This window comes from Polypterus senegalus, chromosome 14, assembly GCF_016835505.1.
Source record: "Polypterus senegalus isolate Bchr_013 chromosome 14, ASM1683550v1, whole genome shotgun sequence".
Lineage (NCBI taxonomy): Eukaryota > Metazoa > Chordata > Cladistia > Polypteriformes > Polypteridae > Polypterus > Polypterus senegalus.
This window is the reverse complement of record NC_053167.1, coordinates 131080055-131152143: the sequence shown is the minus strand read 5'-3', so window position 1 is coordinate 131152143 and position 72089 is coordinate 131080055. Positions and strand designations below refer to the sequence as shown.

Below are 72089 nucleotides of genomic sequence, written 5' to 3'. Positions count from 1 at the left end.
TGTATTAGGATCATTTGTGTTAGCATTGTTTGGATTTTCTGGTTTTCTTTGATATTTTGCTCTTTTTAATTGGATTCTGTTCTTGGATTATGGACTGGATTTGTTACTTTGGTTTGTCTTTCAAGCTCCTTTTTGTCTGCCTCGCCTGTTTTGTTCTCTTTTTTTGATTGTTTAATACATTTTTGAAGCATAAATGAACTTTGTTTTGTTTTTGGCCTTAAAGACCAAAGGTTTACAGTCTGCCTCTCTTCAACCTGGCATTTATTGAGTATTTTGAAATTTCTCAGCTTTCATTCATTCATTCACTAAATTTCTTAATCCACTTGACCAAAACTGGGTGTGGGGAAGCTGGAGCCTATCCCAGCAATCATTGGGTGCAAGACAGGAACAATCCCAGTCCATCACAGGATGAACACACTGACACGGGCCAGTTTAATAACACCAGTTCACTTAACCTGCATGTTCTTAGGCTGAAAGAGGAAGCCGAAGCACCCGGAGGAGACCTACACCGACACGGGGGGGACGCACATTCGAACTTCCCAGGGGATGAACTCCTGTGTCCTTGCCGCAAGGCTGCAGCACTACCACTGTGCCACCCTTCTACAGTCGATAGATGTTAGGAAGTTCATCGTTATTGCCCTCATCAATAGTTATATCATCCCTCACCCTCTGACCATCAAAGGGGGCTGTAGGGGCATTTGGCCGAGTGAAAGTTATGCAAATCTAGATTTAGCTGATTCTCAATTCGTCTGCAGACTTAAGCGTCTTCTTTTTGACTTTCATGTATACAAAGTGTAGGGGAAGTATTGTAATTGTCCAAAAATTAAATTTAGAGATTTTGATGTTTGAGATCTCCCTGAGTCTGAAAATACCATTTTTGGAAGTATGTCTGTGTGGTTCTCCCCGTTTCTGCGTGGGTTTCCTCCCACAGTCCAAAGACATGCAGGTTAGGTACATTGGCGATCCTAAACTGGCCCTAGTGTGTGCTTGGCGTGTGTGTGTCCTGCAGTGGGCTGGCACCCTGCCTGGGGTTTGTTTCCTGCCTTGCGCCCTGTGCTGGCTGGGATTGGCTCCAGCAGACCCCTGTGACCCTGTAGTTAGGATACAGCGGGTTGGATATTGGATGGATGTCTGTGTGTCTGTCTGTGTGTGTCAACACGATAACTTGAGTATGCTTTCTCTTCGGTCTACCAAAGTTTACATACAAGTATTAAGTACAAAACGTAGGTTTCTGTCAAATTTTGGGCCATTTCCGCTAACAGGAAGTGGTACTTTACCGTTTATCCGATTTACTCAGCTTTACTTTTATAATAATTGTTCAATATATTATTCATTTGATTTGTTGTTGATGGCTCTTTAATGTACATAATATAAAAATATAACCCTTGTCTTGTCTTGTCTCAAATATCCATCCCCATATCTGAGTATACGAGAAAGTCGATGGGGGAGAGCACTCTCGATCTTTAAATTCCTATCCAGATCCAGAAGAATATTTTTTCTTTTTCTTTTATATTTATTTTATTTCAATTAGAAACAGATAACATTCCATACATTCAAGACAAGTTTAACAAATCAAAGCAAGATTCGACTCACTCACCCAAGAGAATGAGAGAGGAGCCAGCAAGAACATTTTTGTTTTCCTATCCGCTCCCCATGGCTGTCAGTTTGCTTTCAGGATTCACCGGTGAGGCTGTTTAGGTTTCCTTTTGCCACGGCCCTTTTTGGTCATGTTGATCTGTTCTCACTTACATTTTATGAACTTGCAGGCTTTCATCCATGTTGAGGTGCATTTGCATATAATGAGAAAAAGCACCTACTATGATAGCCATAGATACGTCTGTCCATCTGTCCACATGAAACAGCTTGGCTTCAAGTGATCCGATTGTGTTGAAATTTGGCCTGCTTATTCTTCCAGGAAATGTGTCAGGACAGCTCAGGTTTTGGTTGAGATCTCTCCAACACAGCATATTGCACACATTTTTGAAATTTCATTGAAAAAAATTGGTGAATTTGCAAACTCGTCTGTCTCAAAAGAGAGGAGCATTAAACTACAAATCAGTTTACTGTGTTTATTGGTTGATTGATTGATTGATTGTCATTTGACAGCCACACCCAACGAAAAAACTTTGAAACCCCTGCAGCTGCGTGCAGAACTAAGTACACCTTGGGATGGGGCGGGGTTTATGTGGGCGGGGCTGGATTGCAGAATGTTACCAAATAAGGAAGGCGTGATGTTAGATGTGTATTCATTTATTCAGTTCACTAATAATGATATTCATTTTTTCAACATAGCAGTAATGATTTTGCCTTTTTATTTATCACCGCCCCTTAGTGTAGCAGAATGCAGCAGTGAGTCTCGTTATAAGCTAACAGTCTGTCTCTGTCTCATCCTGTGCTATATGTACGCTCGTACCTAAAAACATGTTATATGTACACTCATACTTCATACACTGCCACTAAATACCTGTTATATATACACTCGTGCCCATACACTGCCACTAAATACATGTTATATGTACACGTACCCGTACACTGCCACTAAAAACCTGTTATATGTATAAGATCAGCTGCTCCTAACCGTTCCCAAGGCACGTTTTAAAGCTCGTGGTGAAAGGGCTTTTTCCGTCTGTGCACCCAGGCTCTGGAACTCCCTACCCTTAGTGGTTAGGCAAGCCGCCTCAGTCGCCACATTTAAATCTCGCCTAAAAACGCACTTCTTCACATTGGCTTTTAATTCTTAACTGTTTCATTTTCCACTTGCTTCTTCCTATTTCTCAATTTTATTGGGTCCTCTGACCTGTTTTTAGTATCTCTGTTTTAATTCTCTCTTAATGTTTGTTTTTAATATTTTGTTTTTAGTCCTGCTTCTTTTTAACTGTACAGCGCTTCGGTCAGTTGTAATGCTGTGCTTTTAAGCGCTCAACAAATAAAATGGTATGGTATGGTATGGTATGGTATACTTGTACCCGTACACTGGCACTGAAAACATGTTATATGTACACTCGTACCCATACACTGGCACTAAAAACATATTATATGTATACTTGCACCCGTACACTGGCACTCAAAACCTATTATATGTACACTCATACCCGTACACTGGCACTCAAAACCTATTATATGTACACTCGTACCCGTACACTGGCACTAAAAACATATTATATGTATACTCGTACCCATACACTGGCACTCAAAACCTATTATATGTACACTCATACCCATACACTGCCACTCAAAACCTGTTATATGTACACTCGTACCCCTACACTGGCACTAAAAACATATTATATGTATACTGATACCCGTACACTGCCACTCAAACCTATTATATGTACACTCGTACCCATACACTGCCACTCAAAACCTGTTATACGTATGCTCGTACCCATACACTGGCACTAAAAACATATTATATGTATACTCGTACCCGTACACTGGCACTAAAAACATGTCATATGTACACTCATGTTCTTGTAATTACATTCTATGACCACTTTTGAATATGACTATAATAAAACTATTAGATAAAAAAAATTATGATAATCTGATGAAGTAACTAGAAGCAGCTAACCCAGCCTCGGAAGGCCCCTGAATGTTACGCCATGCGGACGTTTTCTTCTGTGTTCATTTCTTATGGTAGTTACGCTCGGGTCCGGATGTATTGAGTGTTTCTTTGTCTTGTGTGTTTGTGTGTTTCTGTTGAAGTCCATTTGAAGTCCTAGGTTGGGACAGCGCCCTTCGGTGTCCATAGTGGGTAGTCGGTATTGGACTTTGACTGCCTGGGGTGGGGTCCCCTCGGTGTCTGGAGCAGACGCCCCTTCAGTTACATAAGCGGCACCCCTCTGGGTACATACTGCTAAATTTCCCTTTCATAAACAGCGGCCCTTGGGTGACGATGTGCAAACGGTATGACTAGACTATGGTGACCGGGGTGGGAATCCTGGGGGCTTTGCTTTGTTGCTCTTAGTTTCACTCTATATACAGTTAGCACGCTGCCAACAAAAAGCATTCACCCCTTTTATATTGTTACACAACATTGTATCACAGTGGATTTAATTTAGTCAGTCAGTCAGTTATTTTCCAACCTGCTATATCCGAACTACAGGGTCACGGGTGTCTGGATCCAATCCCAGCCAGCACAGGGCCCAAGGCAGGAACAAATCCCGAGCAGGTCACCAGCCCACCGCAGGACACACACACACCAAACACATGCTAGGGACAATTTAGGATTGCCAGTCAATTTAATTTCATTTTATTTTGACATTAAAGCGTTTTTTTCTGCTGCTCGGTGTCAAAGACGCCAAATTAAATCCACTGGGACACAATGCTGTACAACAATACATGCATATGGAGGGAAAAATGAAGGGCTTGTCCGTCCCTGATTATATTTCACTTATAAATATCATGAACTGATCCCTTTAATCAAACTCATTGTACTGTACTGGGCAAATCAACATCTGGAAGGTGAGAACGGTTTGATTTAAATTACATTAGAATAGATTAGATTAGATGAATTAAATAAACGTTATTAATCCTATGAGGAAATTAAAATGCATACAGCGGCAGAAACATAAAAAACACAAGAATACAGACTCATAGGACAGATAGTACAGCCAATCAAATCAATTAATCAATGAATAAAAATAAATAAATGTACAATATATTTTTCAGATATTTTCAAATGAACTCAATGGGTACATACATCCAATGGGGGAATTCAGGTGCATACAGTAGCAGAAACATAAAAAACGGGGATACAGACTCATAGGCCAGATAATACAGCCAATAAATCAATCAATTAATCAATAAATAAAAATAAATACATTTATATTTTGAAGATACTTCCAAATGAACTCAATGGGTCCATGAATCCCATTGGGAAATTCCGATACATACAGCAGGATATAGAGTCACAAGACAAAGAATACAACCAACCAATCAATCAACCAATCAATCAATCAACCAACCAATCAATCAATCAATAAAAAGTAAAACTTAATAGGTGCATCAGGTGGAAGCATTGAATTGCCTGATAGCAGTGGGCAGAAAAGACCCCCAGAGATGCTTCTTAGCACATTGTGGTGGAGTGAGTCTGTGGCTTGAGAGCACCCCATGGAGGAGAAGAGGAGGATTTCTCGTGATGGCATCCAATTTTGCCAACATCCTCTTTTCCACAGCAGTGTCCAATGTTGGCCCTGTGATGAAGGAGGCTTTCCTGATAAGTTTGTTCAGCCATTGTGCTTCTTATGAACTCAAGTTGCTACCTCGGGAGACCACAGCGTAGACCACCACACTGACTACTGTGGACTGGTAGAACATTTCCAGCAGTTTGCTGCACACATCAGCCGACCTGAGAGTGTCCTCAGGAGGTCCAGTCTGCTGTGGTCCCTCTTCTGTGGTCAGACCAGTCGAGTTTGCTGGTACTTGTAGCTCTGGTGACGGGTCACACCGGATGTCCACCACCAGCTGATGTTAAGTTGCAGGTGGCACTACAACACAAAGTCCTGCACCACCTTCCTGTGCTGCATTATCGGCTGAGGCTTATCATTTATTTGTCACCCACCTACCAAGGAGGTGCTCATCAAGTGGGGCACATGCACGTTGGAGACTGTTGACGCGTGACTTAATATTATTTTGGACCTTTATGAAGAACATACTGTCGTGATCAAGAAGGAACCTCCCTGTTGAAATGCTTCTTTATGTCTTTGTAGCATCTACTATCTGATAACAGGAGCCGATGAATTCTTAATGAATCAGTGAAGGTAGGAACTGAGTTTGTTGGGGACGATGACACCTTCTCGTCCAGTGGGCCTGCTGTGGCGGTCACCATTGTGACGGTCACTTTCCCACAATGCCCTGCACAGGCCCAGTGTCCTTGCTGAAGTCTTAATGTGTGTTCATTCATCTTAAGGGGCGGTCATGTGAAGCAGACGCCTGCCCCAAAACGCTGCCATGACCGGGACGCAGGCTTTTCCCTTCCCTTCCCTTCCTTTGCATTCGTTTCTGTTCTTTTTTTCTCTTCGTCCCAGCTCTACACATAAAATATTGCATTTTATTTAAAAAAAAGAATCCGTGTAAAGTCTTGATTCTCTCCACTGACCAGTGACTAGAAGTTATTTGCACGCTTCTATTTTCTGAGGACAGTATATTTTAATAAATTGTGTAAACTCAGGCAGCCTCAATGGAAACCTATTAATCAAAGTAGTCTTTGGAAGACAATGTTAATGCATCAGAGTTCGCCTTTTGCTACTGTATCAAAATCCATTTAGGGCACGGTAATTTATCATAATTATTTTTGTAAAAGGAGTTTTTTTTTTTTATTATTTATTTTTTCCCATTAGCTCCCTTGCTAAGAGACGCTCTGAAATGTACAATCATAGCCTTCTGTTTCCAAAGCCCAACAGTCCCGCTCAGCGTCACGCAAACCCAGACAGCAGCGTCCTAAAGGGGGCGCTATTCCAGCTCACTTACATCCATTCCTTCATTTTCCAAAGTTTCTTTCTTTTATTGCTGCGACGTACCCCTGGGAAAACAAGCCAAAAACGCGGAATATTTTTCAAGACGAAATAATGTCATTATGTGTAACGGAAACTTGTAAATACAGTGATCCCCCGCTATATCGCGGTTCAGCTATTGCGCCCCCCCCGCTATATTGTGGATTTTTCTGTGGGACATATCTAATTCTCTATCGCGGAAATCTGCAGTTTTATAGTGATCACTTTTTATGGGTTTTTGACAATTTTTTACGTTGAAATAAGCATTTTCTATGCTAAACTATTAATAACAACAATCTATTACTGGAATTATAACACATACAGTCATATGAAACAGTTTGGGAACCCCTCTCAGCCTGCATAATAATTGACTCTCCTTTCAACAAAAAACATAACAGTGGTGTGTCTTTCATTTCCTAGGAACTTCTGAGTATTGCGGTGTTTTCCGTGAAGCCGTATTTAGTCGTATGAAATTAAATCAAATGTGAAAAACTGGCTGTGCAAACATTTGGGTCCCCTTGTCATTTTGCTGATTTGAATGCCTGTCACTGCTCAGTGTTGATTACTTGCAACACCAAATTGGTTGGATGAGCTCGTCAAGCCTTGAACTACATGGACATGTGTGTCCAATCATGAGTGGTAGAAGGTATCCATCCATCCATTTTCTAACCCGCTGAATCCGAATAGGGTCACGGGGTGGTAGAAGGTATTTAATTTAATTGCAAGTTGAGTTTCCCTTTTGATAGACAGCATGGGATCCTCAAAGCAACTCTCAAAAGATCTGAAAACAAAGATTGTTGAGTCTCCTGGTTTAAGGGAAGGCTACAAAAAGCCATCTCAGAGGTTTAAACTGTCAGTCTCAACTGTAAGGAATGGAATCAGGAAATGGAAGGCCACAGGCACAGTTGCTGTTAAATCAATCAATCAATCAATCAACATTTATTTATATAGCACATATTCATACAAAACAAATGTAGCTCAAAGTGCTTTACAAAATGAATAGAAAAATAGAAGACACAATAAAAAATAAAAATAAGTCAACATTAATTAACATAGAATAAGAGTAAGGTCCGATGGCCAGGGTGGACAGAAAAACAAAAAAAAACTCCAAAGGCTGGAGAAAAAAAAAAAATCTGTAGGGATTCAGACCACGAGACCACCCAGTCCCCTCTGAGCAATCTACCTAACATAAGTCAAACAGTCCTCTTTGTATTTAGGGTTTTCATGGAAGGACCTGATGATGGTGGTCACGTAGACTTCTGGCTTTCAGTCCATCAATGTTGGTGCATCATGATGCTTTGAGTACTTTGACCACAAAGAAACCAGAAAAAGAAACAGAAGAGAGAGTTGGGGTCAGTATGGATTTTAGAGCCACCATGAATAGTTATTATGAAGAATTGAACATACAGAGTATCAGGATTAAGTTACAGTGAAGTTATAAAAAGGCCATGTTAAAGTAATGTGTTTTCAGCAGTGTTTTAAAGTGCTCTACTGTATCAGCCTGGCGAATTCCTATTGGCAGGCTATTCCAGATTTTAGGTGCATAACAGCAGAAGGCCGCCTCACCACTTCTTTTAAGTTTTGTTCTTGGAATTCTAAGGAGACACTCATTTGAGGATCTAAGGTTACGATTTGGAATATAAGGTGTCAGACATTCCGATATTTACAATACAATACAATACAGTTTATTTTTGTATAGCCCAAAATCACACAGGAAGTGCCGCAATGGGCTCTAACAGGCCCTGCCTTTTGACAGCCCCCCAGCCTTGACTCTCTGAGAAGACAAGGAAAAACTCCCAATAAAAACCTTGTAGGGAAAAATGGAAGAAACCTCGGGAAAGGCAGTTCAAAGAGAGACCCCTTTCCAGGTAGGTTGGGCGTGCAGTAGGTGTCAAAAGTAGGGGGTCAATACAATACAATACACAGAACAGAACAATTCCTTAAGACAGCATAATAAAAATTTTAGAATTACGGTTTAACAGTAGATGATATGACATAATTAGGTTTGGATATTTTTAGAGTCCTGGAGACCTCATCCATCTAGCTGCATCTCCATTTGGCCATGCCACGGCTGAAACATTGCTCCGATGAAAGGACCCCTCTTTCCCATGATTCCTGTGATCCTCCATCAGGGATGACTTTACCTTTGGCAGGCAAACAACTTGGCAGGTGGGCCGTGGCACCAATGGCCACATTTGGGTACCGAGAAAAGAAACAGAATAGGTGAGGGTTAGTATTCAAATATAATTATCATGTTACTTATGTTATAGTGCTAATGATATATATAAGATGGAGCAGATTATTTAAGGCTTTATAAACCATAAGCAGTAATTTAAAGTCAATCCTGAATGACACAGGCAACCAGCGTAGTGACATCAAAACTGGAGAGATGTGTTCGGATTTTTTTTTCCCAGTTAGGATTCTAGCAGCTGCATTCTGCACTCGTTGCAAGTGATTTATGTCTTTTTTGGGTAGTCCTGAGAGGAGTGCGTTACAGTAATCTAGTCGACTGAAAACAAAAGCGTGAATTAATTTCTCAGCATTTTTCAATGATATAAGAGGTCTAACTTTTGCTATGTTTCTTAAGTGAAAAAATGCTGTCCTAGTGGTCTGATTAATATGAGGTTTAAAACTCAGGTTACAGTCAACAGTTACCCCTAAGTATTTTACTTCCTTCTTAACTTTTAATCCTAATGCATCAAGTTTATTTCTGTTAACCTCATTGAATCCATTATTGCCAGTTACTAAAATTTCAGTTTTCTCTTTATTTAGTTTGAGAAAATTACTATTCATCCATTTAGAAATACCAGTCAGACACTGTGTTGGTGAATCGAGAGAGTCGGAGTCATCAGGTGCTATTGATAAGTACAACTGTGTGTCATCAGCATAGCTGTGGTAGCTCACGTTGTAACCTGAGATAATCTGACCTAACGGAAGCATGTAGATTGAGAAGAACAGCGGACCCAGGATAGAGCCTTGTGGAACAGCATATTGGATATCATGTGTCTTTGAGATTTGATTACCACAACTAACAAAGAATTTAAACCAGCAGGTCTGGCAGGCCAAGAAAAATACAGGAGCGGCATATGTGCAGGATTGTGAGAATAGTTACAGACAACCCACAGATCACCTCCAAAGACCTGCAAGAACATCTCGCTGCACATCGTTCTACAATTCAGCACAATTTGCACAAAGAACATCAGTATGGCAGGGTGATGAGAAAGAAGCCCTTTCTGCACTCACGCCACAAACAGAGTCGCTTGTTGTATCAAATGCTCATTCAGACAAGCCAGATTCATTTGATTGTCATCTAAATCAGCAGTTTCCAACCTTTTTTGCATAACGGATCAGTTTCATATAAGACAATTTTCCACTGACCGGCTATCAAATGCACATAATAAAGTGTATAATAAATACAACAACAACAACATACTGCAGTGGGCTGGCGCCCTGCTCCGGGATTTGTTCCTGCCTTGCACCCTGTGTTGGCTGGGATTGGCTCCAGCAGACCCCTGTGTTAGGATATAGCAGGTTGGATAATGACTGACTGACTGACTGACAACAACATAATTTATTTATATAACAAATTTTCATACAAATGGTGTAGCTCAAAGTGCTTTACAAGATAAAGAAAGAAATGTTATTATGAAACAAAAGTAACATTAGGCAATACTTAGTAACAAAGAATAAAGTAAGGTCAGAGGGCCGGGAGGACAGAAAAAAACAAACAAAACCCCAGATGGGCCTGAGAAAAAAAAAAAAAATATCTGCAGGGGTTCCAAGGCCAAGAGACCCCCCTGGACATTTTACCTAACATGAATGATCTCAATTGGTCCTTATGGCTTTCAGGCTTCACAAGAAAGATTTCGATGATGATGGTCATGTGGACCTCTGGCCTTCAATCCATCAAAGTAGGCACATCCTGGTGCTTTGATCAGGTGGCGGTGGCACAGATCAGCACCACAGAAAACCAGAAAAAGAACAGCAGGGAAAAGTAGGGGTTAGTACGGATTGTGGAGCCTTGATGAAAATGATAATTTAATGGACATATAGCTTAACAGGGATACACTAAAATGTAGCCGTGAGAAAGCCATGTTAAAATAATGAGTTTTTAGCAGTTTTTTTAAAGTGCTCCACCATATCAGCCTGGTGAATTTCTGTCGGTCAGTTATTCCAGATTTTAGGTGCATAACAGCAGAAGGCTGCCTCACCACTTCTTTTCAGTTTAGCTCTTGGAATAATAAGCAGACCCTCATTTGAAGATCTGAGGTTACGCCTTGGAGTGTAAGGTGACAGGCATTCCAAAGTAAAGGATGAAGCAGATCATTTAAGGCTTTGTACAACATACGCGGTATTTTAAAGTCAATTCTGAATGGCACGGGTAACCAATGTAACGACGCTAGGACTGGTGTGATGTGAGATTTACTTATTCTAACACAGAATCAGCGGGAGTCCTGTTCTTTGTTGCCTGTAACAAGGCGGTCCCATCTCAGGTGGTGATGGGAGACATGACTCCCAAAGTGTCTTCCTTATATCAATTCTACTCCATAATTTCATTTTGGTTGCTGACACTGCAGAAAACCCCACTTCACAAAGATATGATGTTGGAAACTAAAGCAGGATCTTCAGTGCTTTAATGGCGATCTTCAAAGTAGTTTGTTTTTTACTCATTTTAGGGTGGGTTAGCTTGTGGGCTTAATTTATTGGGCATCAAAACTGTGACAGAGACAAGTGTGGGAAGAAGAAGCACAGGCAGAATTGATGGGGAGATTGTTGAATGACGAGTGCTCGCAGTCATTGAAGGTTATAAACAGCTTATTGTACACCACAAACAAATTGATCTGCATGCACATCCAGACTTTATTTAATACCGCAGCCCATCTGACTTCCTTAACTACAGCGGCTGGCAAGGTACACAAACAGCAGATCATTGTCACTGCTCTGCATCCTCCCTCTTTAGCTTCAGCTGAACAAGTTTGCTTTCATATTTTCTTTAAACGCATTCAATAATTAAACATTATATCAACAGTTCAACACAGCCTGTCAGATTGAGAAGAACAAATGCTTGTGTGTGTGCGTCTTTGTCCAAACGTGCAGCCACTATGAAAATATCATGTTCTTGCTCAAACACACACCGGTTCTCAGCGAAATTGCCATCAAACACCAGTGGTTTGGGTCCATGAAATCCTTCTGCCATGCCGTCAATGTATATTCAGTTACCTCGTGCAATCCAGTCGTTCATTGTACATCATTGAGACTTAATGACGCCTACTGACACCATGTTGAATGACGAGTCAGCTCAGATCAGGTTGGCGGGCATGCACTGGTACAGCACACTACCACACCCACCACATGACAAAACAGCTCGTGATCCTGGTTGATATATATTATATTATATTATCTCTCTATTAAAAAAAAGTCTTGGGGAGGCAGACTAGGGAGATGAGACGTGATCTTCTCGGGAGACAATTTGAAGTCCTGCGAGAGACACTTTAACTTGCTCCCAGCTCTTAAAACAACGACAAGCGACAAGCAAAACACGCAGCTTGCCAGCAGTAGAAAGACAGCAGGTGATCCGACGGCATCTCCTTAGGGTGCGTTCAGCCGCCCCCTTCACAGCTCGAGCAGCATTAGAAAGAGGTTTAACCCACCCGGGGCCGGAAATAAAAGACAAGTATTGTTTTTACAACGTCACGTGAGACAAGGCAGTGAGCCATCATTTAAAACAAGTCCACGGACATCTAACCTAGCAGTTGTTGGATTGGTTTTGGCGGACACGCATCATGTGCTCCCAGATCTTAAAACAACGACAAGTGACAAGCAAAACACGCAGCTCACCAGCAGCAGAAAGCCAGCAGATGATCAGACAGCATCTCCTTAACACGCGTTCAGCCGCACCCCCATCACGACGCGAGCAGCGTTATCGTCCCTGCGAAAGAGATGTAACCACGCTTGGGGCTGGAAATAAAGGACAAGTATTGTTTTTACAAAAGTTTTAAGGTAAAAGTGAAAATAATGCATATGTAACAATTCCCATGAAAATAACAATCTCTTTAAATTGTATATCCGGTAAACCAAACGTGGGGTGGGCGAAGCGAGCAGGGGCAGAGCCCCTAGTATTATATTATATTATATTATATTATATTATATTATATTATATTATATTATATTATATTAAATTATACTAGCCAACCTGCGGCATACCATATGCCGCATATTCAGGCAGGTATTTTTAATGATTTTTAAGCAGAGGGAGAAAATTAACATTTGAAAAATCGGTAATGTAATAAATCAGCAAGAAAAGCAACATTGTAACAATGCACGGAACGAACCAACACACAATCGTCCGTGACTGAAAACTGGCGAACCGTCCTCGCGCTTTCTCTGCCAGACGGAGGGATGGGGGTGGACGGCGCAGAGTGTGGAACGGGAGGAAAGGAGAATGACGTCGATTCAGCTCCCTCCATCATGCTAGTCTGCTGTGAGAGCGTATGAGTCGCACTTAGTGGGAATTCCACGGTGTGCAGCCCGAATGGAGTTCAACGGCTTTCCCACGCCGGGTAGACACACGCTCAATGTCATGCATAACTATTTATTGATGATTGAACACTTCTGGAAAGACACAGTTGTCTAAAAAGTGAGGGTTTGAGGATAGAACAGAAAGTGAATGAAAAGATGGAACTCTGGAGAGAGCAAAATACAACACAATAGTGAACCTGCGGCATAACAAACACCGCGTGGCTCAGACGTGCATGCGGACTCTTACCACAGACGAAAGGGACTAACTGGGTGGTCGGTGAGTTTTTGCGTCCAGGCAAATGGGCAGGCAGTGTGAATGCCTAGAGAGCGAGGGTAGATGCCAGCCGGTGAAAAAGGAGCGTTGGTGGGCAGGAAAACGTTTTCCGTGTTCCTGCAGGAGCATCTAAGAAGACGCATGTTTGTCGCGGAAGCAAATAGCTGTATGTAGCGTGTAAAACAGTTTGCTATGGTGCATGCGGTCGTGCGTCGTAACCGAAAAGTTGGTTTTTAAAGACTTCATAGTTCATTGTGCTTCATCCTCAGTTGTAAAGGATTGTTTTAAGGATCCCATGGGATACCCCTCGCAAACCGTTTCACACGCTGCATATGGCGACTCACCTCCGCGAGAAACATGCCTCTATGAACAGTCAACGTAGCTCGGAGGTGCATGACACGCACATGACATTAACCTGACCTGCACTGCATGTGGCCTCTACGACAGACGAATATAAATGACGCCATTTTTTCTGTGTCGTCGCGTCCGAGTTGGTGGGCGTGGCCCTGCGAGTTGTCGTCGTATCCAATGGTCTTGGAGTTGGTGGGCGTGGCTCTTTCCTGCGTGCTCCATAGGTGTCTCACTTGTCGGCGGCTTAGTGAATCCACGCCCCTTCCGGTGTGCTTTCCATGGATGTCTTGCCTTAGTAATTATATATATAGATTATATTATAGGGTGCTGCGGTAGGCTGGCGCCCTGCCTGGGGTTTGTTTCCTGCCTTGCGCCCTGTGTTGGCTGGGATTGGCTCCAGCAGACCCCGTGACCCTGTAGTTAGGATGTAGCGGGTTGGATAATGAATGGATGGATTATAGGGTGGCACGGTGGTGCAGTGGTAGCACTTCTGCCTCACAGTAAGGAGACCTGGGTTCGCTTCCCGGGTCCTTCCTGCGTGGAATTTGCATGTTCTCCCCGTGTCTGTGGCCGTGTACTCCAGTTTCCTCCCACAGTCCAAAGACATGCAGGTTAGGTGCACTGCCGATTCTAAATTGTCCCTAGTGTGTGTGTGTGCTTGGTGTGTTGGTGAAGAAATAAAACACAGAGAAAATAGATCAAGGGCTGGGGGAATTCCCCGTATGATGTTTGGCGCTGATGAGTAAGTAGTCTTTTGAGACTGAAACGTGGTCACAGATTGCCAACAAATACATTTGACAACTGAATCGGTTCTTCCAGGTACTTTTATGGAAAAGAAACAAAAAGAAACAGAACTGAGTTGGCAGGAAGTGAGAGATGGAAATGACATCATAGGAAGCTGGAAGTAAAGTCATGGATGTGGGACCGGAAGTGAGGACATCAGTACTGGACCAGACGTGATGTCTTTTGACAGAGGGGCCCGGAAGTGGAGTTATTATGGGGAGCCTGATGTATTGTTCTTGCATGGATCTGAGGTATTTTATGGTTGTTGATCTTCTGTTTTTCCGCTGGAAGAAGAGAAAAGGCATTAGTACTCTGTTCCAATCCCCCATCTTTCATACCTTCACTCGCGTTTGGGCCCTTTTGCTGCCCCCTAAGCACACGTGTGTGACAGTGTGAATGTCCCTCAATGCACTGGTGTCTCCATCTTGGATTTATTCCTACCTTGTACCCTTATACTGCTATGACAAGTTTGGCTCCCCATCATAATGAACTGCATAAGTGAGTCAACAAATGGATGGATATATTTTCCTAGATCTCCATATTCTAACTGGGTCCGGACAGCAGGACGTCACAGGTTATTTTGGCCATCTTGACGATGAAGCTTGTTGTTCAATGTGTTAGCCACTAGGGGGCCCCACTGTTTGTATGCACCTCATTGTAGAGTCTGACGGACAGTTAGGTGGAGTGAACTGTGTGAATTATGGAGTCAGAGGACGTAGGATTCTAGAAATAAAAATATTACGGTAGAAGTTAACAAAGAGCATGAAAGTTTGCTGTAATGGTCGCTTCAGCTTAGTATTGCCTTCATTGTTGAAGAACTACATGCTTTACTACTGTTGCTGTTCTTCTTCATTTGCCCCCAGCAGATGTACAGTCAAGTTGCTGCAGATTGTGATTGTGTTTTATTCCGTATTGCAGTTTAAACAGAGAAGAGATCACAAAGTACATCGACATTTGAACACACAGGCAGGACAGGTGGGCCATGTCCTTCAGCTTCACCCTCCTGTTGCCTCAAAATGACGTTGCAAAGTAGTAATGAGGTCGAGAGGAGCCCCAACATCCTCCAGACCTGGATCTGCGTCAATGGAGGGAGACGTGGCTTCCTCATTAATTACTGGCTTTTGATGACGCTCACTGTGAACAACGTCAAGACAGATTGATTAATAGCAGTGTGACACGAGAGGCTCCCGGCCCACCCCAGGTGGATCCCCACCTTACGCTTGCTGCTTCTAGGATAGGCCCCAGCTTCCAGGGACCCTGCAGGTTAAGAAAATAAATGGATGGATGGATGGATGAATAATAAAGGGCCATGGATTGGGGTTTAATTGTGCAGAAATTTGATTAGTAGATGTGCCTGTGAGAACGCCACACTGCCAGCAAAGTCTATGAGCAGAAAATGAAATCCTGCAGAAAGCATCACAGTGTCAACGTCGGTCTGCCCTGCCTCATACCCACATGCTTATATTTACAAATCCTCATCTGCTTCACGACTGTGTGGAGGGAGTTTAAGTAAAGTAACAACTTTTACTTTATATAGCGCCTTTGTAAGAAGAATGCAATATGTCACGTTAGCTTTTTAAAATGTCAGTACAGACTGGAGTTGTATCTCATACAGTTCTCCAGGGTCAGTTTAGAACTGGCAGTCACCCGATGAGAGCTGGCACCATATACCTTACTGTCACATGGGCAGCGTCCAGTCAAATTCTTCCTTCCATGTGGTAATCAACACGCAACCCGTCACCATGATGAGTGAGTGGAACTACATGACCTTAAAACTTATGTTTTAGCTGAAGAATCTCAGAACACTATTGTCATCACCCAGACATATAATATAACTTAACATAATATACTGTAGCGTTCTCAAACCCACCTAATCCTGTCAGGGCCAGAGGGGCTGGGGTTTATCCTGGCGGGACACCATTTCAATGCAGAGCCCACTCACTCACACACAAACACACTCACATGGCCGTCTAACAGCTGGCAAATATAGTGTATGACGTGGCGATATCCACAGTATTTAACTTTGTTAATTAAATATATGCATAAACTGTATGTATGTGTCAATCAGGGCCCTGCTGCTCAAATCTCTAAAGTCCCCGTCTCTGTATGTTTTACTTGTTCTCTCCACATCCAGTGTTTATGTAACACGCCAAATGAAAGTGAGCTGCTTGAACTTCGCCAGTATGGGACTCTTTAGCAGGGACAGGACCACAACATATCCAGCTAGTGAAAACGTACCAGACAGATAACAACCATTAAATATAACTGACTACGGAGGCAACCTGTCTAACCAGACAATGTCATCTACTTACTTTGAGGTTGACCTTTGTGAGAGGTCTGAAGGAATAGGAGAAATCTATCTATCATATGTAGTGCCTTTCAATATCTATCTGTCTATTATATAGTGCCTTTCATATCTATCTATCTATTATATAATGCCTTTAATATCTATCTGTCTATTATATAATGCCTTTAATATCTATCTATCGATCTATCTATCTATCTGTTATATAGTGCCTTTCAATATCTATCTGTCTATCTATCTATCTATCTATCTATCTATCTATCTATTATATAGTGCCTTTCATATCTATCTATCTATCTATCTATTATATAGTGCCTTTCATATCTATCTATCTATCTATTATATAGTGCCTTTCATATCTATCTATCTATCTATCTATCTATCTATCTATCTATCTATCTATCTATCTATCTATCTGTTATATAATGCCTTTCAATATCTATCTATCTATCTATCTATCTATATATAGTGACTTTCATATCTATCTGTCTATTATATAGTGCCTTTCATATCTATCTATCTATCTATATATCTATCTATCTATCTATCTATCTATCTATCTATCTATCTATCTGTCTGTCTATCTGTTATATAGTGCCTTTCATATCTATCTATCAATCTATCTATCTATCTGTTATATAGTGCCTGTCTATCTATTTTAGAGTTTTGTTTTGGAGACTGGGAATTGTATGTTCAAAAATGTTTTTTGTTTTTGGGATGGACATCTCTAGGAACAATAAAACAAAACGTCTATTTGGTAACCTTTTGTTGTATCAAGCTAAGATGGTAACAAAGCATGATGGGCATCACGCAGACCACTAATAATTTATTAATGTTCACAGTTCTTATTCATATCAGACTGAAAGTGGAAGGAATTGGATTTTGACAAAATGATGATTCAACTTGAACCTTTTCAAAAAGTGTGGGAAATGAATGATGCTTTATGTTCTATTGAAGATGAAAATTCACATTATCAATGGTAAATGTTTTGTAAAAAAAAATGGAATTGTTTCCTTGTGAGAAAACATAGCCTTTCTCTTATATAAACATACATATACAGTAGGTTTCTTAAAAATCATACTAGTCTATTGTATGTAGTGTCATCCCTTTCTCTTGTCACCCTCGTGCACATAGGGGACAACGTAGGGCTCTGGTGATTATAATTACCTGCCACTCCAGGTATTGCTGCCATGTTCTAATGCCTGTTCTCTCCCTCCCTCTGCAGTCTGGATGACTGACAGCAGTAACATCTGTAATGTCACATCTGGTGTTTGTCCATTTGGACCTGCCTTTTCCTGCAGGAAGGACATACAACTGTAAGTTCTGCCATTTTGAGATCAGTTCATTGTGGAACGCCCATCAGAAAAGATATATATATATATATACTAGCTGTCCCTGCAGCTCCCCCCACATAGTAGTGAAACAGGACAAACATTAAAAATCAATCAACAAACTGGTATTGTTAACTGAGTGGAGGCAAGGTACACTTCAACACGTGGGCAGAGGATGAACGACTTGAATGGAGGCTGACGTGTGACTGAGGAGGGCCCTGCCCGGCTCCCCACGCCTGATGCCACACTTCCCCCTCCCCTCGGCCCGCAGCCTTTGTCTCAAATATATCGCTCCTGCAAGTGAACTAGGATAGAAGTCATGCAATCAGCTGGAATGTTCAAGCAAATTATAGAAAAAAAACCCTGATCTTAATCCGTGAAGTAGTTCTCTTGTGAAAAGTGGACAGGCAGACAGATAGACAGGCAGGCAGGCAGGCAGACAGACAGAGAGACAGACAGACGTTGGATTTTATATAGAGAGAGATTCTGTATATACACATTTTTTAACAGACGGCATGGTTGGACTGGCATCTCAGCTGATTAGCTATATTCCAGTATCTTACCTGAATGTACAGTCTGGATGGACGGGTGTCCTGGCCAGGGTGGTTGTTGCTCCCTTTCCCAATCAGGAGACTAGTATAGCAGGAGAACAGGAGGAGACTGCCTCCCAGGGCCATGTATTCCCCCAGTCCTCTGCAGAGTGGCATCCCTCTGGTGTTACTCCGATATCGATACTCCGATATTGACACGGGGGAGTTGTAGTTCTTGAGGGTAGCCCTGGTGGGGTCCTTGGGTGCCATTAGAGGGTGCAGTGGGGTGGAGGTGAATCTGACCCAGAAGTGCTCCCTGGGTACAGCAGCCACTCCACCTCACTCAGGTGAGTCAGAGTTGAGAGCGGTGCAGGAGTAGAGATGGAGGAAAAGAGAGGAGTTTATTATTGGTAATGATTATTGTGCCAGAGCCTGTGTGAAGGTGTTTTTGTTAAATAAAATAGTTAACTTGAAGGAAGAACTTACATGTGTGCAGTTGTGGACAGTAGCGGGGCATCCCAGGCCCCAACTCCAGACCACACTTCTGATGCCAACATATTATACCTATAAAGCACTTCTGGGTCGAGTCTCATCCTAACTGCACCCTCGAATGGCCCCCAAGGTCCCAATGGACTGGAGGAACACTTGACCCTAGGAGTCAACCTCCTATGGTCCTCCTGCCAACCAAGAAAGGGAACAGCAGCTGTCCCAGTCAGGATGCCAATCCATCCAGCCTGTCCGTTCTTTATGGCCTCCTGGCCAAGTAAGAAAACACCACCAGTCCAGCCAGAATCCAGCACAGCCGTGCCCTCCATTACAATATATACACTGTATATGAAAGGCACTCTGAAAAAACTGTGAAAAACTATTTGCCCCCTTCCTGATTTCTTATTCTTTTGCATGTTTGTCACACAAAATGTTTCTGATCATCAAACACATTTAACCATTAGTCAAATATAACACAAGTAAACACAAAATGCAGTTTTTAAATGATGGTTTTTATTATTTAGGGAGAAAAAAAAAATCCAAACCTACATGGCCCTGTGTGAAAAAGTAATTGCCCCCTTGTTCAAAAATCACCTAACTGTGGTGTATCACACCTGAGTTCAATTTCCGTAGCCACCCCCAGGCCTGATTACTGCCACACCTGTTTCAATCAAGAAATCACTTAAATAGGAGCTGCCTGACACAGAGAAGTAGACCAAAAGCACCTTAAAAGCTAGACATCATGCCAAGATCAAAAGAAATTCAGGAACAAATGAGAACAGAAGTCATTGAGATCTATCAGTCTGGTAAAGGTTATAAAGCCATTTCTAAAGCTTTGGGACTCCAGCGAACCACAGTGAGAGCCATTATCCACAAATGGCAAAAACATGGCACAGTGGTGAACCTTCCCAAGAGTGGCCGGCCAACCAAAATTACCCCAAGAGCGCAGAGACGACTCATCCGAGAGGTCACAAAAGACCCCAGGACAACGTCTAAAGAACTGCAGGCCTCACTTGCCTCAATTAAGGTCAGTGTTCACGACTCCTCCATAAGAAAGAGACTGGGCAAAAACGGCCTGCATGGCAGATTTCCAAGACGCAAAACCACTGTTAAGCAAAAGAACATTAGGGCTCGTCTCAATTTTGCTAAGAAACATCTCAATGATTGCCAAGACTTTTGGGAAAATACCTTGTGGACTGATGAGACAAAAGTTGAACTATTTGGAAGGCAAATGTCCCGTTACATCTGGCGTAAAAGGAACACAGCATTTCAGAAAAAGGACATCATACCAACAGTAAAATATGGTGGTGGTAGTGTGATGGTCTGGGGTTGTTTTGCTGCTTCTGTACCTGGAAGGCTTGCTGTGATAGATGGAACCATGAATTCTACTGTCTACCAAAAATCCTGAAGGAGAATGTCCGGCCATCTGTTTGTCAACTCAAGCTGAAGCGATCTGGGTGCTGCAACAGGACAATGACCCAAAACACACCAGCAAATCCACCTCTGAATGGCTGAAGAAAAACAAAATGAAGACTTTGGAGTGGCCTAGTCAAAGTCCTGACCTGAATCCAATTGAGATGCTATGACCTGCATGACCTTAAAAAGGCGGTTCATGCTAGAAAACCCTCAAATAAAGCCGAATTACAACAATTCTGCAAGGATGAGTGGGCCAAAATTCCTCCAGAGCGCTGTAAAAGACTCATTGCAAGTTATGGCAAACGCTTGATTGCAGTTATTGCTGCTAAGGGTGGCCCAACCAGTTATTAGGTTCAGGGGGCAATTACTTTTTCACACAGGGCCATGTATGTAGGTTTGGATTTTTTTTCTCCCTAAATAATAAAAACCATCATTTAAAAACTGCATTTTGTGTTGACTTGTGTTATATTTGACTAATGGTTAAATGTGTTTGATGATCAGAAACATTTTGTGTGACAAACATGCAAAAGAATAAGAAATCAGGAAGGGGGCAAATAGTTTTTCACACCACTGTATATTGATAGGTAGACTGAAAAGGCACTCTGTAATAAAAATAGATAGGAAAGGCACTATATAAGATGGACGCCTCACTGACATCTGCCCTTTCTATCGCCACACTCTGTAGCGCCTTTCTGGGTCCCCCGAATAAAACCAACCCGCTAGGCCTCGTCAGTTTTGGGGTCTCAAAGAAGCAGCAGCAGTGGGTGCAGAACGATTCTTCAGCAGCTACACGGTGTGATGTGCAGGGAAAGGGAAAAGAAAAAAAAAAAAGAAAAAAGAAAGAAAGAAAGAAAGTAAGTCATAATTACATGCGAGGGGGTACTTGTGATCTTTTTAATTATTCCACACCTCATTTTAAAGCTCACCATTCAAAATGCAAGCAGAAAATTGATAGCCTTAAAACTCCATCCCGGAATCCAGAAAGACCATAAATTATGCAACTTCGCCAAGAAAAAGAATGTTAAAGCCTGCAGAGATCCCTTTAATTTTCAGGGGGCAAAAAGCACTTCACATAATTGAATGGAGTGCTCTTTGGTGAGAAAGAAAGTACACTTGTTATCTTGTGAAACTCAACATGTTAGATAGGAATCTCTTGAATGTCAGCAACAGAAATGGAATTAACAAGAGATCTTTTTATTGTTCTAGAAGGTCATTAGGCGGCAAATTCAGTAATTATGGAAATTATCTGTCCACTGCTGGGGAATGTTTTCTTCACTCCATAAGGAATTGAAATGTTCAATTTCTCTCTCGTGGGAAAGTTAGGTCATAACTGCAAGTGTACCAGCAAAATCAAATTAAGCAAAGAGATTTCATTAGAATTTATAGCCTGCAGGCCTTTGTAAAAAGTACAGGGCACAGAAGTTATGTGGGATTCAAAAGGGAGGAATGATTTGCGGACGACAAAGGCCACAGTCGAGAGACACACAAAGTCTACAGCGAATAAAGGCCCATTGAGCGGCACTTTGAAGGGAGATCAGCATAGATGTAAAATATTGACGTTCTTGGGCTCGGCTTTTTAGATTTTCTGCACAACTGTTTGGATTTGTTGTCTTTGCTGCACGACAATATTTGCCATTGTTTCCGACTTCCAAAGCTGCGTTTGAAGTAAACTTTCAAGTCCTGGCCTTGGCCAACAGAAATCCTTCTTGTAAATTATTATGAAAAGCGCACCTTTGATGGAGTGAGAAATGCGCGACACCGTGGTCACGGCGAGATGCCCTGCAAGTTCCCATAGTGTAGAGCAGGAACATCTTCTTCTTCTTCTTCTTCCTCTTCTTCTCGTCAGTTTTCAGTTTCTCAGGAATAAAACGAGAAAGCAGCCTGCAAATCTGTCTCGTCTAATTCTTACCATGTTAACATTTGAGGACTTCTTTCTGTGTGGTTCTGTCTGCACCCCAGAGGGTTTTCTTCTGTGGTTTCGGTACCAGCAGTGCGCCTGTTCATCACAGTTTCCTGAATCGTGCTTTTCTCAGGAGCCTTCGCTGCAGGATATTGTTCTACAAAACCTTCATACGGCAACTTGAAGAAGCCTGAATGAAATAAGGGAGAGGAGGAGCAAAGAAAAATTGGGGTGCCAACCGGGTCGTCCCATTTATTGCCAGTATCCAGAACAAAGAAGAATTAGAATGACAACATTTATGTATATAGCAAGTTTTCATACAAACAATATAGTTCAAAGTGAAACCAAAGGAAGTTATTATAAAACAGGAGTTTGCTTAGTGCCCGTCGCTCTGCCACGGATGTCATACTGTCCAACTTTAATCCTACAATAGAGCCTGCCTTCTTAACAAGTTTGTCCAGGCGTGAGGCGTCTTTCATCTTTATGCTGCCACCCCAGCACACCACCGCGTAGAAGAGGGCACTCGCCACAACCGTCTGGTAGAACATCTGCAGCAATCTGTGGCAGAGAGACGGGCACTAAGCAAACTCCTGTCAGTCATGAATAATCCACTGCATCCACTTAACAGTGTCATCTCCAGGCAGAGGAGCAGCTTCAGTGACAGACTTTTGTCACCGTCCTGCTCCACTGACAGACTGAGGAGATCGTTCCTCCATCACACTATGCGACTCTTCAATTCTACCCGGGGGAGTAAATGTTATCATTAATTTTATTTTAATTTTTTTCATTTTTATTACTATTTAATTTAATATTGTTTCTTTGTATCAGTATTCTGCTGCTGGATTATGTGAATTTCCCCTTGGGATTAATAAAGTATCTATCTATCTATCTATCTATCTATCTATCTATCTATCTATCTATCTATCTATCTATCTATCTATCTATCTATCTATCTATCTATCTATCTGTTATATAGTGCCTTTCACTATCTATCTATCTATCTATCTATCTATCTATCTATCTATCTATCATATAGTGCCTTTCATATCTATCTATCTATCTATCTATCTATCATATAGTGCCTTTCATATCTATCTATCTATCTATCTATCTATCTATCTATCTATCTATCATAAACAAGATTAGGCAATCATATTGTACCGTAAGTAACAAAGAAAAAGGTAAGGTCGAATGACCAGGAGGACTGAAAGAAACAACAAAAACTCAAGTTAGATTGAAGAAAAAAAAAAACAAAATCTGCAAGGGTTCCAAGGCCAAAAGACCACCCGGCCCCCACCTGCCATTCTGTCTAACAGAGATGTTCTAAATCAGTCCTCATGGTTTACAGGCTTCACAGGGAAGCTGATGATGATGGTCATGTGGACATCTGGGACACCAGCCATTCAATCCGTAAACACAGGGGGCAGCAGGGCACATGGATCAGGTGGTGGTGGTGCAGATCACTACCACAAAAGAACCGGAAAAGACAACAGAGGGAATTGCAGAACCCAGAGGAAAATGATAATTCAGTGACCCTATAGTGCAATAGGGATACAACTAAAATGCAGCTACAAAAAAGCCATTTTAAAATAATGAGTTTTTAGCATTTTTTTAAATTGTTCTGCAGTGTTAGCCTGGCAAATTTCTATTGGTAAAGTATTCCACATTTTAGGTGCATAACAGAAAAGGCCACCTCACCGCTTCTTTTTAGTTTGGCTCTTGGAATTATAAGCAGACCTTCATTTGAAAATCTGAGGTTATGTCTTGAAGTGTAAGGGGACAGAAATTCCAAAATGTGGGACAGGGTGAGATTATTGAAGGCTTTATAAATCATTAATAGTATCCATCCATCCATTATCCCACCCGCTATATCCTAACTACAGGGTCACGGGGGTCTGCTGGAGCCAATCCCAGCCAACACAGGGTGCAAGGCAGGAAACAAAGCCCGGGCAGGGCGCCATTAATAGTACTTTAAAGTCAATTCTATATGACACAGGTAACCAGTGTAATGACGCTAGGACTGGCGTGAAGTGCTCAGATTTTCTTTTTCTAGTTAAGATTCTTGTTGCTGTGTTCTGCGCTCTCTATAACTGTTTGATGTCTTTCTTAGGTAGTCCTGTAAGGCAGGGGTCGCCAACTCCGGTCTACAGGTTTTCATTCTAACCCTTTTCTTACTGAGTCACCTGTTTTTTGCTGCTAATTAACGTTTTTGAATTCATTTTAATTGACTTGTTCTTGAAGACTCAGACCCCTTCATTGTTTCTTTTTCCTTAATCAGCAGCCAAACAAATAATGACATACAAAATGAGCCAAAACAACTGGTGTCCATCACACAATATCTGAAAATAAAGAAAGATGAAGGAGTCAGGAATGTTGACCTGCTCAGCTCCACAAAACATGTTAACAGAACTGTTAGAAAGAGAAAAACAACAATTTTGGGAAATTTGTGCCATTGCACAATGAGAGCAGCAACAAGCCATGGAATTAAAGAACGAGTTTAATTAACGACAAGACTCAGCGCCTACTTAAGAAACTGGTTGGAGTGAAATTGGTTGGCGTTTGAGGACCTTACTTAGTTGGTCTTCTGTTGGTTCCCTCACTTTGCACTTCATTTCTGCTTGGGTCCCATTTACGGAAAAAAATTAAGCAATTCAGAGGAACGATGAAGAAATTCAGGGGAACAAATCTTTAAAAAGCAATTCACAAGACGTTAATTAGCAGCACAAACAGGGCACTCATTAAAAAAAAGGGTTAGGATGAAAACCTGAAACCACGGTGGTCCTTCAGGACCGGAGTTAGCGACCTCCGCTGTAAGGAGTGCGTTACACTAATCTGTTCGACTGAAAACAAAAGTGTGAACTAATTCTAAATTTAAAGTAAAGTTATAAGAGGTCTAACTTTAGTTATATTCCGTAAGTGAAAAATGCAGTCCTAATAATCTGATTAATATATATAATATCAGAGTCAATAGTTACCCCTAAATTCTTTACCTCTGACTTGACTTTTAAACCTAATGGGTCAAGTTTATTTCTAATATCCTCATTATATCCATTTTTGCCACTCACTAAGATTTCTGTTTCCTGCTTATTTAGTTTGAGAAATGTACTGCTCCCCAATTCAGTAATACAAGTAAGACACAGGATCAGAGAGCCAAGAGCATCAGGGTCATCAGGCGCTAACAGTAAATAAAGCTGAGTGTCATCTGCGTAGCGGTGGTCCCTCACCTTGCGCTTTGAGATAGTCTGACCTAATGGAAGCATACAGAGTGAAGACAGCAGTGGACCCAGGACAGATCCTTGTGGTACACCATATAAAATATCCATCCTTCCATTATCCAACCCGCTACTGTATATCCTAACTACAGGGTCACAGAGATCTGCTGGAGCCAATCCCAGCCAACACAGGGTGCAAGGCAGGAAACAAACCCTGGGCAGGGCACATATGAAATATCGCAAATGTGAAACTCACTACAAAGGTTTGGAATTTGAAAGTTTTTTTAGGGGTGATAGAAGAAAGCAACGTTGCCCCATAAGAGTTTAGCAACACTGTACTGGCCTTTCAGAACTCTGTATTTCTTTGAGTCGTCCCTAAGTTTTGACAGACAAACCTCCATGGTGGTAAAGTCCAGCTTTTACCAACTGAGGCAGATCTCAGAATTAAAATCCTGTCTTTCACAGAAGGATTTGGAAATACTGATTCCTGCTGTTATTACATCTTGGCTTGATTATTGCAATTCCCTGTATGTTTGGATTTTCCAAATCTGCCCTGTTGCACCTTCTACAGGTTCGAAATGCAGCAGCTACGTTTATGACCAGCACTAGAAAAAGAGAGCATATCTCACCAGTACGGGCTTCTCTCCACTGGCTACCGGTGAGAGTTTGAATTGATTTTAAAATGTTATTGTTTGTTTTTAAGGCCTTGCATGGATTCGCCCCAAAATACATCTGCGATCTCCTTCATCCCCTCTTGGGAGCGCAGGCGTTGAGGTCATCTGCTCAACTACTCCTTGCAGTTCCATGATGATGGCTGACGTTTAGGGCTGACCGGGCTTTTTTAGTTGTTCCTGTTAGGCTTTGGAGCAATCTAGTGTTCCAAATCACATCTTCTTCTATTGAGGTTTTTAAGAATCAGTTAAAACCCCACTTTTTCCCTTCCGCCTTTTACTGTGGGTAAGGTCAGTGGCAGGGGCAGGATGGAAATTAAATAGTTATTAACAAACTGTTTTGCATAAATGCTTGCTTTACGGTACTCTTGTATGGTCTTTTGTACAGCCCTTTGGTACAACTTCTGTTGTTTTTAAATGTGCTTTTATAAATAAATTTGACTTGACTTGACTTAGATAAAACATCCATCCACCCATTTCCCAACCCGCTGAATCCAGGGTCACGGGGGTGTGCTGGAGCCAATCCCAGCCAACACAGGGCACAAGGCAGGAACCAATCCTGGGCAGGGTGCCAACCCACCGCAGTAGATAAAACAGCCAGGTGAAAATAAACGGGCAAAAAATGTCTTTTGGAAATCCCAACTCGGTAAACACAGCCTATGACGCAACAAAGCATCCATACACAGACACAAACTGTAATCCAACAAGCCAATAAAATTGTTACTCAGATTCATTGAGAAGAAAACACTCGACCTGCAGTCTTAGACAAGATCTCGCTTTGGTTGTCACACTGATGATGGTGTCCTCCCATCAGCCCCAGTCCACTACTGCTGCCTGATGGTAATTGTAGTCCCTGCATCAGCACTGGTTTTTCACTGCCAGCTCCCCATTATAACCCCTTGTCCCTGATACGCCTTATGGCGTACTGTAGATGTTAAGTTTGGCCCGCGGCAATGCACACACAAAATCGCATGAAATTCATTTATGCATTTTTTTGCTTATCCGCTGAACAAACAAACAGAAAAACAGATTATGATTTATTTATACAGATAGGGCAAAATATGAGCAGATAATCTGGGATAAGCTTTAAAGTGTGCTCCGGTAGAGCAGACTTCAAAGTTTTTTGTGTAATACTAGGGGCTCTGCCCCCTGCTCACTTCGCTCGTCAACCCCTACACGCTCTTCATTTCCCGGATCTGCTGCTTGCGACAAATCGTGCTGTACTTTTGGATAAACATGAATATCAACTCTGACTTTGATATCTCCATCTATTATCATTGACAATTCGTCACATGTTGGTTTATTACATATGCGAGTGTAATCTTTCAGATTCATATAGAAATCCAAGAAAACTTCTTTGTTCATGTTTATCAGATAAATTTCATGTAAAGTGCAATACTTTTAGACGTATGGATTTGTATCCATTATTAGCTGTAGAATTTCTTTTTTTTTTTTTTATTAATTTTATTATAATCAATACATAGTAATCAAGTTTTTACAAAAAAAGAATTATGCTAAGAACAGATCGATCCCCACCCTTGAGAGAGAGAGCAAGCCAAATGGTGTAAAATTTAAGGCTTGTAAAAAATACCTAAATCAACAAATTCTCTGTGCTTTATAAACTCATTTCAAAATATTACTGATTAGATCCTGCCATGTTTTGAAAAAAGTCTGCACAGATCCTCTAACTGAGTATTTGATTTTTTCCAATTTTAAATAATATAACACATCAGTTTCCCACTGACTTAAAAGAGGAGAGTTTGGGTTCTTCCAGTTTATCAGAATAAGTCTGCGTGCCAACAGTGTAGTGAATGCAATCACAATTTGTTTGTCTTTCTCCACTTTAAGACCCTCTGGAAGAACCCCAAACACAGCTGTTAATGGGTTAGGAGGGATTGTGAGTCCAAGACTGTCTGAGAGGTAATTAAAAATTTTTGTCCAGAATAATGTTAATTTGGAGCAGGCCCAGAACATGTGACCTAGTGAGGCTGGGGCTTTTGCAGCGTTCACAGGTTGGATCATGCCCTGGAAACATTTTGGAGAGTTTTAGTCGAGACAGATGTGCTCGATATATAATTTTGAGTTGTATAATTGTATGCTTTGCGCATATGGAGCTTGAGTGAATTCTCTGCATTGCTACTTTCCACTCCTTTTCTGATATATTAATTGAGAGGTCATTTTCCCAGTGTCCTCTTGGATCTTTGAAAGGAAGGGATTGTAAAAGGATTTTATATATCGTAGAGATGGAGTCTAACTCCTTGAAATTGAGCAATATTTTTCCAGCGTGGATGAGGGTGCAAGATGAGGAAAATCTGGAAGGTTCTGTTTAACAAAGTTCCTGATTTGAAGATAGTGAAAGAAATTTGTAGCTGGAATGTTAAATTTGGAATGTAATTGTTCATAGGATGCAAAGACGTTGTCTATATAAAGATCTCTAAGCAAGTTAATTCCAAATTTTTCCAGATATTAAAACTGCATATGTTTGTGAGGGTTGAAAGAGGTGGTTCTTTTGCAGGGTGCCACAGAAAGAAGCTTCTCCGTCTTAAAATGCTTTCTACATTGGTTCCAGATTCTAAGTGAGTGGAGCACAATTGGGTTATTAGTGTATTGCCGATAGCGTGTGTTTATTGGAGCACAAAGCAAGGAATACAAAGAAGTACTGCAGGATTTTACTTCTATTGCGGTCCATGCCTGTGTATGTTCTTCTATTTGTGTCCAGGTTCTTATCGCCTGTATATTTCCAGTAATAAAACTGGAAGTTAGGTAGAGCCATGCCACCTTCTGCCTTTTGTCTTTGTAGGGTCGCTCTTTTGATGCGTGGATGTTTAGAATTCCAAATAAATGAGGTTATTGTTGAATCTAATTGCTTAAAGAACGATTTATTAATGTATATTGGTATGTTTTGAAATAAAAAGGAGCTTAGGAAGAATATTCATCTTAACAGTGTTAATTCTTCCAGCTAGTGTGAGATGAAGGGTTGACCATCTATGCAAGTCTTGTTTAATTTTTTCCATGCAGACGACGAAATTTTGTTGATAAAGAGCTTTATGTTTACTTGTGATGTTTACCCCGAGGTATTTAAACTGTTCTGCAATGATAAAAGGAAGGGTGTCTAATCTAATATTATATGCTTGCGAATTCACGGAAAGAGTACACTTTTATTCAGATTAATTCTGAGACCAGAGAGCTTTTGAAATTCTGTGAGTGCTGCTAAGACTGCAGGCACAGAATTTTCTGGGTCCGATATATACAGTACCATGTCATCTGCATATAATGAGATTTTCTGTTCCAGTCCTTCTCTGCTAATCCCCTTTATCTGATCAGTATTTCGACAATGTATTGCCAGTGGTTCAATGGCAATTGCAAACAGCAGTGGTGACAAAGGGCATCCTTGTCTTGTGCCACGTTCTAGTTTAAAGTAGTCTGAGCAAATGTTATTGATGCAAACTGAAGCTTCTGGGTTAGTATACAGTAATTTAATCCATGCACAAATGTTGGGCCAAACCCAAACTTCTCCAAAATAGTAAAAGGTATTTCCATTCAATCATGTCGAATGCTTTTTCTGCATCCAATGATAATAATATTTCTGGGGTGTTTGATTTAGTTGGTGAGTATATTACATTAAACAGGCGTCGAAGATTTGAAGATAAGTGTCGGCCCCTAATAAATCCAGTTTGGTCTTGTGATATTACGAGGGAGCACTTTCTCCATCCTTCTAGCTATGATTTTAGAGAGTATTTTAACGTCGTTATTCAGAAGTGAAATTGGTCTGTATGATGCACATTGTAATAAGTCCTTATTTTGTTTTGGAAAGACAGTGATTAGTGCTTGGCGAAAGGTTTGTGGAAGAGATTGGTTATCTCTGGCTTCTGTAAATGTTGCTAATAGGAGGGAGCTAGCTGAGCGGAGAATTTCTTGTAAAACTCTGCAGGGTAGCCGTCAGGGCCTGCTGCTTTTCCACCTTGGAGTGACTTTATAGCATCCAGTAATTCTGATAATGACAGAGGTTTATCGAGTTCCTCCACACTAAAAGCGTCAATTTGTGGTATCTGTAATTTATCCAGAAATGCATTAGATTGTATATTGTCTTCTTTAAACTCAGTAGTATATAGGGATTTATAGTAGTCTCTAAAAGTGTACATTATATTTTTGTGTTCGATGATTTTATCTCCATTCGTGTTAGTAATTACGAGATTGCGCTATGTACATCTTGCTTGTGAATTTGTTGCTAAAAGCTTATTAGCTTTCTCTCCATGTTCATAATAATGATGTCTGGATTTGTAAATTAGTTGTTCGGTTTCTTTAGTTGTCAAGAGGTTTAATTCTGAATGTAGAGCCTGCCTCCTCTTATGTAGAGTCTCGCTTGGTAGTCTGGCATGTTCTTCATCTATTTTAGTAATTTACTTTTTATCTCTGCTACTTTCTTCGCTCGGATTTATTTCTGTGGGAAAGATATGAGATAATCTGTCCTCTTAAGAAGGCCTTAAGAGTTTCCCAGAGTATTCCTGCAGAGATCTCAGGGGATGTATTTGTCTCTAGAAAGAATTCAATTTGTTTGGATATAAATTCAGTACAATTCTCGTCAGCTAATAGAAGCGGATTGAGGCCATCTGCGGGGTGAGTGTATGGGGCTTAGTAATTTCAGCTCCAAGATCATCGGAGCATGGTCTGAAATAACAATAGCATCGTATTTACAAGATTTAATCTTAGGCAAGAAGTTATTATCTATAAAGAAGTAATCAATCCTTGAGTAGCAATGATGTACTGGTGAGTAGAAAGAATATGTTCTTGAATTTGGGTTTAAAACCTCCAGGGATCTGATAAGTTGTGATCAGTTATAAACTTTGTAATTATCTTTGCGGTGTTAGTTGCGTTCCCCTGTGGAGGAAGTCTTATCTAAAAGTGGATTTAGAACACAATTAAAGTCCCCAGCCATTATAAGTTTATGAGTGTTCAGATTGGGAATGGATGCAAATAAATTTTGTATAAATTCCTTATCATCAACATTAGGTGCATAAACATTTATCAAAATCATTTTACAGTTAGATAAGTCTCCCATGACCATCACATATCTCCCTTCAGGATCCAATACTACATCTGATGCTACAAATGGTACTGTTCTATGTATGAGAATTCCCACCCCTCTAGTTTTCTTTGTAAAACTAGAATGGAACATTTGGCCAGTCCAGTCTTTTGCAGCGGAACTGATCCTTACTTAGTAAGTGGGTTTCCTGTAAAAATACTATTTTAGCATTTAGACCTGTTAGGTGAGAAAGTACTTTCTTTCTCTTTAATTCGTGATTCAGGCCTTTAACATTCCAGCTTACGAAGTTAACTGTCCCATCATGGAGACACTGATTCTGAGTTTTTGATGTCATTTTATAGTCTTAACTGGAAGTGAAATAGTTTAGGTCTTAATTTCCTATTCCCCAAGAGTTGTTGCCATGCAGCTTATTATTACGTTGATAGTTATAATTATAAAGATTGAGATGATAGATTAGATATAGATCAAGCCTGCTCTCTTTCTCTTCCCCTTAACCCCCACCCTCCCTTTTTGCCTCCCCAGGTGAGGCTAAAACCCACTTCATGCAGTCCCAGTCCTCTGACATACCCAGAGACAGAGCACGTCCAAAGCACATCAAGCCCCCATGCAGTGGCGCTTTAAGGTTAAAAGATAGAGATATCTGTTACCAATATAGTCTTTAAAAGAGGAAAAAGAAAAAAAAAGAAAAAAGAATTTTGCACTTAATATATACATATATATATATACATATATATACATATATATATATATATATATATACACATACATACATACACACATATATACACATATATACACACACATACACATACATATAATCTTCAGCAATTTTAGTGCATTAAGATGATATCCCCGGATAATAAACCCAGGTGATGGTGTTAAAGATGTGTCCAAAACAAGCATAACAAGTCTTAATGCAGTAATAGCAATAACAGTAAACCAAGGGTATGATATTGAACAGTCTCATTTAGGGTACACATGAAATAATTAGAAAAGAAAAAAAGAGGAGGAAAACGTAATTAAGCACAATAAAACATAAACATTTAGCGCCCTAGTAATACTAAGTAATAATAAGTAATAAGTAAGTAATAGCTGTAGAATTTCTAATACGTACGATCGTTTAACTCTTTTTCAATTCTACGTTGCATCGCTTTTCCGTGATCATAAATGTAAACCTCACCGAATTGTGGTTTCTTTGAAATTAAACTTGTAGTATCTTTAATTGTTGCGGGGCCACAGATTCTCATAGCGTTTGGTCCTAAATCGTATAATTGTACACATTGAATGATGTGAACACAAACAGATTATTGTAGATCTTTTAAATCTTTTAATTCTCGTGGATACGCCTCTTCGTTGGGAAGAAACACTACTTTTCCCTGATGGCAACACGAATTAGACGATCTACAAGTCTCCGACTTAAACTTTAAAGCCTTACAATATCTACATACTTCTGACATGTCACCTATGTCCATCTATTGGATCTCTTTTCGCTGTTCCGTTATTTCACCGAGTAATAATTTCCATTTGTTAGCACTAATGCGATCTCTACTATCAGTTTTTTGAGACCTTCGAATTTTAGTACTTTCATAATCTCTAACCTGCCCTCCATGTGTATCGCACCAACGTTTTTGAACCTCTTTACGACGTTCTACTTTGTCTTCTACTCTTTGTCTTTTGTTTCCGCCCCCACAAAAATGTATAAGAGGTGGGAGCACAGGAACTGCGTCTGACAATAGCATTCACACGAATGAGAGGTGAGTGGACCGTGGGTTTGGTTAAATCTCTTGGCACAAAGTCTCGTCTCGCGGGACTTGAAATTATCTCTCGGAAAAAGTCTTGTCTTGTCCCAGGATTTTATAATATAATAGAGAGATGTAGGGCAAGGCCATCCCAAAAGTGAAAAGCAATAAGAAATTAACAGGAACTCCATGTTGGATGAATAAAGAGATGAAATATAAGTTGCAAAGAAACAGATGTGTAAATCAAATAGGACATCTGACTGCAGCACTGACCACAGGCGACAGTTAAAAAGGATATTAGGGAAGCTAAAAGGCAGTTGGAGAGAAATGTAGAGGAGAAGGCAAAAGATGATCCAATGAGAGTCTTTTAGTAATTTAATAATACAAGAACAGCCAAGGAGCAAGTTGAACAGTAAGCGCGAACTGAAATCCAGAGACAAAGCCTAAGACTCTTCCCAGAAGACTTGCTTCTTGCTCTCCTTTTTTGTATTTTGCCAGTCTTTCTGTTGGTTTTCCACTCCCCGTTCTTTCTCATTGAGATCATCAGAGAAGTCTAAGCACAGGCTCAGCTACACCCCCAGCACCTTCTCAATTACACTGAACATGAAAATTAAGTAAAGGGGGACAATTACAGGATTACAAAACAAGAACAAAAAGAGAGGGAAGTGGAGGTTATGGGCGGTGATGGCACCCGGCCATGACAAGGGCTCAATATGTCCATTGTACTGATTTGGCTTTTTTTTTATTACTTATTATGTAATATGAAGGAGGTACATATTCCTCAGAAACCTGGCCCAGAAAAATGTGATCCAGTCTTGCGATTAAGAATCCACTGCAAAGCAAATGAGCTGCCATAATGCTTTTATTAAGGGAAGCAGAGAGTTAAATAAGGCCGTGCGTGTGCTCCCCACCGTCCGACAGGAGAAGAAGGAGGCCGCACTGTTAATGGTGCAAATGAAAAGCCAGCAGACATTAAGCCTTTCCTTCCAGCAATTAATAATTAATCTCTGAGTTTCTAATTCGTTAATAATTGAATAAATACCCAATAAATATTTGATCATCAACAATTATAAATCATGGAACATACCTAATTTGGGAGAGAAACAAGTTGTTATTAGGTGTTCTTGGAATCATTTAAAACGTGGCATTTTGTGGACAAATAGAAAGATTAATTGACAAACTGTAATTCTGTACACCAGGGTGAGCGGCTTCTTCATTTCAAGCACACCGACTGGGCCAGAATACGCCGCCCAGCAATTCACGGTCTGGACAAGGCGCTGGACTACTGCAGGGGGACGTAACACTTTGTGATGCTGACTATGATTAGGATTATTAGTAGTAGTACTAGGAGATGGAGCATTTAACATTGATATCTGTCTGTGTGGTTTATCGTATCTTCCCTGTCTATCTTTCAGGTTTCAAATAATCTCAGCACAGAAACAGGAGTCAGGAGTCCGTCAGGTAAGCCGATTTGTGTTTTCTATGAAATGAGATGCAGAATTGTATTTTACCACATTCATGTTTGTCATGGCACTGGAGAGTGGAGACATGTTGTGTGCTGGTCAGACATTTTACTGGGTGTTGTACACAATGAGAATACTAGTAGTGCTGGTTTGTCCAGGGCAAGGACTGGGACCAGAGTGGCACATTGTTAAAGGTCATTTAGATAGATAGATAGATAGATAGATAGATAGATAGATAGATAGATAGATAGATAGATAGATAGATAGATAGATAGATAGATAGATAGATAGATAGATAGATAGATAGATATTAAATGCACTATATGATAGATAGATAGATAGATAGATAGATAGATAGATAGATAGATAGATAGATAGATAGATAGATAGATATGAAAGGTATTAGATGATAGATAGATAGATAGATAGATAGATAGATAGATAGATAGATAGATAGATAGATAGATAGATAGATAGATAGATAGATAGGAAACACATTATATAATAGATTGATAGATAAATAAGGTAGTATATGATGGATAGATAGATGCACTGATTACATCACGTTGCTGCATCCACCACACGGCAAACCACGTGGATTGAGATCTGAGTGCACCTCAGCACCACACTGAACAGGGAGAGTTTTTTTTTTACAGTGGCTGGAGTGCCAATCCTGCCACCAACCCCCAAGTTTTTCCTGCAAGTTGGAGGTATGAAAAGTATTATATAAGATAAATAGATGGAATAATGATAGTGATTGGTGTTTCATAGATATTAAGTGTAAAACCATAATTCAGAGGTCCCAAAACAATTTGGAGTCCCCGTCAAGGTACCCCTTTTAATTGCTCACAAATGTGAACTAATTTTTAATGTTTTTTTAAGAGAACTGAAAGAACTGTTGTTTCTGTTGACTAAAGACATGTAAGAAGGTCTGTCCTTCACATGAGCTGTGCTTATATTGAACCCTGTCTTCCTGTCACAGTGTTCTTCTTATAGCCATGTACAGAAGGGACGAGTTCTTCAGAGGCAGAGCAGACATGAGGCACCCCCCTCCAGTCTAAAGGTGGAAAAGAAACATTGGCTACAAGACCCCATAAAATGCTAACCATGTATTTGTATTTTAGACTAAATAGATGTGAAAAGCACAATGTAATAGATAGATAGATAGATAGATAGATAGATAGATAGATAGATAGATAGATAGATAGATAGATAGATAGATAGATAGATAGATAGATAGATAAATAGATAGATAGATAGATAGATAGATATGTAAAGGCTCTGTAATAGCCAGTCTTAGAATGTTTAATGTCAATGCTCAAATTCACGTGAGTGATTGCTTAATTTGTTTAGAAGGTGAGTTTCTCAGAACTACATTGATAGTATATGATTCTGTTTAACCCCTAAAGCTAAATTGTAATGGAACTTCCTTAATGCTCCACTTTATCTGAACTCCTGTCATAGAATTTTCGTCAGTTAGCTAGAAACATAACTGTTTGACTTGACTTGTTTTTCAGTGGAGTGACAACAGCATACAGTTTTCTGGCCGTTCATGTGTCATGTCTGCAAGTCTGATGTATGAACATAGACACAAGATACGCGTGCCTTAGACACAGGGCATAGGTGTTTGTGGCACAATCTTCGTATGCCACCACCTGGTTCAGCACATGCCCAGTGTCTCCACTGTTCTGTCCACAGATCAACTGTCCTATGTTTATGTCACTTTAGGGGAGCTGCACCTTTCTGTTTAATTAATTAGTTCAAACACTGTTTATGGTTTTATCATGTCTAATCCTTACAGTGACAATCTGCATGTAATAATAGTTTAGTCAATTTATTCTTATATACAGTATGCTTACATAATTTCTTTCCTCTTCCATTCATTTATAGAAAAGTGACCTTTTTATGGCTATCTTACCTAAAGCAGCCCTCCCTGGTGTCTGACTCAAGGTAAAATTGAAACAGTAAACTAATTTGTAGTTGAAGTCGCTCAGAACGTCTCTCTGTTTTAAGATAGACAAGATTGCAGATTCGTCAGGGCTTTTTAATGGCAAATTTGAAATGTAAAAACTTTGGTTAGTGTGATTGGTTGGAAATAACTCAACAAACATTAAGCAGTCTTGACAAATTTCCCAGAAGAACAAGTGTGCAAAATTTCAACAAAACTGGTCAACTGGTGTCTGAGTTGTTTCCTGTGGACAGACAGACAGACATGGCTATCGCAATAGGTGCTTCTCACATTATAGGCAAACACACCTACTAACAGATTTCTCTTTGCATTCTCAAATGTTCATAAATGGTTGCTTGTAATTAAAGGAAAGCCAGTAAATAAAAACAATAAGGAATTACTTGAATCTAGACTTAAAATTAAAATAAAACAGATTGGGTAATATCATTTAATCTTTCATGTTAACGATTTCCTTGAATTCAGCAATAGAGGAATTTACAGGTTTCAAGGGTCATTGTTGTCATGTTTTTAAAAGACATGTAAATGTCCGAGGATTATTGTGAGAAAACAAAAAGTCAAGGAGATGGTATCAAAGTAAGAAAAGAAAACGTGGGTCAGAATTGGGATATCAAAACATAACCAGAAATCACAGGAAAAGATGTTACTCAGGACGCATGGGCTAAAAACGAGAGCCAAATAGCCAAAAACAAACCTACTGCTATGGCCAGCTTGGAAAATAAGCTAACGATTCTACACAAAGTGAGACATTGTTATCCAATGAGAGAGATTACGCAGATTGACACCAACGCAAATTTAAAACGTTATGATCATGACGTCACAAACGCGTAGGCAGCATCATGTAAACAAATCAAATTAAACTTTTCCGAAATTAATCAAAATGAAATTAGTTTTATGGTTCAGCCAGGGTTATTGCTCTGGCTTGTTTATTTTTAGTATGTTTAAGGTTTTTCTTGTTATTTAAGTTTCAATGTCTCATTGTTTCTTTTAGGTAAACTCTTTTTTTAGGTTGTCTTCTATTATTTAATGTATAACCATTATGTTTCTATGTGCAATATTTTCTTTTATGTCCCTTGTATTTTGTGGGTGGATCCCCCAGGAGGCGGGGCCACCCTGACATCACCACTCCTGAGCCCGCCCTGAAGCTGTTTAGGTCAGAGCAGAGGATGCTCAGGTCAGTGGTGCATTCGAGTTGTGCAGGAGTGTTGTAAGTAATGTTTCTGATTTTTTAAACTTTTTTTTTTTGATTACTTTTTTCCAGTTATATACCAGAGGTCACCCTTTTGGGCTCTTTTGTGTTTTTTTCCTTTCATTGTTTTTTAATTAATCCCTCATTTATAAAGAGGGTTTGTCTCTCCAAGACAAAGATTTTTGTGATTTTCTTTCCCTTGGGAGATATCATCAATATCATAGATAAATTAACGGCATTTTTAAACTATAAAAGCAGTTTCTCTATTCCTAGCCCTGGCAGGTTGCAACCTCCAGTAGTATTGTGGAGTGTTGTCTGGATTGGGGTGACGTTAGTTTGGACAGGCCAGAGGAGATCCCGGCCTGCTCTGCTGCATTCTTGAAGGCATCGCCCCATTCTAGCTATGGTTCTGACTTCATTTCAAAACAGTTAGTCATCAAACACAGAATCTGTAAAATAAATGAAAAAAAACGCACATAAAATGTGGCCATTATTGCACATGCGTACAGAATACAGTTTCTTGAATGTGCTGGTCAACATGTAGCTCAACCGCCATGATTACTGTCTTTAACTACTTTACCTCAAAACATCTGTCTTTTGTACCTGAAAAATCTTAAAACACATTTGTCATAACCTAACAGCAACAAATTATGTACCAATGTGCCAATGTGTTCCATTACTTCTGCCCCTTTAATAATGGTGATTATTATAATGGATCAATTTAGAATGGCTAATGAACCTAAGACGCGTATTATTAGGATATTAGTAGGAATTGGTGTATCCAGGGAAAACACACTGACACTGGGAAAAAGTGAAGAACTCCACACTGTTGTGCTTCTTGTTTTTTGTTTTTTTGTTTCTTTGCCTTTTTTTTAGTGTTTACATGTCACGTGACTGCAAAATGCAAACAACTGTGGTCAAGCTGTCACATGATCTATTTTGCATCTATTGGTTTTACTGCCGCTTCGGGGTACCACACGTCCCGATTGGTTAGGATTATCATGACTGTCTGTCAGTTGACGGGTCAAACGAATTACCTCTGGGTTAAATATGCTAGTCTCACCGATGTTCACTATCGCTCAATGGATTACATCAGAACACTCGAGATGAGAACAGGCCATTCAGCCAAACAAAGCTCACCAGTCCTGCCCACTTATTTCTTCTAAAACAACATCAAGTTGAGTTTTGAGAGTCCCTAAAGTCCTCCTGTCTACCACACCACTTGGTCTTTTATTCCAAGTGTCTATTGTTCTTTGTGTAAAGAAAAACTTCCTAATGTTTGTGCAAAATTTATCCTTCACAGTTTCCAACTGTGTCCCCGTGTTCTTGATGAACTCATTTTAAAGTCACCATCTTGATCCACTGGACTAATTCCTATCATAAATTTAAACACTTCACTCAAGTCTCCTCTTAATCTTCTTTTGTTTAAACTGTAAAGGCTCAGCTCTTGTAATCTTTCCTCATCACTCACCCCCTGTAGCTCCTGAATCAGCTTAGTCGCTCTTCTCTGGACATTTTCTTGTGCTGTTATGTCCTTTTTGTAGCCTGGAGACCCAAACTGCACACAGGAGCAGTTATAAAGACTTGAGCAGAACCTCCTGTGACTTGTAATGCACACGTCAAGGCGCTATATAACCTAACATTCTGTTAGCCTTCTTAATGACTTCTGAACACTGTCGGGAAGTTGATAGCGTAGAGTCCACTACGACTCCTAAATCCTTCTCATAAGGTGGACTCTCGATTTTCAGACCGCCCATTGTGTATTCAAACCTCACATTTTTACTTCCTATGTGTAAAACTTTATGTTTACTGACATTAAACTTCATCTGCCTCAAGTCTGCCCAAGCCTATATGCCATCCAAGTCGTTCTGTGATTATATAACGGATTCCAAATTATCTGTTAATCCACCTATCTTGTTATCATCTGCACACTTAACCAGCTTGTTCCTTATATTCCTATCTAAATCATTTATATATATTAAAAATATCCCCCACACTGCCCCCTGCTGGTCACCACTCTTAACATCGGCCAGTTCTGATGAGGTTCCTCACACCATCACCCTGTGCTTCCTGTGTCTGAGCCAATTCTGCACCCATCTAAAAACATCACCCTGAACTCCCACTTCTTTTAATTTGATGCCCAACCTCTCATGTGGCACCTCATCAAATGCTTTCTGAAAGTCCGGATAAATAAGATCATAAGCTCCACTTTGATCGTATCCTTTTGTTGCCTCCTCATACAATTCCATACTCATTCAAATTCAAAACTATTCTTTGAGAATTAGTTAGTGGGCGACAGTGGTCAACAAATAGGTAGTGAGGTGTTGTTTCAGTACTTTGCGTTTGGTTCTTTCGTTTTCTCTTTTTGTTTGTCAGCATCCCATTCTCATCTCCCAGACTTTCAATAATCATGTGGGACTTTCCTCTTATCTCACGGAGGCAACGGTAAAACCACAAATTCAACCCAGAGTGTCCGAGTCTGTGAGTCAGAAGCAGCGCTTCTACACTTTGTTGTTTGGAGTTTTCTACACATACTAGCAGGGTTAGATGCCACCCTGCACTTTTAGTATCCATTACCGGTGATTCCCACAATCTTCCCAGTCACCAGGCATAAAATTCATCCATCTCCCAGCTCCCTTACCCCTGAGTACCATTTCTTGTATTTTTTCACTTTAACATCACAAGTCATAATAAAGAAGCCAATATACTGTGCACTCAATTGTAGTAATATTAAGATTCATTTAATTAAACAGCATTTATAAAATCTCACACAGTGACACATAGTGAAATTGTAGACTGCCAATGGTGAAATTACACTGACCCACCAAAGAGGAGTTAAAGGAGTGTAAGATATGAAATAATGCAAATGCAACAAATAGAAAACTGATGAAGTGTTGGAGATCCAAACAGGAGGTCCCCATTTTCTGTCGAAGGATTCACTTGGCGCTACCTGCATTGTGAAAGGGACAATACTCTTAGTCAAATGATCTTCAACTTTGGGTTAGGACAGACACTTTTTGATCCTGGTGGATGTCCTTTTAAAAGATAGTGGAGTGAGAGAAGCAAAGGACAGAGAGGTTGGTGCAGCTGGCAGAGGGTCAAAGATCTTCTTCTTGATCAGCAACTTCAGGGCTGTGGAGGAAGCAGCAGACAAATACATGAGTTCTCTGGGGTCATTTGCAACCCACTGCTGTGCCTGCCTTTGCTTAGTCTTGATAGGCACATGTAAACAGAACGGCACACTGGCAGATTTAGGCATGGGTGACATTGTCGTGAGTACAGCCTGAGCCAGTCAGTCCATTGAAGCGCCGTTTATGTAAGTTAAGACACGCAGACTCCAGACAACAAGTGGCACGCGCTCTGTTAGTTCTGCAGTGTGTACACAGAGGGGCGCCGTTCGTGTAACTGAAGGGGCACACACTCCGGACACCAAGGGGGACGGGTCGTCAAAGTCTATTATACTGACTACCTGCTATGGACAACAAGCATGTCCAGAGAGGAGAAACTAAGGTGATGACAGGACTACAAGGGATGAGTTATGAAGTAAGATTAAAGAGCTGCGCCTTTACAGAAGATGAAGAGGAGACCTGACTGAAGTGTTTAAAATTATGAAGTGAATTAGTCCAGTGGATCAAGATGGTGACTTTAAAATGAGTTCATCAAGAACACGGGGACACAGTTGGAGACTTGTGAAGGGTAAATATCATTAGGAAGGTTTTTCTTTACACAGAGAACCACAGAGACCTGGAATAAGAGAGCATGTAGTGTGGTAGAAAGGAGGATTTTAGGGACTTTCAACACTGGACTTGATGTTATTTTAGGAGAAGTGGACAGGACTGATGAGCTTTGTTGGGCTGAATGGCCTGTTCTTGTCCAGACTGTTCTAATGTTCTAATGCCAGAGCTATCTATCTATCTATCTATCTATCTATCATATAGTGCCTTTCATATCTATCTATCTATCTATCATATAGTGCCTTTCATATCTATCTATCTATCACATAGTATCTTTCATTATCTATCTATCTATCATATAGTGCCTTTCATATCTAACTATCTATCAATTATATAGTGTCTTTCATATCTATCTATCTATCTATCTATCTATCATTTAGTGCCTTTCATATCTATCTATCTGTCTATCTATCTATCTATCTATCTGTCTATCTATCTATCATTTAGTGCCTTTCATATCTATCTATCTGTCTATTATGTAGTGTCTTCCATATCTATCTATCTATCTGTCTATCAATTATATAGTGTCTTTCATATCTATCTATCTATCTATCTATTATATAGTGTCTTTCACATCTATCTATCTATCTATCTATCTATCTATTATATAGTGCCTTTTATATCTAACTATCTATCTACCTATCAATTATATAGTGTCTTTCATATCTATCTATCTATCTATCTATCTATCTATCTATCTATCTATCTATCTATCTCTTACAGTTGTCCATCCACAAAAACTGACGAAACCGAGTTAGAGAGTCCACCAAGAGAGCTCTGAAGGAGCCACAAGCTACAGTGGCTCACATGGAAGAGACTGAGCAGATAACAACTGTGCCCGGGTGCTTCACAAGTCACAGATGTATGGGAGAGTAGCAAAGAAAAAAAAATGTAAGGACCTCTTGGCTAGAGTTTACCACAAGGCACACTGGGGACTCTGACGTCAGTTGGAGGAAGATTCTATGGTAAGATGAAACCAAAATTGAGCTATTTGGCTATCAGAGTAATTGCAGTGTTTGAATAATGCACATTATCACAAACACGCCATCTCCACCGTGAAGCATCGTGGTGGCAGCAATAAGCTGTGAGGATGCTTCGCCACAGCAGCCTTGGAAGGCTTGTGATGGGAAATGAATGCAGAAAAATATTGAAAAATTCAGGAGGAAAATCTGATGTTGTCTTCAAGAAACCTGCAAGACAACAAATTCAAGCATAAAGACAAAGTTACACATTAATGGCTTCAAAAAATGTAAAAAACACAATGTTTATACCCTGGAGTGGCCAAGTCAGAGTCCAAGTTTTAATCCAAAGTGAAAATGTGTGGCTAGTCTTCAGAAAGGGCTGTTCGCTCACGATCCCCATGACACCTGATAGAACTCAAGCAGATGTACAAAGCTGGTAAAGAGAGAGACCTTCAGTGCACAGAGACGCAAGGCTGCCACGGGTAACAAAGGTCTCTCTTTCTCTTTCTCAACGTGCCATGTCAGATGCAGACATTGGCGATCATGGTCCCCTACTTGTCCTTTTTCCTTGCCATACTAAAAATCTCATAGCAAATCCCATTACTCCTGAGCCATCTCACAGCGTTTCCATTGATGAAGTTCCACTGTCTTCCTCTTGCTCTTATTCCATTGATTTTACACAGCAATTCAATAATTTCAATGCAATACTGTGTCTCAAATACCTTGAATTGTCGATTACATAGTTTTTGTCTTTTCACCTGTGCTGTCTTTAGTTGTCCTTCATTTTTTGCTTACCTGTCCACATGTTTTAAGCATTCTTCTAAAAAAACGTATCTCCCAGCACTTTAGTCTCCTGTGTTTCACAACTGGCTACCAAAGGTCTCTCTACTAAATTCTGACGTGAAGTGGGTGAATTGTGTGAATTGTGTGATCAGTGATTTTATCATTTATGTTTGTACTCGTTTAAACCACTCTATAGAGATCTGTTGTCACTTTGACATTAAAGAGTCTTTTCTGCAGGTCATTGTCAAAAAAGCCAAATGAAATCCACTAGGATTCATTGTTGTATAACAAGAAAATATGAAAACTTCCAGAGGGTTGAATACCTTTTTATTGACACCGTATATTGGATGTAAATGATCTTCTATAAGACCCTCACTGCCCTTTTCAAGTTTGAAAGTAAAAGTCTTGTGAGGTTGGTAAATGTGCAGCACCTCTCATGGTGGGGCGTCCTGTGAAAGGCCCGATTCTTAAAGCACACAACATATCCGTGAATAATAGCGAACGCTCCTTGGAAAAATACACCAGTGGGGCTCTGCCTACACCCCGCGCTCTCAAATGCAAATGGGAAATTAGCGTGATTTACAACTACACCTCAAAACACTTTTCACGAAGTGATAATGGCCATCTTTGCATCTTATTTCAATGATAAAAACGCACCCTGAGATTTCACACTCGGCCTCCATTTAATAACACCATGACGCGGCTAATTCGCCTCGAGAATTGAGCGTTAATTTCCAACGTCGTGCGATGCTTTTCGGGGTGTTCGGCGCGGTTGAACAGCGCGTGCGCGGCGAAATACGCGACAGGCGCAACTCCTCAAGCGCAGGCGCAGTGACGCCTATCACAGGCGCGGCTTTCTGCCGGTAAGGGGTGCTGAAATAGATGAAAACGCATGCTTGACGTGAATATGACATACAAGAAATAAGTAACACGTACGATTTAAAAATAAAACAGAAATATGTATGTTAAGCATCCATTGTTAGTGCACTTGAATTTTCTGGAATAGCTTTATTATCCGCAAGTAATACCAAATATTCCAAGGTGTTACAAACGACTTTGTGCGCATGTGTATTTAGTTACTCGGTCTGAATTGCATGATTGATTTTCTCCAATAAGCATTTTTTTAATCCCCAAAAGGCAGTAATTGCGAAAGCTTAGAAAATACAAAAGAAAATTAAAGGCAATGTTTCGGCTCTAAAGCCATCACCAGGTGTGTGATGAAGCCGAACCGAGGCGTCTCTAACGGTCTTTTCTGTTTCTTAGCTTTGGAATAACCTTTATCTATTTTTTTCCCATTTACAGTCAGATGCACGCTGCTGCTGCGTTTGGGTAACTTTTTTTTAGTCCCTGAACCAAATTACCGTGAAATTGTATAAAAGTTAATTAGCGAGCTGCGCTTAACCTGTTTATTGTTTTATATTGGTATTCTAATCAGAAATTATACGCGTGGTATGAACAATTGGCACTTGTGTGACTTACTCTCCTTGTGTCATCTGCTCGTCGCTGATTATTTTTAATTGAATGGATTCCACAGTGACACTCTAGCCCGAGCTTTCTGTTTTATATTCAATTAAATGTGTAATAAGACAACAAGCGCCCCGGTTGTCCGGTTCACTTGACATGGTGTCGGTGACGGTGAGCACATCCTGCATGGCGGTGCAGCCCGTCTCTTATCGCTCGACTCCTAATCAGTGCTGACAGAACAAAGTGCAGCAATTTCCTTATCAGACGCGTTCCGTGACACTCTTAGAAAAATGAGAAGGAATTGCAAATGTTTCAAAGCTAGTAAAAACTTTATCAGTGCCTTATGGAGTGTAAAAATGAATCGGCTTCGCCGTTACCATCTCACCGGTTCGGTATGTGTGTGTTTTGATATACACGCAGTGTTAACGAGTCAATGTGCACGCGTCGTGTTTTGCATCCAATAGCTCGTTAGTCTGAATAAATATTCAGAATTTAACTCGATTCTCTTTATAAATAGATAAGGCACAGGTATCGCTAGGCATCATCATCATCATACGACCTCTAAGAACCTACCGTGTATCTCGCGGATTTAAGGACTGATATTACAATATTATAATACATATTATTATATATCGCCGCGACCGTCACCGGAAAAAGAGGTCTGAGATGATGAGCTGATATATATATATATATATATATAGAGAGAGAGAGAGAGAGAGTTATGATCATCTGTTGTTTTATTATTTGACTAAAAACTAACTCTAAATTTGTTGATTTCAGCGCGTTAATAAAAAACGAAGAAATAATTTGTAGAACCTGATTGCATTCTTACAATAACGAGTCTTTAAAAGCGATTTACGGGGTTGTGTGGTAGAAGCAATGCACAACGAAAATTTTTTTATTCCGTGAAGGCTTCTTTTCATATGAAGTTGTTTAAGAAGTTGATAAGATAAAGAAAACATGTGGTGCTCCATGTAGCAAGAGTCTTTATTATTAAAATCAGTAACGCGCTGATAGTTTACATATCTGTTATTACTTTGTGACTATTTATGGAACGTGTTACGGATCTAATAAAAGGTTATATATAAAAATGGCTTCGCAACGAAGAACACATTTGGCACCTTTATATTAAAGAGTATACTTACAAACTCGCGACACATGTCATCGAGAATTCTCTGCTTAATATAAAATGGCACCTTATTCATAGAACCTGACAAGGAACCATTTCTTTGGGAAGGACTGTTTGTATATGCAGTTGGTTCTACGGGCTTTGTAAAAGTACCTAATATGTGGACAACACAGACATCTTTTATGTTTGGTAGGCGACCTTGCAGGATACAACAGATCAAGAATCTTGAACTTTACCTGTGTTGTTGTCTTTTTATACTCCTGAGGCCATTGCTATTTCACAAATCTGTTCTCATCGTGATTATTTATGGAACCTGGTGATGATGATGGAAGTGAATCCACATACTGTCCATGTAAAGCGCTTTGAATGTGTCTAGAAAAATGCTTTATCTATCTAACTATCTATCTATCTATCTATCTATAATACCGTGCCTTTCATATCTATCTATCTATCTATCTATCTATCTATCTATCTATCTATCTATCATATAGTGCCTTTCATATCTATCTATCTATCTATCTATCTATTATATAGTGCCTTTCATATCTATCTATCTATCATTCTATATATAATACTGTGCCTTTCACATCTATCTATCTGTCTATTACGGATCTGGTGTATACTTCTGAAAGAACCACTGCGGCACCTTTACTTTTAAGACAGTCCGTACTCACAAGTGCCATTGTAACATTTACACATTTTTGCTCCATACAAAAATGCAAGGTGAGTTGTAGGCATCAAATGTATTATTATTATTATTATTATTATTATTATTATTATTATTATTATTATTATTATTACTACTAGTACGGTAATTTGTATTTCCGTCGTTAGACGGCATTTGCGGAGGCTTTGCGTACTTCGTTTATGTGATATTTGGCTGACGCCTTAATTGGTTGCAATTTGAATTTTCTAAACGGCCCCCATGGCAGGTGAAGTGAATTGCGCAGGGTCACACAGCGTAGCAAGATTTAACTTCATGGTTCAGAGGTCTATAAGATTTGGACCTTTGGGTCCAAAACCTTACCATCCATATGCCTAACTTTTAGCACACCATTTATTTATTTGTTAGTCGTTTCGTTTATTTGTTTGCAAACGTTATGGTTGTGATTTGTAGTTTTGAAGGAGGAGACTTTCAGACAATTCATATTTGTAACTTGAGTTTCAGAATTCGTCTCAAGAAGTGCCAAACACCTGGATGTGTATTTTTTAAGATACTTTCTCTTTAAAGGTTAGTTCATTATATTTTTTAAGATATGTTTAAATCCGCTATAAAGGAAAATTTCACTTTATTGAAGAATATGAGTTAGGGAAAGGTCATTAGTTTTTTACACAATAACTACCAGAGGCGGCCTTATGAGTGTGAGGGGCTTAGGGCAGACCATCTCCACACGGGGCCGGTTAAGTCAAACGCTGTTACCTGTATGAGTGGACTGTATAAACCTGCGTGCGAATTTAGTAAAAAATATTGTTAACATACACCGGATTTTCTCATTACAGTATTCAGCTATTTTTTTTAAATAACACGCGGACTTTATCAAAATATAACTGGAGAAGATAACTTAACAAATCCGCTCGAACGCGACACGCGGACCGCAAAAGCGGGGCCCACTTAGACGCTGGGCCTGGAGCGGTCGCCCCACTTACCAACCCCAAACGCCGCCCTATAATTACGTATTATACTTAAATTTGCAATTGTTTTTGAAGCTGTTATGTTATACAATAATGTATATGAATTTGATTACGTTTAGTACTTCGTTTTGAAGTTAATACGATGATAATCTCAAAGATGCACTGGATTGCACACGCTCGTTTCGTGCAGGTCAGGTCGAGCGGAGGCCTGGTGCTGTCTTTCTAATTACCGGAGTCGCGTCTCTCTGAGGCTCGCGGTAAGAAGGCGACAAACGCGCCACCAATACGTGCCATCAGCACGCAGAACGGGCCGGCTTTAGTGTCTACTCAGTAAGGCAGAATAGACTTTCAATTTCAAATACATTTTTTGACACAATCTTTGATTGTTTTATTTTTTTGGCGTTAATTGTGGAGTTGTTTTCATTCCCTTTAGCTTACCAATTTATTGTACCGCTTTAATGAGATAGATAGATAGATAGATAGATAGATAGATAGATAGATAGATAGATAGATATGAAAGGCACCATATAAGAGATAGATTAATAAATAGTTTCTTTGTCACAAGGGGTGTTGTGTAGCCTTTTTACAGGAACCAAATGAATAAATAAATAAAGGAAACAAATGCACAAGAGAATTACCCCAAAAAAGAAAGAGAACTTCTGACTTGGCGCAGGATACAAAAGCAGTCATCGTCACATAAATACAAGGACATTGTTTCAGTACCTTTTCGTAAAGTACTCAAATAACACCTAAGCAAGTTAAATTATATACTATGAACTTAAAATCTTCGTTGGCACGCTTTGGGATCCTTTTAATAAATACATTCTCATGGTCGCCTAGATCTCCTTTTCCTAACTAAATATTTTAAACTATCCCGACTGACTGATGTTCTCTAGATTATATGAGCTATTTTATAAATCGCTTTGGATAAAAAAAAAACATCTAATAAGCAATTAAATGTAAATGTAAATATATATTCCATATGTGGGCATATAAAGGCAATAATCGTTATTTCTCAGCAGCAACGTTAAGTTAGAGGGGGTCTAATATGCGAGTTAGTTTTACATTTTTGTTACGGAATTCGCGACATACTCTATCTCACATTATTCAAAAATATACATTTTGAATGGGACATCGAATGGCATAGTGCATGTAGTTAGCCGCAGATATTAGCACTCTAGTGTCCAGGAAAAAAAGGATAAAATTAAAATACATTGCACCCAAAACAAAATAAGAGGAAACACCAAATGATTAAGCTAATAAAAGGATTGCTGATAGCATTATATTTTCCCCTGCTTATTTTCATTTTTTAAGGTATTTATTGCTATGATCTAGAAACGCAATCGATTTATTTAAAGTAATAAAGTTAAATTCCCGCAGGAGCGCGAGAACAAAAACGCTCAGTCTCTTACACAATCGACTCTTCTTCCTGTGCACAAAAGAACGAAAAAAAAATCAACCAACAAATGGGTACCAAAATAAAGTGGCATAAATAAACGCTCAAATAATGTCGTGTTAACGGCCCGAACGGGACAAAGAGCTGGAGGACATGCAGCGCCGGCCATATCTCCGGTTTCATTGATTTCATTGTTCGCGGTCATCGTTTTGTTGTGCCCCTTTTTTTTTTTTCGCGGTTGACCATCTCCCCGTTTGAAAATTCTGGACCGTGAACTATAAATCCCGACTGTTCGCCGCCCCCTTTTTGTCTTCTTGCGGTCCTTCGGCGTGTACTTCTACCGTTATTCGCCCAAACAGGTCGGCCCTAGTGTGTCCAGTTTGCTTTCTCCGTTGTGATGCTGAAAAGCCTGAATACGGGTTTGTAAAAAGGGACAGTTAAAAATGAGGAACATCATATTGTTTGACAGAAAGTCGCGCAGTGATAGAGTGGCTTCTGTAAAGGGGGAGAAAATGGTGAATTCCTGAAAGGAAGAAATGAGGGGCTTCCGCGGAGCAAACCGAAAAGCAGGTGAAAGATGGCATTTCGATGAAAAATCTTCTTTTATCACCCCTAAAATATGACTCGAACTTTTCCCATCAGAAATGAAAGGAACAATTTCCAAGAGAAAGGTTCGTTTTGATTAAACGTGACATGCTGATAATTCCGCGTTGATGTAAAATAATTAACATAATAGCCGTAATTAAAAGCGCGCTAACAATGCCATTAATTCATCACACAATTTTACTAGCTTTCTGCCCCCAACTGCTCTCCCATCGTTAATTAAATGAGTTGCCTTTCATAAAACACTTGATTCCTTTAATATGACGTACTATTTGATATTTGATTTTAATTTACTTGCGCTCGTTTTTATTAACGGGCGAGTTGCAACAACACGCACTGTGCTTGCGCATACACAAAATGGCACATTTACTAAAACGTTCTCGTCTGAGTTTTCATGTTCTTGTTGGAATCGAGTCAAGTGAGTGTGATATTCCCATGGTGTGAGTGTGTTTCATTGTTATTCGGGGGTCTTTTTTTCATTCTCTCCCCCTCTCTCTCTCTCGCAAATATTACCTGTCTCCTCTAATCCTAGCAAAAAGGACAGCTAACAAGTAAGGCGTCTTGTTTAAAAGATCACCGGAATTAAAACCAATTGACCAAGGCTGCAGAGTGTCCCAAATCAATATAAAATTACCTCTATAATGATTTGCTTTATTTACAAATTATTAGTGAAACGGAGGCGGAGTGCGGCTGTCCTTGTCATCTTTTTTTTCCCAATCGATGTGTTCTTGGTTGTACATGGCAAAGACAGAAAGAGAGAAAAGAAAGCAAGCAAGAAAGAAGAAGCCTCATCCTTAATCACAAAAGCTTAACTAATCCGGCACGGGTCACTCCGTACTTAACTTTGTGAAAGCGCATGGAATTAAAGAGATAGAAAAAGCAGTCTCTTTGATTTGAGCACTTCCTTTAAAGCGATTTGGGACTCAAATCAGGATCTGGCAGGCCATCGTCTTTCTGTCAGCTCCATCGATATCTCCAGCAGGTGCTCGCGGTGGAAGCGCTAAGCTGCTGTCCGTACGCCTCGGCCTCGGCAAGCCAGCGCGTGTTACAGCCGGACTGCATGAGGGGTCTTCTCTCTCTCTCTCTCTCTTTCTGTCTCTCTCTCTCTCTCTCTCCCCCCTCCCAGACTCCTTCTTTCTTTTTTTTTTTTTTGGTTTGTTTAATCTCCCCGAGCTTGTTGTCTTTTGGGTGAGGGTTCATCTTTCAGGTCGCTTACATCTCTCGGTTGCCACCCCGTTTCCATTTATTTTACGATCTTGGCTGCACTCCCCAACCCGAAAGGTTTAGCTTATTACTCTGAAAGGTTTTTGTCTGGCTAAGCCGCGCATATGTGCTTAAATGTACATTTCATTAACAAACCGCGGGACTATAAAACAGGATTTACGCAGCTTCCAAAGATCAATGGAAGAGACCAGATTTGGTGTTCTTTGAACCCGGTAAGCGTTCCCAACGTGTCCTCCTTTCACGTTAATTTTAAGGGCCTGGTGCCGAAAATGCTGCGCTTAACACTCCGCGTTCAGGCCGACTCCAGCGTTAAACGTAATATCGCGTACGCTTAAAAATAGGTCGGTAAATTACACGCCGTGGTCTAATTAGCCAAAAGGAGGCGTCCATTCTGGGCACCCAATTAACGAATGGTGCGCCTTTCATCCGCTGATCTGCACTAACTCTGTCTCCACCCCGCAATTAGTTTATTTATTTATTTGTTTATTTATTTATTGTAGTGTCCTATCAACCTATAGGCACAAGACAATCACCGATTCTAGACGGGATGGCAAATGTTGACGGGGTACACATATCCTCATAAATACAAAATGAATGTGTACGAATCCTTCAAACTCCCTTTCCGCCTTAACATTTAAAATCAAACTCCGAACTATACAAGAGTGGGATGCTATCATTATTATAATTATTATTATTATAAAATTTCCCTCGGAGTACAAATAAACTTTAGTGGTATAGAGTATCCCATTGTGTTTAACCTGCCAAATCCGTCTAGCTATCATCATAATTGTATAACGTCTTTTACGTCAATCTATCTCTATTTCTCTCAATTATATAGTGCCTTCCAAATCTATTATTATTCGTTTGTTTAATAATAATAATAATTAATTTGATTTGTATAGCGCCTTTCTCGTGCTCAAAGCGCCTATAGAACATTTGACAGACCATTGGTTACATTTCCTCACTAACCTTCACTTCGAGTACATGCAGGTGAAGTGACTTGCTCACGGTCACACAGGAATTTGAACCCCAATCCCTGATGCTGGTAGGAAATGAGCGAATAATTTAATAACATTCGATTGCTTAAAATTCTCTGTGCACGCGCGTGTAAAAACGTGCAAAACCGAAATAAATGGGTGGTTTAACACTCCTCGGGCAATTACGACCTGCACGTTCACTGATTCTAAAACCTTATTAAATATCATACTCGGAACAGTGCAGCAACGCATTGGATTAAGTGGGCTTGACTGCGGGGTATTTCTAGAATGTAGTCATTGTGTTTTTGTGTACGCATTAAAAAAAAAAAAAAACACCTTAGTATGTACTGTATGCGTGTGTAAAGAGTTTGCCTAGATATTTGTAACTATTTTATATATTACTTGTGTAAGAGAGAGAGAGAAGGCTCCAGAACGATTTTCCGTGGAAAGTTGTAGCCCCCCTTTAAAACACGAGCAGCACGTCGCCGTGTAGCTGAATGAATAATAATAATAGCATTTGTAGTACAAATTGTGCAGAGCTCAAATTGTCACGAAAAGCACAATTACCTAAATAAACAGATGAAGGCGAAATGTCACATGTAGCCTCTCTGAATTCATCGACTAATAGCCAGTAGGCCGACTGATAAAAGAGCGATTTCATAGATCAGATGGTGTCCTGACTGAGCGGCAGATTAGCACAAAGCTACCTAATCGGGGGGAAACGTTTCTTTTCACGCTAAGCACCGTCATTAAGGATATGATTTAATTAATGTGACTTTTATTGTACTGCAGGAAAAAAAGAAAAAGGAAAGACAACGTGTGCGAGGACTAGCCGTGTCGTGTAGCTGCCCCTTTCTTTGCTTCTCCTTTGAGAATTAAAATGATGGTCTGTGATACAACACGAGAAGAGTGCTGCGAAAACAGGGGCAGGTTTCTTTACTGGCCATGTCAAAATATTATCGAACCCTCGTGTTGTTATTCACTTATAAAGGTAAAGACAAATGCGTCGTCACGACTGAAAAACGTGTTGGCGAACAAATTGAGAAAAGATGCGGGTTTTTATTTAAAGACGTTTACCGAATAAAAGAAAATAGTAGTAGTAAGTCAGACGCTGAAAAAAAATGAGCCGTTATACAGTTAAATTAACCCTTGCATTGGAACACCCATTTCATGCATCAATTTAACGTGCTGTGCGGTAAATTAAATACAGCTTTTCAAATAAATAAATGAAAAATAACCCCTTCGCTCCCATTGTGTTTTGTGGGAATCACGCATAGGCGCGTTACTTAAAAACTGAAGATCACTTAGCAGAAGATTATTTTACAGAGGACGACTAAGCACTTTAATATAGTGCCGTATTATCAATATGCATTAGAACCCGTTTAGGAGACCGTTCTTTGAATGCATTTACATACAAAGCAAAGGCATTTAAAGCGATCAGCGTTATCGACTCGGACGGGGTACTCCCTCTGCCTTGCTTATAATACACGTTCACCTATTTAGAGAGCAGCGTCCTCATGACAGAACCACAAGGGTTAGCCATCCCTGGCACTATGATGTCTTATGTCACTTTTCTAAAGTGTCTTTTCTGATTACTTACATCTGAACAGGTTTAATATTGCATTTCGTTTAATGCAGGGAAAAATCGACAGTGATAATTTAATACAAGATTAGGCTTTAAAAGATGTATTACAACACCGGTAATTAGATAGATAGGAAAAGGAAATGTGCAGGTATGAAATGCACTGTCCAATAGATACGGCAAAATTGTCGGTGTTAACATTTGGAGAGTGTACTGTATATGAAAACAATGCTCCCATATACATTTTTAGATTTTAGTTTAAATATATAAGAATTAATTTAACACTAACGATTTAGATATATAGATAGAGAGTGAAAGACACTATATAATAAATTATGAAAATGTATTAAATAATAGATGGATTGATAAGAAAGGCAGACTAACTATAATAACAACATTATCTAAAAGGATAGAGTGAAAGGCACTATATAATAAATAATGTAAAATGTATTAATAATAGATTTATAAGAAATGCACAATATAAGATAAATAGATCGACTGACATGAATTGCGCTAAATAAAAAGATGAAAGGCATAGATAGAGTGTGTTGTCTTTGATTCTGAAATTCCCAAATAAACGTGTAAATATCGTTTACTAAATGAGATGTGCCGATTCCCCCGTTTTTCAATTATGTTCCCTAGTTCATTAAGAAAATAAATTGACTTGAATTAAATAGCCTATAGGGTTAACTGCGCCTCTCTCCTCACCGTAAAGTCAGTCACACATTTTTGTTAGCGCTAATAGAGGATGGGAACAATAATTGATTCTCTTGTCAATTAAAGATGTATTCATTACAATTGGCTGTGACTTACACACAAAATCGATAGGAAATTTAGCCTGACACTTAAATAACGAATTTAAAGCTATCAGTTCTCATTCAGGCTGGAGGATTCCGTTAAAAAAAAAATGTAAGCTAAACTATAACATCGACAGCGATCGCGGCTTGCTTTCCTGCTCTGATTGTCTTTACAACTTTAAACCTTTAAAGACGGATATGTGTAATGACAGCGCAGAAAAAATAAACAAGACCGAAGGTGATCCCAAGTACATTTGAGCAGATGTCAATCCTGTACCTTTTTGTGCAAAAAAAAAACAGCCAGTGGGACCCCAGGGTTGTAATATGTTTAGACGCGAATGGCAGAGGTAAAGCGAAGTTTTAACTGGAGATCTTTAAACAGCTCAGAACAAAAAAGAAGGTGTAGGGTGCACAATCCCCTTCGTGGGAACGTGTCGGAAAACGGGGCTTACCTTCTTCGCCGTGAATCGCTGCTTTACATGCGTCCGCAACTCTCATTTCCTACTTTTTCATATGCTAAAGCTGCCGATGATGAGGTCGTTAGCACTTCCGCGCATCACACTAGCGCTTCTTTTACGGGCTCTTATTGTCATCTCGCGCCTTCTATCTCTCTTCTCTAAATCTAACAGATTATCGAATTGCGTGTTTTAGCAAGTCAGTGTGTATGTGAGAGTGTGTTGTGTGTGTGTGTGTGTGTGAAAACACGGATCATCGACAGATTCTGATTTTTACTAGTTCTTAACAACTGCAAACCTTTGTTTTTTGCAGAGATACTAAAAAGAGACGCGGAATTCATTCACAGGATAAATACCTGTGTATCTGTGGTTCATCACTCACGCACAATTTACAGAATTTCATTACAGTACACAAAACGCTGACGCCAATAAACGTGTACATACACTACCCACTTTAATAATATTGTTTTAACTAAGACTACTCAATTCAATCCAAATCATATCAACTAACATTTGCTTATCTATGCGTATCCGTTATTTGATCTTTGCTTGATACGAGCCTTTTATATTAAAAGGTGCATTACATCTGTATATTCCAGCAAAATTACATGTCACGATTATTGTCTTAATGTTCCAGTGTATTTTCATTTGCTTTGATTTTCGTTTATTCGTTTAAATTGGTTGAAAGTTGTATTTTATTTTTCAGTACTATCAGTTGTTTCTAACTTTACATTTAAATTAAACCTGCAGTTAAATTACATTACATAGTAAATATTCTGTAATCATTTTAAATTGTGAATGTATTTTAGTCATTCATTAGTCGAATAGTATTTCATAAAATTCTTCCGCCTTGTGTTACAGATACACACGGTGTATCTTTTTTTTTGTGGAAGAACATACAATGGTATAAGTGTTATCTTTTTTGCCGAATGTTTCCTACTTAAATTTTGCTCTTTTGGGTTATCATACGCATTTGTCACGTATACGCACACATTTTATATTTTCATATATACAATATGTGAATATGAATAAATATAAATATATATCAAACATTTTATATAGGCTGATTAGGCATGCGTCATTCTGTACGGATTAGGAATTACTAGTAGCAAAAAAGAATTCGGCAGTAATACAATGTAAAAGGCTAATTTGCATATTTATAACAAATAATGCTGGTTTATGAATATATATACAGTATTTAATCTATAAGTGCTATACTGTATCTATTACTATATGAATATATATATATATATATATATACATATATATACATATATATGTATATACATATACATATATATATATACAGACATACGCAAAGCAATTTCGAACTAAAACACTTCGAATTCGTGTCAATCTCCCAAGTATCGCTGCATTACCCGCTGTTTATATATATAATATATATATATATATATATATATTTTTTTTTGCCTGTCTAACACTGCACAGTCCCGCTGTTCAGATTAAAGACGCCGTAGTTTCGCGGAAACGGAGATCTTAAAACGCCTTTGCATGCTTTGCTTGGCAGCCCGGTCTCCCTAGCTGGTTCTCCCTGTCGCTGCACCCCTGGAGGTCCCGGGACGGATGAATTATGCGCGGATGTAGGCAGCGAGTAGTTTTTGCTGTTGTCCCTTTTGTTGACAAACCTCTCGGATAACTCGAGTGTTCACGGTTTGACAGCGGGGGAGCTGACGTCACGCCGTCACGTGACACGCGTGGTAGTATATCTTTAACTGAAAAAGTAATCTATCAGGCAGTCCTTAAAAGCGGCTTTCCAACGGCGGCGACAACTTTTTTTTTCGCCCCTACTCCACGCTCTAAAATATTTGGAATGTATGTTTGTTTTGGGCTTTTTGGCATGAGAGTATAGCGCCACAAAAGAAGTATTAATTAACAGCGTTAAAGTTGAAGGGAAGTTTTCATCGCTGGCTGCGCTAAGCCGCTAAAATAGAGCTGGTGGTGTGTCCACCTCTGCCTGGAACTGGACGCGTTTACTTACTCACCTTTGGTTGTGCTTCAGTAAAAACGGCTGTGATGACCCTCTCTGGCAGCAGCAGCAGTAGCAGTAGCAGCGCCGACATGTCCGGTCAGACGGTCCTTACCGCCGAAGATGTGGACATCGATGTGGTGGGAGAAGGAGATGAAGCCTTGGACCGAGACAGCGACTGTGAAAGCCACGATCGCGGCGACGAGGTGGAGGAGGTGGCGATTAAAGAGCTGGCAGGGAGCCCTTCCTGTGAGGGTAGCGGCATTGAAGGAGACTCCAAAGCAGATGGGCACCAGGACGGCACTTCGGGGCCCCTGCAAAACAAACCTAAGAACAGCCTGGTAAAACCGCCTTACTCTTATATAGCTCTCATCACCATGGCCATCCTGCAAAGTCCACAGAAAAAACTGACCCTTAGTGGCATCTGCGAGTTCATCAGCAACCGCTTTCCTTATTACAGAGAGAAGTTCCCCGCCTGGCAAAACTCCATCAGGCACAACCTATCCCTGAATGACTGCTTCGTAAAGATCCCCCGGGAACCCGGCAATCCTGGAAAGGGCAACTACTGGACCCTGGACCCCCAGTCCGAAGACATGTTTGACAACGGCAGCTTTCTTCGGCGGAGAAAAAGGTTCAAGCGGCACCCCCAGCAGGACGTACTGCGAGACCAGACTGCGCTGATGATGCAGAGTTTCGGGGCTTACAGCCTGGGCAGCCCGTATGGGCGTCACTACGGCATTCACCCGGCGGCTTACACCCACCCGGCAGCCTTACAGTATCCCTACATCCCCCCGGTCGGCCCTATGCTCCCTCCTGCGGTCCCACTATTGCCATCGGCGGAGCTCAACAGAAAGGCTTTTAACTCCCAGCTGAGCCCCGGCCTTCAGCTGCAGCTCAACAGCCTGAGCACCTCGTCGCTAATCAAATCGGAGCCGTCCAGCAGACATTCGTTCAGTATAGAGAACATCATTGGAGTGGCCAGCACATCGTCTAGCGCACAAACTTTTCTGCGACCCCCGGTGACTGTTCAGTCCGCCCTGCTAAGTGCACAGCCGCTGTCATTAAGCCGGACCTCTGCGGCCATTGCCCCCATCATCAGCGTCCCGACCAATATCATCTCTGGACAGTTTCTGCCCTCTGCTTCCACGGCAGCGGTCTCCAAGTGGCCGTCCCAATGACACCGCGCTGATGTCGTTCAAAAGTGAGAGCAAAAAAAGCACTGGACTTTGACTGCGTTAAGGTAGCCAATGTCATTAAAGTTAAATAAAAAGGAATGCTTTCTGTACAGGTAATATTTGTAAATATTTGTACAAATGAACCGATTTACTTTTCTGAAATTTATATCACTATTATCATTTATATATTTTTGAACTGTTTAACAGTTGTCCCTGGAGGCCCCGTCTTTTGTTTAGTTTGACGACTCACCATTATCACTAAGAACTGCAATTTAAATACCAATTTGTTTTGTTTTATAAAATAAAAAAAAACTATTCTATTATGATTACAGACATCTGTTTATATAAAATGAAATATATGTATTCCAAATGTAGCTCTATTGTGTTGTACACTGGATAAACTTTGTTAATAAATTTTGAAAATGACCTAATTTTTCCAGTTCTTTATATCAAAAGCTAAATTTACTTCGGCGCGAGCAATAAAACGTGAAATAGTTACAATGGCTAATGTGAACCCACTGAAATGTCGCCGATTGATGACACTGCGTAGATCTCATTTAATATTTTCTTACATGTCCAAAAGACTAAATCAAGGCAACCAAATGAATTGCTTTATTTTACAATTAGTTTTTTTTTTTTTGAATTATGCTTTTTCGTTTTTTTACATTTATGTTTGTGCAACTATATTATCACACCATACAGAAATGTGCATATACTAGTCATTTTAAAATCAAAGATACTCTTATTTATTGATCCATCTTTTTTATAGTGCGTTTTACTGTATCTAATAATTATATAGTGCCTTTCCTATCTATTCATCTATCTATCTATCTATTAATTACATTGTGCTTTTTTATCTATATATCTATCTATCTAATCTATCTATCTAATAATTATATTGTGTCTTTCCTATCTATCTATTAATTATATTGTGCTTTTTTATCTATCTATCTATCTATCTAATATGCTGCACTTGATAGATTTTTTTTATTTTGTGACAAGTTAACTCGGTCGACAAGGGTAGCTTTTCATCTATCTTATAGTGCCTTTAATATCTATCATATAGAGCCTTTAACATCTAATATATAGTGCATTTATTATCTCTATCTATCTATCTATCTATCTATCTATTGAAATACTGAATATTGCCAAATGTAAATAAATGTGTCAGTTATGTTCCCTTAACATTTTGTATTAAACTATCACCGTGTACCTGCATATGAATATATTTAGTTTATTGGTAATCACTGTACTTAATAAAAATATTTAAATAAATTGACAATTTCTTTAATTTTTTATAATATACTGATTATAAACCTATAAATTTCGTCTTACTGTAATAAATACGACTTTATAGTACAAGCTTATTGCATGTTTAGCAGTTTAATATTTCTAATTTAAAAAAAAAAGCCATTGGCCCAAATTACAAGAAAATTGATAACGTATTATGTTCTTTGATCTCTGAACCAATCGCCGCGGCACTATGGTGCAGATCTTTTTATATTATTGCTATTATATTTAAATAAGCAAATATCATTCGTAGTGTTTAGAGGTCCAAGCTAACACATTGAAATTGAACCGTAAGAAGCTATTTGATAAAAAACAAAAAAAACACAAAGTTAACTTAAATGTTTACAATTACCCGCTCCATTCTGGCTCTTTCGCTGCGCCATTCTTAATGCTTTTATGCACTTTTGTTCTCTGACTGAAAAACAGTATACTGTTTGCACGTATATATGTGCATGTGTGTGTGTGTGTGTATTAATATCAAAACAAAAAAAACTCAATCTGTTTGCAAATTTAACTGATCGTTAACTGAAAAATAGTAATAAGGTGAATTTTACAATTTTAAGTCCTATTTTATAGGTTCAATGAACCCGTTAATAGTAATAGTAGAAAAAGAACGCGTCACGCATCGGTTCTGTTTCACTGTACTGTCTATAAAAGGATTCATGCGAGGTTTTTTTTTTTTTTTTTTGGTTTTTTTTTTGTTTTGTTTTTTAAAGGTATTTTTTCTTTAATTGAACTGGCATGTAACAGATAGTGAAAATTGTATTTTATTGATCAAATCAAAAGAATGTTCGCATTTACGGGATATTTGCATGTAGCACATAAATATGTTCTCTTTATAAAGAAAAAAGTTCATGGTTTAATTAAATCAGGCGTCAATTAAGGGTTTACATTTCTCTTTCAGTATGATTAAAACTGAACAAATTATATGCATATGTATTTTAGGAAAGCAAAACAATATTTATTTTCACCGCAGTTATAATATAAAAAAATATAAAGTTAATATCATATGCAATTGTCGTATAATGCGGCTTGAAAGATAAACGAACTCGCCTGCTCTTTCATATATAGCACCCTTCATATCTATCTATCTATCTATCTGTCTATCTATCTATCTATCTATCTATCTATCTATCTATCTATCTACCTGTCTGTCTGTCTGTCCGTCTTTTATTTTCGCTTCTCGTTCTCACGCGTGCCTTTTAGGCTAATGACGCGCTATTCACGTGCGCAGACGAAGCCTATTAATGTTGCAGTTAAGTGCCCGAGTAATTAATTGACCTAAATGAATAATACATATATAGAACTCAAATAGTGACCGAGTATAAATTGATATTATGGAATTTCCGGTTATGTAACAGCTCGTGTTTAGCTCCAATGCTCGTCTTTCACTGGCCTCAAATGATTTCATCGAGCTTTGAAAGCTGTTTCACCGTCCGGTAAATATTATCGCCTACTGGGTAAACATGTGGCCACAGCTTATGGACACTCAGTCTGAAGTTAAACGGGATACACGATGTAATTAGGTGTATTTTGAAAGGTAAAAATAACTTTGCAAGTTAAAAAAAAAAAATCATTTGACACTGAAAGAGCGAGCGATCTTGCTTCATGGCATTATATATCTCATATCACATGTGAGATCCAAGATTAGACCCCTACATGGAAAGGCCGCCTAATATCTTCTTACAAGAAAAACTGAAGGCTTCTAAAAATGTTTATATGTTGCAGCTATAAAAGTAGCACGTAGTTTCACAGTTGTGTCTGGCTAATCAGTTTTACACAAACAGCAAATGGCAGATGATTTGTGTAACACAAGGGCTACTGCTATATTTAACTGATACCCATGGGAAAAGAGAAAGGGGTCTCTAGAATTCACTTTCGGACTCAAGAAGTCGCTGATCTAGGGCTTCTCTGTGACATCGGATAACAGGGTCTCATTCCACAACGATTCTTTTCTGCTTAAAAAAATTAGACTAACATGTCTTTGTGCATTTCTGCAATAACTACTGTCACGGCACAGTTAGGCTGGGCATACCTCCGTGATTGATGCGTGCTGGCCAATGCGTGCCATTTTTTTACGGTCACAGGAAAAGTTAAAGAAAGAAACACCTAACTAATGGGCGGCTGACGTCAAGAGAAAAATGTAGAACTAGGAACAATAAAAACGTATTAATAGACCACGAAAGGAGCGACGGTTTGCTGAAGTTTGTACTTTGGGTGCTTTTTTAAAATAACGGTCGGTAGAATTTCGTGTTAAAACTGCGCTTTTCTTAAATTGCAAGCAGCGAAACGCTTTTAAACCTTGGCTGCTTACATGATATAGTGAGTTGTGTTTTAGGTTTCGTTTTTCTTGATAAATGATGTGCGTTGATAGGAGAGGGAAAATGATAGTAAAATCAGAGCCATCAGCAAAGGAAAGTGCTTTATCCAAATTAAAGTGTGAACTGGATACTTAAAAATGTGTTGTTACAAAGTAATTGCAAGGAGTGCCTCACAATGGATTTTATTAATATTTCAAATATTGGATGGTTACTGAAACATTCACCTTACTTATATTATATGATATTATATCATATTTTTCAAACCCACTTATTCAGAATACAGCATCACAGAAGCTGGAGCCTATCTCAGCAAGCATTAGGTGCAAGGCAGGAACAACCCAATATATTATATTATATTATATTATATTATATTATATTATATTATATTATATTATATTATATTATATGACAAAAAATAAAGGTTCTTTAATGGACCTTTATTGGGTTGTGTGCTTTCCCATGAATCCACTGTTTATCAAAGATCCATTTCATTAAGGTTCATTTATCAAAGTGGTTCCTTGATTTTTGAAAAGGTTTCCAACATTTGGATAAAACAGAAATCTTTAATATCCAGTAGGCAGCCATGCAGAACACAATAGGTCAAGAAAACCTGAACTGAGCCTGTGTTGTTGTGTGCAGCAAGAATCCTTTTGAAATCAGGAGCTCACTGGTATTTGGAAACCTGTTATCATCTCTTCATGGCTATTTATGGGACCACTTACTGATCTAAGTAAATAAAGGCTTTTTCTGGAACCTTCATGTGGATGGTTCTTACCGATACCAAAAATGGTTCCACTATGGAATCAGTCTGAGGAACCACTACATATTCAACAGTAACTGTCCTTGTGGAATTTGCTTGTTCTCCCGGTGTCAGTATGGGTTTTTCTCTGGGTATTCCAGTTTTCTTCAGACATCCCCTTAGATGTGTGTGTGAGGTTATTTGACAATACTAGGTTGGCCCTCAGGTAGTGTGTGTGTGTGTGTGTGTGTGTGTGTGTGTGTGTGTGTGTGTGTGTGTGTGTGTGTGAGTGGACAATGACATGGACTTGGTGCTCTAGGACAAGCTGTAATGTAAACCTTTCAGCCAGTTGTAACCTAAAGGCTTCCAGAATATGACACCAAAACTGAATGGGATTATATTATATTATATTATATTATATTATATTATATTATATTATATTATATTATATTAATTTGCAATTAACATATTTCATTCTCTGGGTTTGATGTCCTCCCTCATTGTGACCCTTTTAAAAGATTAATTGGGCTCTTTAATTAAGGAATGAATAACCTTTCAGGATTAGGTTGTAGAATTTGCAGGTTTTCTAAATGATGATGATAATAGAATAATAATAATAATAATAATAATAATAATAATAATAATAATAATTAATAAGTATAAAACAGCTTTTGCATCCTGTGCTAATAGCTACTGTCATGTTGGTGTTGATTTCTGTTTTGCTGGCATTCACCCCACGTGACACCTGACTTGGATTAGGCCAGTGCATGACGCATGGATGGAAAAATTCAGAAGAATTCAGTTCAGGATCATCTTCTTTACAAATAATAATATAATATAATATAATATAATATAATATAATATAATATAATATTGGATTGTTCCTGCCTTGCACCCAATGCTTGCTAGGACAGGGTCCAGCTTCTCCGTAACTATAATATAATATAATATAATATAATATAATATAATATAATATAATATAATATAATATAATATGAAATCTTTTTTCCACTCCCAGCTAAGTCTCTGTGTGAAGCTAAGCACGTTCTCCTTTTACACGATTGTTTTTTACTCAGGCACTCCGTTTTTTTGTCACATCATAACGTCTATTAATAAATTACCGCTCATAAATTAATTCGGTTTGTGGTCTGAATTGGACTGACGTCTAGTCCAGAATTGGTAACTTCTCTTTTGCAACCGATGCTGCAGGCATAGGGTCTGAGTGCTGTAGAACAAAAAGAAGAGCAATATAATATAATATAATATAATATAATATAATAATACAACTATTGTGGTTGCTAACTCGCGCACGCTGGCACTGATCTCCAGCCCCCCGCACTATAAATGAACGGGGGTCTGAGTATCTGAATGAATGAATGAACAAACACTACACCAGAAGGTCAGAATACGGATTTGTGCAATAGAAATATTATTTCGAGGTGTGCAATAAGCGGTACTATTACTACAATATATCCTCGTGTGTATTCATTCAGAACGCGAATCTTTTTAAGAATCGTGTTCGTCATGGCATTAACTGGGTTTGCCTCCAAGAACGCGGCTGAATTTCTGTACCCATCACAAATATCTTTAAAGTGCGAAATTCACAATGTCTTAAAGGTGAATTCGTGTAAAAGATTCACTATTCTATATTTGTGTTTTCATTTCATTTTTAATATCATTTTATTTCCGTTAAAATACAACATGGAGAATTCAGAGTTTTGTCCTTTCTAGAATGTTCATCTTTACTAAACGGGTTTGCCTAATATGTATAGGGCGGATTCATTTTTTTTTAAGTTTTACAAATTCGATTAGCGTCATACATTTTGTGTGGCGACATCAGGTAAGACAAACATTAAAAACTTGAGAGTCCTTCGTGCCTATAAGGCCCCATAAGCCCTGACTCTACTCTATTTCAAATTATTAAATATTGTTCATTGTCTTGTCCATAACGGTTTCCTTACGCTTTATCTTGAACGTCCTTCTGTTCTGCGGCATACCTTAACCGAGCCTTAATATAATATAAGAGTTATGTCGGCGAGTAATGCCGCCAAAGCCGGGTGGTGTATCTGTATTTGTACGCAGCTGCACATTTGTCACAGATGTGTTCATCGAGTGGCAAACTCAATATCACCTAACAGTATCTCTCAGGCTGAGGTCGGAGCATAATCTGAAAATCTAAAAACGCCCTTTGAACCAGTCTAATCGAATAACTATTATTCTTGCTTCCAACTGCACGGCAGTGATATGAAATATCGTAATAAAGCCGAGCTCTTTATTAAAGAAGCGCAGTCTCACAAATGCCTAGACATGCGATCGTAGCGGACTCCAGCGCCCGCCCGGCCGCCCCTCTTACCTTTCAGGCTTCGACCGGCAAAATATCAAAAGTCAGCGCTAGATGGCGCCGGTCACACAACCCCGTCCAGGTCAATGAATCACGACCTCACGCACACTTCAAAAAGGCACAAATCTTTAGAAAAGCTAAATAGTAATAATAATACCAATAATCAGATGAATAAATAATAATAAAAAAAGAAAATTCCACTTCCCCTTAGACCAGGCAGCTTTAGGACGTGTAGCACACGAAGACAACATCCACAAATGACGTGCGGACTCCGTGTGGTATATCTTCTTTATTTTGGACCAAGGATACTGTGAAATTGTTTAGATGCAATGGGCTTTGTCGAAGGTTCTATTTTAAGGGTGGAAGATGGGAAAGAGTTGACTCTTCGGCAAGTGCAAGGTTACCCGAGATGTCCGCTTTTTTTTTCGTGTGTCTGTGTGACTGACGTCAAGTCATAACTTCGCCGAGCTCGAGGCGGGCATTCGGACTACAGCTGTAGGAGATAACGGGCCAGAATGGGGGCAGCTACTGATCTTTGTTATTTCGTGAAGAATGTAAAACAATTAATGTTTAGATCAGCGATGACTCTGAATAAGCAAAGAAAAACGTGTAAACTAATCAGTATACATTCAGTCAGTCAGTCGGTCATTTTCCAACCCACTAGGTCCTAACACAGGGTCACGGGGTTCTGCTGGAGCCAATCCCAGCCAACACAGGGAAGCAAGGCAGGAACAAATCCCGGACAGGGTGCCAGCCCACTGCAGGACACACACACACACCAAGCACAATTTAGGATTGCCAATGCACCTAACCTGCATGTCTTTGGACTGTGGGAAGAAACCCACGCAGACACCGGGAGAACATGCAAACTCCACGCATGGACCTGAGAAGCAAATCCAGGTCTTCTAACTGCGAGGCAGCAGCGCTACCCACCGCGCCACCGTGCCGTACTCAGTATACAGTGCATCCGGAAAGTATTCACAGCACATCACTTTTTCCACATTTTGTTATGTTACAGCCTTATTCCAAAATGGATTAAATTCATTTTTTTCCTCAGAATTCTACACACAACACCCCATAATGACAACTTGAAAAAAGTTTACTTGAGGTTTTTGCAAATTTATTAAAAATAAAAAAACTGAGAAATCCCATGTACATAAGTATTCCCAGCCTTTGCTCAATACTTTGTCGATGCACCTTTAGCAGCAATTCCAGCCTCAAGTCTTTTTGAATATGATGCCACAAGCTTGGCACACCTATCCTTGGCCAGTTTCGCCCATTCCTCTTTGCAGCACCTCTCAAGCTCCATCAGGTTGGATGGGAAGCGTCGGTGCACAGCCATTTTAAGATCTCTCCAGAGATGTTCAATCGGATTCAAGTCTGGGCTCTGGCTGGGCCACTCAAGGACATTCACAGAGTTGTCCTGAAGCCACTCCTTTGATATCTTGGCTGTGTGCTTAGGGTCGTTGTCCTGCTGAAAGATGAACCGTCGCCCCAGTCTGAGGTCAAGAGCGCTCTGGAGCAGGTTTTCATCCAGGATGTCTCTGTACATTGCTGACGTCATCTTTCCCTTTATCCTGACTAGTCTCCCAGTTCCATCCCCACAGCATGATGCTGCCACCACCATGCTTCACTGTAGGGATGATATTGGCCTGGTGATGAGCGGTGCCTGGTTTCCTCCAAATGTGACGCCTGGCATTCACACCAAAGAGTTCAATCTTTGTCTCATCAGACCAGAGAATTTTGTTTCTCATGGTCTGAGAGTCCTTCAGGTGCCTTTTGGCAAACTCCAGGCGGGCTGCCATGTGCCTTTTACTAAGGAGTGGCTTCCATCTGGCCACTCTACCATACAGGCCTGATTGGTGGATTGCTGCAGAGATGGTTGTCCTTCTGGAAGATTCTCCTCTCCACAGAGGACCTCTGGAGCTCTGACAGACTGACCATCGGGTTCTTGGTCACCTCCCTGACTAAGGCTCTTCTCAGTTTAGATGGCCGGCCAGCTCTAGGAAGAGTCCTGGTGGTTTCAAACTTCTTCCACTTATGATGATGGAGGCCACTTTGCTCATTGGGACCTTCAAAGCAGCAGAAATTTTTCTGTAACCTTCCCCAGATTTGTGCCTCGAGACAATCCTGTCTCGGAGGTCTACAGACAATTCCTTTGACTTCATGCTTGGTTTGTGCTCTGACATGAACTGTCAACTGTGGGACCTTCTATAGACAGGTGTGTGCCTTTCCAAATCACGTCCAATGAACTGAATTGACCACAGGTGGACTCCAATGAAGCTGCAGAAACATCTCAGGGATGATCAGGGGAAACAGGATGCACTTGAGCTCAATCTGGAGCTTCATGGCAAAGGCTGGGAATACTTATGTACATGTGATTTCTCAATTTTTTTATTTTTAATAAATTTGCAAAAACCTCAAGTAAACTTTTTTCACGTTTTCATTATGGGGTGTTGTGTGTAGAATTCTGAGGAAAAAAAATGAATTGAATCCATTTTGGAATAAGGCTGTAACATAACAAAATGTGGAAAAAGTGATGCGCTGTGAATACTTTCCGGATGTACTGTACATTCAGTGGGATAAAAAGAACAACAAAAATGATCTTCAGCGCGCAGGGACATTTCACACCCCTAACCTCCCAAACTGAACGTTTTTTCAATTTTTATTCGCGTTCTGTGTATTAAAATCATTCAGGTTGTTAACACATAATTGAGCCAGTTTGTGTATAGCACACTCTTCACTAAGTACAGGCAGGCTCAAAGCGCTACACACGTTTCCAGGTATAAACCGTACAATTTCACCATTGGGGCCCTCCATAATGTTTGCTGGGTCAAAGACCCATTTTTCCATGATTTCCCCCTCTGCTACACAATTTTAAATTACAAATCAAACAGTTCAGATGTGATGAGTGCGCACATTGCAGACATTCACTCAAGGGTAGCTGGATACATTTCTGTCACACCATGTAGAAATGACAACACTTTTAATACACGCACCCCACACAGGGCACCATAATGTTTGGAACAATTGGCATTACAGGGGTTTGGGATTCCTCAGGTGGGTTTCCTTGCTTTATAACATACTGTACCTCAGCTTGCTTCTACCCTTTGGAATCTGTAGTTCAATATTTGGACAAGAGCTGTGCCAATGAAAGTCAAAGGAACCATTATGAGGCTGAAAAACAAAATAACAAAAACAATTATAGACATTTGTCAAACCTTAGAATGACCAAAATCAACTGTCTGGAATATGAAGAAGAAGAAAGAACACACTGGTGGGCTCAGTGATCACAAAGGGACTGGTAGGCCAAGGAAGACCTCCACTGCTGAGGACAGAAGAATCCTCACTATGGTTAAGAAAAAGCCCCCAAACGCCTGTCTGACAGATCATAGACAGTCTTCAGGAGGCCGATGGGTGTGTGTCAGAGACGACTATCAGCAGAAGACTTCATGAACAGAAACACAGAGGAGGACACACTGCAAGATGGAGACCACAAAAACAGAATTGGCCACATTACAGTTTGTGAAAAAGGACTTCAAAGAGCCTGCAGAATTCTGGGAAAAGGTTTTGTGGACAGACGAGATAAAGATGAACCTGATCAGAGTGATGGTGAGGGCAGAGTGTGGAGATGACAAGGAACTGCTCAAGATCCAAATGAGACCAGCTCATCTGTTAAACATGGCAGTGGTGGACGTGTTATGTCTTGGGCATGCATGGTTGCGACCGGTCCTGGCACACTTCTCTTCATAGATGATGGAACTGCTGAAAGTAGACATACAATGAATTCTGAGGTGTGTAGCGAAACCTCTGATCTGCTCGAGTTCCAGTAGATGCCCCTAAACTCACTGGACTGTGTTTTATCCTACAACAAGACAATGAGCCAAACACACTGCTGGGGCCACACAGGAGTTTATCAAAGCTAAAAAATGGAAAAGTCTGGAATGGCCCAGCCAGTCAGCCGATTTCAGTCCAACTGAAAAGAAAACTTGAGGAGACAAGCCCCCCGAAACAAGCAGGAGCTGAAGATGGCTGTATTAGAGGAGAGAAGACCCTCAGTACCTGCTAATGTTTGAATCACAGACTTCAAGAAGTCATTGCATGTCAGGGATATGCGACAAAGAACTAAATATGACAGCAGCCTTAACAGACCTGCCATTGCTGTGTGACAAACATCATGGTGACCTGAGATGGGGGGACCGCGTAGAAAAGTGCTGTGTGAATGTCTGCAAATCCCCTTAAATTTTAATCTGCAATGTGCACTTTATTCACAGCGTCTGGATTGTTTGATTTGTAATTTTAAACTGTGGAGCAGAGTGTGAGATCAAGGCCAAATGTGTCTTAGTGTTAAACATTATGGAGGGCCCTGCAAGTCATCTATCAAGACAGAGCTGAAGAGGTTAATGACAAATGAATTTAAGAGTGTCTTCTTCATCGACACCACATTTAAGTAATGATGTGAAGTCCGCTTAATAACAAAACAATAACTAAACAAATCCAAATCCTATGATGTGACATCATCTACTGTTAAGTGCTGCTTTGTACTTGTAATATTTTTATTTTACTATTATATTGTATTGAGGATTACTTCTGTTCTGTTCTGTGCATTGTGTTGTGTTGACCCCCTTCTTTTTGGTACCCACTGTAAGCTCAACCTACCTGGAAAGGGGGCCTCTCTTTAAACTGCCTTTCCCAAAGTTTCTTTGTATGGACTGGGTGTTGGGCAAGGTGGTGGGGTGCAGCGGCTGTGGGGCATCTGTTGGTGAAGAAAGATTCACGGATCTTGACTTTGCTGATGATGTTGTGATCTTCGTGGAGTCAATGGAGGCTCTGATCGGGGCACTCGAGAGACTGAGTGAGGAGTCTGAATGTCTGGGCTTGTGAGTGTCCTGATAAAAACCAAAGATCCAGGCCTTTAATGACCTCTTGGGCACGGCCATCAGCAGTGTGTCTGTCTGCAGAGAGAGTGTCGACCTCATCGAGAGGTTTACTTACCCCGGCAGTGACATCCATGTGACTCTGGTGACTCTTCCTATGAAGTCAGTAGACGGATTGGGAGACCATGGTGGGGTCATGAGGTCGCTGGAAAAGGGTATGTGGTGCCCCCGATATCTATGTCTAGCCTGTAGAGGTCTGGGCGTCCCTCCATGGGTATGCCTCCCCAGACCATCAGTGACCCCCCACCAAACCGGTCATGCTGAGCGATGTCACAGGCAGCATAACGTTCTCAACGGCTTCTCCAGACCCTTTCACGTCTGTCACGTCACATGTGGTCAGGGTGAACCTGCTCTCATCTGTGAAAAGCACAGGGCGCCTACCAGTGGTGGACCTGCTAATTCTGGTATTCTATGGCAAATGCAAATTGAGCTCCACGGTGCTGGGTGGGCAGTGAGCACAGGGCCCACTAGAGGACATCAGACTCTCAGCCCACCCTCATGAAGTCTGTTTATGATTGTTTGGTCAGAGACATTCACACCAGTGGCCTGCCTGCTAGAGGTAATTTTGTAGGCTCTGGCAGTGCTCATCCTGTTCCTCCTTGCCCAAAGGAGTAGATACCAGTCCTGCTGATGGGTTAAGGACCTTCTATGACCCTGTCCAGCTGTCCTAGAGTAACTGCCTATCTCCTGGAATCTCCTCAGTGCCCTTGAGACTGTGCTGGGAGACACAGCAAACCTTCTGGCAATGCCACATATTGATGTGCCATCCAGGAGGAGTTGGACTACCTGTGCCACCTGTGTAGGGTCCAGGTATTGCCTCATGCTACCAGTAGTGACACTGACACTGGCAGGCTCTATTGTAGGTATGGAGCTGGACAGTTTGACATCCGCGGCAGAGCGACGGGCGCTGAGCAGGCTCCTGGTAATCATGGAGAATCCACTGCATCCACTGAACAGGATCATCTCCAGACAGAGGAGCAGCTTCAGTGACAGACTGAGGAGACCCCACACTATGCGACTCTTCAGTTCCACCCGGTGGGGTAAACGTTAACATTATACAAAGTTATTGTCTGTTACACCTTCATTTTTATCAATCTTTGATTTAATATTGTTTATTTTTATCAGTATGCTGCTGCTGGATTATGTGAATTTAATAAAGTATCTATCTATCTATCTATCTATCTATCTATCTATCTATCTATCTATCTATCTATCTATCTATTATATAGTGCCTATCTATCTATCTATCTATCTATCTATCTATCTATCTATCTATCTATCTATCTATCTATCTATCTATCTATCTATCTCCCTGGTTGAAATAAGTTCTTTTGTAATTGTGGTGTTTTAAGTAACCCAAAACTATATAGATATAATATTAAAAGGCAATATCCCTCCCATAGTGATTTGGTGGGAAGAAATCACATGAGAGAAAATAACTTTGCTTTCTTTAATGACGATTTACGCAGCATTACAGATGAGGAAGCCATAGCAAGACTTTTATCAAGGTGGGATCTCGATATGTACAGTCTGCCATTTTCATCGCTGCACTGGAAGGATTCTCAGGATCGGATGATGTTATTTCCCATCCGTCCATTGACTTCGAGGTGTTTGGCTGCTGTCCAAGTCTTTTATTCTGGTTTCTCCATGTGCAGGCCCTTACTTAGGTTCCAAACAAGGCAAGGAGAGGATTCGATTTCATCTCTATCATACAGAAATAGTACAATGTCCATTTTCGTAGTTGTCCCCTTCTCTCTTCAAATGCTTGCCTAGCAGTTCTAAATACTGAGAGCCCCTCTGTGTGCTAATCTGGCCTGTACATGTGAATGGATTTATAAAATAACTAGCGACTGGGACCCCAATCAAATCAGGCTACAAATTCTACGTTTGTGAAATCCATACTTTTTCCGCAAAGAATTATTTGTTTTTTTAAGTCCTTGAAATGATTTTGTTATCATGGCACTGATTTGTTCTTAAAACAGACCTTTTCGGCCGATGTAATGAAGAGCTTCCTGTTTAAACGGGACTGCGAGACGTGAACTCAGCTCTTCGGCGCACCTCCACCTCAAAACAAATTTTCAAAACAAACCGTATTTTATGACCTTAATCAGAGTCGTAGTAATAATTTTGTTGCCGTGGTCATTTTAGATCTGAGATCGGCTAAAATTTAAACGATGACTGTTGTTAATACCCAGCCGTCATTAATTAGTTTGCCAATAGATGTCAGAAGGATGGATGCCAAAACCGAACTGCCCAAAGATAGATTACAAATTACTTACGGTTCCAGAGCTGTCGAAGGGTTTAAGTCAGTCGACGATGTTAGTCCTGGAAAGTACGCCCCACCAAACCAACATTCCAAAAACCAACTGAACTTACTGTCATCTGCTTGAACCAACACCGACTTACTATACTCGGCCGTCCAGCAGCATCACTGAAGCATTCGAACATTCTTAGCCAATCATGCAATGCTGCGTCCACGTTTGCCACGTTATGTTCTAACTACAGAGGCAGAGTCCCATCGCATGGTTCTAACTTGTATTGAGTCGAGGTATTGACGCGAACACCATACATACGGATAGTATCAAATTATATATAAGGATTTTTATACAGAGCGCAGTGATATATATATTCTGATTACAGGTGCCACAGCTTCATTTTATTTGGCCATGCTGTGGTTCCCGTTGCCGACACGCTACTCCCGGCTGCCAATGGAGTGGTGCTTTCATGTCATCAGCACAACCCTTTAAATTCGGCATAAACATTTGCTTTGTATCCCTGATTCGGATAAGGGGCCTGTCAAACGTAGCCTGTATTTCCTTCTTGAATGTCTAGCTTCCCATCTTGTTGTTTTCGCTCTTATTTCCCAGTTTTGGGATCAATGAAGACAT

At 40.0% G+C, this 72089-nt stretch overlaps 1 protein-coding gene and 1 long non-coding RNA gene across 2 annotated transcripts; one reads left to right on the top strand and one right to left on the bottom strand.

Annotated features, from left to right (window-relative positions):
- Nucleotides 1–40395: 40395 nt before the first annotated feature.
- LOC120514728 lies at nucleotides 40396–55625 on the bottom strand. Its single transcript, XR_005630508.1, has 2 exons — nucleotides 54409–55625; nucleotides 40396–40805 (listed from the first exon to the last, which is right to left on the bottom strand). It is a non-coding gene; the product is annotated as an uncharacterized LOC120514728 (long non-coding RNA).
- A 390-nt stretch (nucleotides 55626–56015) lies between these two features.
- foxd3 (forkhead box D3) lies at nucleotides 56016–57599 on the top strand. Its single transcript, XM_039735240.1, has one exon. It carries the CDS (start codon nucleotides 56446–56448, stop codon nucleotides 57574–57576), a length of 1131 nt encoding a protein of 376 aa, XP_039591174.1. The 5' UTR covers nucleotides 56016–56445; the 3' UTR covers nucleotides 57577–57599.
- Nucleotides 57600–72089: the final 14490 nt, after the last annotated feature.

Bases quoted from the DNA above. Each gene is read 5' to 3' on its own strand.
- foxd3 (XM_039735240.1), top strand. From the start codon at position 56,446: ATGACCCTCTCTGGCAGCAGCAGCAGTAGCAGTAGCAGCGCCGACATG.